General features: G+C 39.7%; 1 protein-coding gene across 2 annotated transcripts; it reads right to left on the reverse strand.

Annotated features, from left to right (window-relative positions):
• Positions 1–6,171: 6,171 nt before the first annotated feature.
• Positions 6,172–56,097, reverse strand: CEMIP2 (cell migration inducing hyaluronidase 2). 2 transcript variants are annotated; one of them, XM_054003568.1, is made up of 24 exons: positions 55,926–56,097; positions 43,430–43,766; positions 38,872–39,012; positions 37,773–38,334; positions 34,447–34,616; positions 33,006–33,194; positions 30,127–30,296; positions 27,451–27,660; positions 26,840–27,045; positions 26,204–26,273; positions 23,419–23,547; positions 21,703–21,791; positions 19,783–19,914; positions 19,230–19,265; positions 18,367–18,522; positions 15,573–15,750; positions 14,870–15,085; positions 13,987–14,198; positions 13,292–13,477; positions 11,979–12,198; positions 11,320–11,418; positions 10,067–10,215; positions 9,258–9,364; positions 6,172–8,521 (listed from the first exon to the last, which is right to left on the reverse strand). In XM_054003568.1, the coding sequence occupies exons 2-24, from the start codon at positions 43,752–43,754 to the stop codon at positions 8,325–8,327; spliced, it is 4,149 nt and encodes a 1,382-aa protein (XP_053859543.1). In that variant the 5' UTR covers positions 43,755–43,766; positions 55,926–56,097; the 3' UTR covers positions 6,172–8,324. The 2 variants fall into 2 exon arrangements, with proteins under 2 accessions (XP_053859543.1, XP_053859544.1); XM_054003569.1 differs by lacking the exon at positions 43,430–43,766 and having other exon boundaries at positions 55,926–55,995.
• Positions 56,098–72,089: the final 15,992 nt, after the last annotated feature.

Consider the following 72,089-nt stretch of genomic DNA (forward strand, 5'->3'; position numbering starts at 1 on the left):
TATACATAGAAGCTGGCGATGGGAAAAGGGTAAGGATGGAAAAGGGTAAGGATTAAAACAAACAAGGGAGACTCCCCTATTGAATCACAAGATTCAGAGTGAATGCCTTTGCCAAACTGAACCTTGGACTTGATCAAAAGTTTAGGCCTAAAGGTTTTAACATCACTTAAACTTAACAGCACTCAACAGCACTCAATCAATGGCCTGACTTAAATACCTTGTCAGAAGAGTCTATAGAATTTACTGCAAGCACAACAGTAACTAACTTATATGTTAGCTTACAAATCTGAAGTACCTAAGCAACTAAGAAGGCAACATTCACAGCACATTTGCTATTACACCTGTATGCACACAGACCCAGAGGAGGATGTACAGGGTATATACCTGTGAAAAACTGCCCTCAAGTTCAGTGAAGTACTCACATGGGATGCCTTTGTGCCTCCTCAATGGGTGAAGGGTTGAGCCCCAAGGATGGGGTCAGTGTTTGCTGCGATCCCCGAGTATCCTTCACTGGCTCTGAAAGGTGCCCACTCCCAGGGAGATTTCTGGTCATGCCCTACAGTGGCCCAGAGGTGTTCAAAGGGTCTCACTTGGCACCACTATTTTCAGGGTTGCAAGAAAATTTGATTTAGCCACAGTAATTTCCCACATCAAGGACAAGGCCTAATAAGCATTTCTGAAGTCAGTGCAGCTCAAGGAGGCAGCAGGAGAGATGCGCCACCACAAAGTGACGGGTTACATTCTGAAACTCAAAAAGGGTGGGAAAACGGGAGAGGTCCAACCTACTCTCTAAGAAACTTTGTAAATAGATTTAAGGGAAAAGAAGGATTGGCAGTTACTCATACAAATCTGCAGGCAGTAAAACATTGGAAATATCAGAAATGGAAACTTATATGGGAATAAGGTACTTAACCAGAGTAGCATCCCAGCTCTTAAGGACTGTGAGGAAAGTGGTGAGGGTCCTACAAAGCAAAAATAGAAAGGTGTGAACAGCTTATAGGGAATAGAGACTGCAAACAATTTTTTCTTATATCTTCATTTTCTTCCATGTTCAGCTATTAAAGCCTGACAATTAGTTCTTACTGTATGTTTTCTGCTGGCTAGCAGAATCAACCCAGTGGTAATTGTGCATGCTGCTATGATTCACGGGATTATAGATACCCATATCTTATAACACTTTGTATTTCACTGTTGTGAAGGACAGAAAAAACTGATATCGATAGAAGAACATTAAAAAGAAGAATGTACCCAAAACATGCTGCATACGGAAATTTATATTACACTATTAAAAAAATAAAAAAGCAGAAATGTGCAATATATATTATAGAGCGATGCCCATCATAGAATAATTTTTCAGAAGTAGAAATGAGACCACAGATAGTGGTCTCAAGTTGTTTGCTGTTACTCCGAACATACACCAGTCATTTGCACTGGAGCTGAAGGAAAACTGTTAGATCACGGTTCACACCCTACAGATGGAATAAACCATCTTCTGCTCATGAACTTCACAGATATTAAAAAGATTATATCATCTGAGATCCATCCTGAAAAGCTACCAATTACACAAAACACACCCTGAACTGACTTTAGGGTATCTGTTGAAAAAATGGAGGGGAAAAAAAAGGCATTGCACTGGAAATCTGCATGGAAAGAGACAGTTGTGTTTCCATCTGCTTATAGCAGTTCTAGCAAAGAACTTTTCTACATAGAAAAATTGCACACATTAAAATAATCCTGAAATATCACTTTGTTTTTATTCTCCATTTAGAATAAACTATATATAAAGTCAGGCCTTTGTATGTTCTGTAAACAATTTCTCAAAAAAATATTATAAATTAGAATATTCACATGTCAACCTATTTAACTTGGAAAAAGATGAAACAAAGAATTCACTCTCCAGGCAAAGCAGTTAAGTCTGCTTTGTAATTGTAAATACAACAGAAATAGAAAAAGTTTAAAATTTCACCTTTAAGGATAAAGTTTATACAGACTGGTTACTTTGAAATCTCTCTGTGATCTGACCAAGCCAATTTCTCACTAATATATCAAATGTGACAGCTACAAACCTTTCAAGAAAAGCTAAAGTTTCTGATTTTTTTTCATTATGGGTTGAAAGAACAAGATGATACATTAAAAAGGCTAGGCTGATTTCAGAAGATCCCTAGATGTGGAATCCTCTGACTCCTTCCCCTCAGGGAAATCCCCAGGGCCTTGCCTTGGAAGAATATATCACAGAGTTTTCCTCAACTAAGCTGATAGAGAGGACTAAGCCCATGGTGTTGTGCAACACCACTGCCAATCTACTTTAGATTGCTGCCCGCATTGGCCAGTTGACACTGCCCACCTCAATTATTCATCCCTCATCCCCCCTACAGGTTGCTGCCCTTTGCCTTCAGGTCATTGGTCACTGACCGCATACTCAAGTCACGCAGACCACACAGTTTCGTCTTTTGTCTCTGGTCCCTTTGGCGTGCTAGATGCAATAAACCCTCGCTGGAATATCATACAAAGACCCTTCCTGCCTTTCCTCTGCTGAGCTATCTGTGGCATGTGTGTGCACATGGATTTGAAATGGCTGTTCTTGTGACCTTACTCTGAGTGGCTTTTGAAGGAGATGTTTCAAAGACAGCTGCAGCATTTCTATCACTGTGCCACGCTGCAACACCGAGATTGCCATCTCCCAGAATTCACAGATTCATAGATGTCATGGTTTGACACTGGCGCAATGCCAGCACCCCCATGAAAATACACCTTCCCAAATAAATGCTGTGAGATGTTATCAGGAACAGAGCAGAGCAGGCCCAAGCTTAATAACAAAGGGAAAAAAAAACTTTATTAGACTACTACTACAGAAGACACATGGACTAAATCCAGGATGAAGACCTTTTAAAACACCCCTCCTCCTCCCAACTTCCAAAACACCCACCATGAAACATCACCCGGGATTCCTGATCAAATTACCACCCTTCAGATAATCAATACTCAAACTATCAAGGGAGAGAGAAGTCTCTCTTGCACCACAGACCCCCCAGGAAACACAGTTGCCACCTCCTGTGTTTCCCTGTCACACATGGCAACTGCCCGGAGAAAATCTGCCAGTGTGACACTCTCCTTTCCATGTCACAGTGCTCTCACCACCGTGCATGGACAGACTGCCCATAGGGCTCCTTTAAGGATGCTTTGCCACGGTCCCAAAGATACAACAGTTCAGCTTCTCATCCTGGGACTACAGTCCCCCCCATTTTCCCCTGGGGCCAAGGGTCCAAGAACAGAGATCATCTTCTTCCTGAAGACAGAGGGCATCACCATTCCCTCCTCAGCTTTCCTCTGTTCTTGCCATTCCTGTGCTGGTGGTTGCTGAAGCAGGTCTCCTTGGGTCACCACTGCATCCCCCTAAAATGCAGTCTCTATTGCAGGAGATTTTGGTTCAGTCTATGGCTAACAAGAAAAGTCCAGCCAAAAGCTACTTCATCATCTCCTCCCACCTAAATATTTCTTCTTCTAACATCTCAGGTCCTGGACTGTCTCTCTTCCACTACAAATCGAGGAGGAGTAATATTTTACAAAGCCCTCATTTCCCAGAAAGGGTTAAGAATTCAGACTCCCTGGATGGCTGAAAAATCTGCTCAGCATTCTTGACTCCCACGCTGGGTATCATCCCCCCCTTTCTGCATCTCCTCTGCCGGAAAATCTCCAGGTGCCAGGCTCTCTGTCACTTTCCCTCTGGGGGAGGGCAGGGACAAAGGCATCTCCGCTTCTCTCCACCCTTCTGTCCGCAGGAGCTGGCTCGGTTCCAGACCTTCAGCCCCCTCGGCCTACCTGGACAAGGCCTCATGGCTTCCCCTCCCCCACCCAGCCATGGCTGGGCAGGGGAGAGTCTCACTGCACTCTCTGAAGACCGAAACCAAAGAGACAGTTCTCCTGGGAGTCCTTGCTTTTAACCCCCTGTGTTCTCAGAGGCATGTCCATACTTTCAGTGGTCACTCCAGGTGCCAATATCCAAACCTGACCACTGATTAGTTTGACCCAACTTCCTGGAAAAAAATTCACTTCCATGTCAAACCACGACAATAGAATGGCTTGGGTTGGAAGGGACCTAATGATCATCCAGTTCCAACCCCCCTGCCATAAGCAGGGACACCTTCCTCTAGACCAGGTTGCATATGGCCCCACCTAGCCTGGCCTTGAACACTGCCAGGGATGGGGCATCCACAGCTTCTCTGGGTAACCTGTTCCTGTGCCTCACCATCTCCACAGTAAAGAGTTTCTTTCTCATATCTGACCTAAAACTGCACTCTTTCCGTTTTAAGCCATTCCCCCTTGTCCTATCACCACATGCACTTACAAAAAGCCCCTCTCCAGCAATCCTGTACCTTCAGGTTCTGGGACGTAGTGTAGCATCCTCTCTGTCTAAAATTGTTCCTATTATATCCATAAACTACTTCAGGGTTTGTTTTGTTTTTTTTTTTTTCCCCACATGGATTTCATCATGGAAAAAAAAAAATAGAAAGGGAACTCTATGACTTGCCAGTCCCATCACTCCCAGTCATGCAAGTCAGTGGCCAGACAAGCCCTTTCTTTTATTTAGCAAGTTACAGTTGGTAGTACAAATTTGATCTGCAAAATTGCAGTAGTAATATAGCCATATAATTAAAAAGCTCATAAATTTTCTCAGGCCAGAGGTGGCCTTATGTACTTCAATACTGATTATTATTTTAGAACTTTAACTAGCTCAAGACACAGGGCAAAGAGAAGGCATTAGGAAAGAAAAATATGTTTGTAAACTCTAGGAAGGGTCAAAGCTTTCCCAAAAGTGCTAGAACTTAGCAGAAGACATAGAAAAACAATGACTGGGTAAAGCTCACATTTTGACGTGAAAGTTATTGCTTTTCACAGATATTCTGGCACTAAGGTGACATCAGAATTACCTTAAACAAATACAATCATGACAAACACTAAGACCTTCACTGACCAGTGCAGCTACAGATCCAGATAGCACTGAACCCAGCTGACTGAGCTTCTCAGTCAGAGCTGGATGACTATCCTTAGATCTACATCCTTCCTACATAAGGTGAAAAGGAATTGAGGGAAAGCAGAGGAAATCATGGGACTTGCCCTGAACAGGAAACTCATGGCCTGCATCAGAAGTTATCTGAGCCTGAGCTGTTACTGCTGTCCCACAATACACAAAGTCTGTGTTTTCCTAAGCATGTCCTTGCCATCATCCTGGCTCTTTGGAGATGGGTCTCTTGCCCCTCGTATACTGGATTTCCAGCAGTGCCTTTGGCCAGAGAGAGGGCCTTATTGATATCACACTTAATCTGATACTGGCTCCAAGGAATTTGTTCCTTAGTTTGTTGTTTTTTTTTTTTTAATTTCTTTACTGCAGGAAGACATAATTTGAGCCAGGAATGGAAATCAATCTATTTGTATATAAAGCCTGAGCATGAAGAAGCAATTAGAATGCCTTTTGGAATGGTTGTGGGGATTCACCATGTTTCAGACATGAGAAGTGTCTTGCTCAGCCCTTGCAGGCTGCAACAGCTGGTGCACTTGAAGAGAGACGCTTAGGTACATTAGTGGCCTTAACTTCCCACAATTACCGCATCACCTGGTTGGCAGTCACCACTGGAGAGGGCCCAGGACACTTGCTGTCCCAAAGCAGGGTCAGTTAAAGCTGCTCCTCTATAGAAAAACACTCCACAGGTGCACTGCCAATCAATTCCACTGCTTGACCACCTACTCAATAAAAACTTTCCTTCTGTTTTTGTGGAACTGCCTGCATTTCAATGTGTCCCCACAGACTCTTTTTCTCTGCCACTGGGCCCCACTGAGAACAGCTGGCTTCACTTTCTTCACTCCCCCATTAGGTAGTTAAAGACATCGATAGGATGACCCGGAGTCAGTAATAATGCTGCTCCTTGCTCCTCTGAGCTGAAATGGCTGTAGACTCAGCAGCTCAGACAGGCTTTGAGGTATCTGGCTTCCAAGACGGGCCCATAACTTCAGTCACCATCAGTTTCTTCAGTGTTGTTAGCTTGTCTCTCTGAATGAAGACTAGGATATATTCCACAAACTTCACAAGTAAATGTATTGAAGTAAGACAGTTTGTATTATTGACACAGCACACTTTTTAAAATTACTTGATACAAGAACAGAAGACACCCATAATTTTATTGCCTTGTCAGATGTAAAAATTTATTTATGCTATTCGTCAAATGTTTAAATTTACACAAAAGACAAACACTTTAATTTCAGGTCCAATTGTTCATCAGTAAGCCCTACATCAGAATACCCTTGACACTTCCAAGGACAATTTTTACAAGACGCTTAGAACAGCAGAATATCATAAATAATGGCCAACTTCACAAGCCTGAGGATCACTACCTCATCACTATTTCTCTGCTGAGCAGAGAATAGAGGAAGCCTTAAAGCCATTTTAATCCCCAAACACTATCACTACTGCACTCAGAGCATTTACATCACTGCCCTGCATTAGTAACACCAAACATTAGTTAGTTGTAAAGATTTATCACAGCTTCCCCTAACAAAATTACTTTTCTTTTAAACATAACAAGAGAACTGTGCATCAGAACAACTGTGAAATATAAAATCATCCATTTGGCTTGCTTTTACAATAAAAATAGTATTGGTCATCTATTTGTTAACTTCAACTCTTGTGTCATACTCCTTACCTCCTCCTTTCTCACTTAGGAAACTACACTAGACCAGGCAGTTTAATTGTAGCACTGAGGTAGCATATTTCAATTTAACAGAGTAATATATTTGATATTGTGCATCTTCTCCTTTAAAGCATAAAAAAAATCCCCACAGTTTTTCAACATCTTTGGAGAAGATAGGCATATAGTTAATTTCCAACAGCCACTCTATTTTGAATTCAAAGCACAAATCATCTATGAATGGTAGATACATTATACCAGCTCGAATGAATGAGAATATGTACAAGAAGAAGGAAATATGTCAGTTTTATTAGAACTAGGGTCACATTTTAGTCCTATGGCACCTATTGTTCCCTACTGTGAAATGCATCTTTACCGTCCCTGAAATTTAATTTCAAAGATGACGATCCTGAAAAAAGGCAGTTGTGCCGCTGTTCTAAATGATTTGCACACTACTGGCAGAGCCAAATAATTGCAACAAAACCAGATTAAATCAATGGACCTAATATAAAGTCAACAGGAATTAACAACATGAGTATACTAAAAGAATCAAAGTTAAGGCAGAAGGTATGACTTAATGAACTGAGAGCACTTTCTATTCACTTAGAAGTTAAAGCTGAGATAGCCTTAAAAATAATTAAAGAAAAACCAACACCAAAAACCAATCAAACAAAACCAACCCAACACCAACCAAACAAACAACAAAACCCACAAAACAACAACAAAAATACACAAAATCAAAACAAAACAAAAAAATCCACCACTGCAAGAGTAGAAGCCTCATTTCCTACCAAATTGAGAATAACAGTATCTCAGCTTTGCCCTTCTGCCTAAAAGCTTTAAAAGACTAAGCTGAAGTCAAGCTGTACTCAAGACTGTAGCCTTAACTTCTAGACTGTTTATTAAAGTAATTCTTACAGACACACCTGTGTATTTAGAGAGAATAATAAACAGTGACCTCAAAGAACAGGAGTAATTTCCTGCTCTGCGTGCCACCCTTGTACACAAAGCCTTGTAAAACTCTGCTGAATGGTACACAGTCCTCACCCAGCCCCAGGTTGGATCTTTGAATTCCTCCCTCCATCTTTTACACAAGAAAGCAAAAATTTTGACTGCAGTTAAAAATCCCTTGAGTCAGCCTTATGATAGGGGAAACTGGGTTTTAACACATCAGGTTGGAAAGCAGACTGAGAATGTAACTGAGCTGACAGATAAACTCCCATGGAAACACCTAAAGAGCTGAGGGAAAAATGCTTAAGTTATAATGACCAATTCAAGTTGTTTATGAAGGCATTGATGTTAATCTTTCAAGTAACCCAAAATGCACTCCAACACCTGTTACTAAAAACTTAAGGCTTTTATGAATACCCTCTTACATATAAAAGGAGTATTAAACAGAAGGAACTTGTTTACAGTAAATACAAACATCTGAAAAATCTCTGAAACCTGTTTATACAAATACTAATAAATTCTTTAATATTTTGTACAACTAGAAGGTGCACAGATTGGCATTCAAAGCAGTCAATGCAAACATCTGTCAGACAACAACATGATTTACTTGGATAACAATATAGTTTAAAATGCCATAAATTAAAAAATAAGTTAGTTCACATTTCCCCCCAGGATTTATGTACATCTTAGTCTTTAATGAGATCGTGCAGCCTTCTTCAGAAGCTCGAGGTCTTTCTGACGGCTTTTAATTGCTCTGGCACAGCCATACTCTTCCAGTTGCAGAGGGACATACTTTTCTATCTGAACGAGCCCATGCCCAGCAGGACTGGTAAACAGCTTAATCCAGGATGGCCTTATTTTTCCTCTGAAGCCCAGAAAGGCCAAGCTTCCTGTGACAGAAAAAGCTCAGCATTACCAAACCAGCCAAGCTCACTGCAGCATGATACAAGGACTGGTTAGGTAGGAAAAGGCATGCTCCCCCAAAATTCCTTCACCCACATTATTTAGGACATTTATCCACTCTCACCTTTACATGCACCTTACAAGGTAATAATGATTTGCAATTTCCTGTCTCAATACTTAGTATTAAATATCCTGAAATCTTAATTTGAAAACACAGCTAATTGGACAGTTATAAAACCTGTTTTCTCAACCACAACTTGTGGCATCACTCTGAACAGATGAGAGCTACCTCATGTGGCCCATAAATTCATCATCCCTCAAAATAACAACAGCGTCTCATTTCTAGCTTCAAGTTATTTTAGAACAGGAAATACTAGGCAGGAGATTGCTTAAAGATACATTTGTTGGGCGAGGCACAAAATGCAGGCTCTAGGAAAGAAGCCTGGGACTCTTGTGTGATCCACAGGCACAAAGAACTGCCAGTTATGTCTCTGTTTGCAACAAGCTTCACACAGTGGGACAAAGAGGTTTTCTGCCTCATCTGCTAAAGGGCTGCCCACCTCCTCTCTCAACAAGAGCTGACACACAGCAGCCACACCAGTGCAAACTGGTAACTACCCTCCACCACCTGCATCCTTCTCACACACCCCATAAGAAACCCACCACGCCAACAAACACAAAGACCAAGGTGGTGTCAAAGAAATGTGCAACATTTCCACCAACCATTGCTCTGAAGATAAGGTGGTTTTGCTGTCCCCAGGGACATTAAGGCTTCAGCTAAATTATTAGGAATTGCAACATCACCTCTTGTGCTCAGCAGAATTATAGACCTGCAACAGGAACAGCATGACACAGCAGCTATAATAAACACATTTTTTAAATATTCTGCTACACACCTTTCCAGCTAGCTGCCCTCAGTGTCCAATTCCTTATGAGTACTTATGACATGGAAATAGTCAACCCTTTCTGCAAGCAGTACTTAGAATTTCTTGGTTTTAAACTGACTTTTAATTTAACTTAAAATCATTGGAAAGTGGTATTTAAACACAATTTAGTATTTTGTATCAAAAAATCAAGTTTGGATATCAATCCAAAATTAGAAAATTAAAATACTGATTATTTTCTGACACTAACTCTTTATCTTTATTTAGTCATAAAGGACTTGCTCCCTATAGGGAGAGAACAGTATGACATCCTTCATATAGTCCTTGTCACTGTCCTTATTAAACAAAAAGTTATTCTTGTTTTAAGCAAAGCAGTGTTATTACATGATGTTTCATTAAAAAAAATATTTTTGAGGAAAAAGGCAACACCAGAAAAATTTGAAGTGCTCAAAATCTGCTCAGTTTTCTTAAATAAGGCTACATTGTCCAGTAAATTGGTTCTCTGTTTCTCCTTTTGCCTGAAATTAGACATATGTTTTGTTCACTTTCAGTGCTCATGTATCATTATCTATCATTATTTAAATCCTTGTCAGAAAGCAGAGCTACAGTTTGCAGGACATACTGGAAATGACTGGTCATTGCACATACCTTTGTGGAATTCCAGATTTTAAATATCCATCTACACGCCTAATGTCTACTCCAGAAAATAATTTGTTTCCCAAAACTGTGCCAGTGCAGGCATCTACTACAACAATAAGCATTCCATTATCCTTGAAGGAAAACATGGTGTCATTGACCTGAATGGAAAGAAAAAGTGAAAGAAAAGGAAATTAATATGACTCAAACAGCAATTCTACTGCACTCAGGGTTAATCAACTTTACTCTAGTTTAGACACAATCATTTCCTTACAAATACTTCCTTCTCCCTTGCAACTCTTCATTTTTTCCTTTGAAAGGATGCTGCTTAATATGACTTCTGAAATTGCATGGGAGTCTTAAGCCTTTAGCTTCTATAGCAATATTGCACATTCCAGGTGATTTACTACCTGCCTCAGTCATTGCTCCTGCTTGGGGAAGCTAAAATTCAGATACTGAATCCCCTGGACTTCTTTACAATAATAGAGTTAATTGATCCCTGCAGCAGGTTAGCTCCAGCCCAGTTTCTTCCTACTGAGTGCTCTTACTGATTTGGATATGGCATACACATTCCTGGAGAAGTTTGCAGCTGCAAAGGTTAAGCTAATCATACGCCATTTGTCTACCTAAACAACTGACAGTTCAGCCAGGCCAACAATGACACTGCAGAATGTAAGGCATGTGCAGACTAAGTGGCATTTCACCTTCATGTGCAAGTCTACTTCAGCATCTGAATGGAAAAGTCAAACTAAACTACTTTTTATACAGTATCACATCACTGGGCTTATTTGGGCCACCCCAGAACAAATACAGAAATCTACTGATTCATTAGCAATTGCCGTTTAGAAGACTTCAGCAAAGCTTATATGGCTCATGTGACCCATCCCACTAAGTAGCTAATCTGCTTGCACAAGGACAATTTCAAAAAAATGGATTCAACTAACAAATTGTTAGTTACGTGTTCTGTTTATTTCCAAAACAGCCATAAATGTATACCCACAGAGATTTAAACATAAGCTGAAGATTTAAAATTCTAATGGCAGCATTTTTCTCTTCAGCAAATAGGATTCAAATATGAAATTGAGCTTTGAAGCCTCACTTTCTAATATTAAAACATAAGCTTTTTGACTTTATTTTTTAAACAATGAACCAATCTTTTCATTTCAGTGAAGAAAACTGAGGTCTGCATTATGTAGAGCTGGATAACTGCTATAATACAAACTGCTATAGTGATATCTAAGAAGAAAACCATAAAGAATACTTACATATATAAATGCTTGCTGACCTCTGCTTGACTCTTTTTCATCAGATGAATTAACCTGCACAAGGAGGTAGTTTCTGTGAGGGTCACTGGTGAATATCATCTGGATATCAAACAAAACACATATTAATGTTTCTTCAGCACTTTATCATGCCTGTTTACAACAGACAGCCCATGCTCCAACGTAAATGTATCCACTTGTCAGCAGCATTATTTATGGTACTAGTAATCCTAATAAATATAATGATACATAGTGTAACCTACTTAAGCTCTTGATTTCAATATTTCTTTCAGCTTGTATAGCTGAGAATTTCAAGTTCATGCTAATAAGCAAACATACAAACAGAGAGAAGGTTTGCCATGTAGATCTCTGCAGCAAAGCTCTCCATGTAGCACAGACAATACTGCAGTGCAAGACATCAATCTACCGAAGTCCCTTTTCTGTAGCACTTGGAAAAAGAGTTGCACAAAAGATGAAAAAAAAAAAACCTGAAACCTTTGTGCTACAGAAAGGACTCCAAACCTTCAAGGAGTCCAAGATTAACATGCTGTAATTTGATAAGTGCAGTATTCTGTGCTGAAATACTGAAATTTGGACATAAATTGAGTAGACAACATCACCAATTCTACAGTTCATGAAAGTTTTTGCTTATTTTATTTTACCTGAGTTGTACCACATTTTGTACACGGTACAGTAGTTTTTTCTGGCATCTGCTTTATGACGGTTGGTACTTGGTAGTACTTTGGGTAAGCCTTTGTCATGCAATTACTTATCCCTTTTGATGAATCTTTGGTCACAATCTTGATTCTTTCACATCCCTGAGATGAGCAATAACTGTGACCATCCCTATTATATTTGGCTTGAAGAAATAAAAACAGTAATCTACACAAAAAGGGAAAAATAATCTAAATTAACTGGTGAAATATAGGTATTTATATTCAATTTTAACAGCTATATTTCATGATTTTCAGAAGCAGACGAACTATAGTATTCCCTTCTGCACCACTATCCAAAGGTTTCAAGGTATTTACTAGAGTTAGGAAATCCCTAGCAAGTTGTCTAAAATTCCCCGCAGTTAAAGGAGACATCAATAATAATGTAGATGCTTCACAAAGAAGAAACAGCCCTCAGATCAGTGGCTTACAGGAAATAAAAATCGAATTGCAGAGCATGAATTTTTTACTTGCTCATAGATCTCTGCAAATATGCAGCAGAAATATTCAGTTTCACCCATCAACACTGAACAATATAGTTGTGCTACTTCAAATGCCTGGAAACACAATTTAGGGTGTAAAGCTCTTACACAAAGGAACATAAATGTCTTTCAAAAACTACATTCATTTGTGTATTTATTACAGACAGGCAGAGTAGCAGGTAACAGAACAAAATAAATAAGAGAAAAATTATAAATTTAGAATCAATGTTTGCAAAACTCACAATAGATGTACATAGGACTTAATTTATTGGAAGTTGACCATATCTAAAACCTCTCAGAAGGATCTTAGAGGCCACTGTGAGAAGTATTTTTGAAATAGAGACTAAGACTTTTAAGTTCTTTTGAGACAGTTGAAAAGAGATTAGGATTTTCAAAAATAGAATTTTTAAATGTTGGAAGAGAAAGTTTCTTGGAAATTTATAGAATTTTCCATTTAACAAGCAAACAGATAATTTCTCTGAAGACTAAGAAATTAAATCCTAAAAGGCACTGCTCTGCAGCACACCAGACACTGTATTTTCCACAGACATGGGGTAGGAAATATCTTTGGTGACTGTGGTGTTCATGACAAGTATTTCAATGACAACCATGGTAGTTTGGAGATTTAAAGACATATGAACATTCTTCCAAAGCGTTTTGGGGTCTTTCTAAACTGCTTTCCTCTTATGCAGGTGCCTCAACCATTATTTTTAACACTTTCAAGCTGGACATTTCAAGGTTAAACAACATCTTCTAGTAGAGTCAAATGACAAGAGTTACCCAGTACTGTTGTCAAAGTAAAACTTCTTGTCTGATCGATTCTTTTCAAGCTCCATCATTGAAGATACAGGCATGTAGCGTTCTACCTTGCTTGACAGAGCAGATGACCGCCTTTGAAAGGTTTCCAATACTATAAGAAAATCTGTTTTTGGTTGGTAACAAAGACCAACACGAATCCAGTCATTCCTAAAACCAAAATAAAACGTATGAGTCCTCATCAGAACAGTTTAGGTGCCAATACAGAGCAAAAAGATCACTCCAAAAAAAAGAAACAGGAACATAAAAAGCTAAACCCTCAACGAGATGATCAAATCTGCACAGCCTTTCATTAAACATTTTAGTAACTCTGTTTCTCTTAGGATATATTTGATTATATACTTCAGAGATATTTAATAAGTTCATCTGCCAACAAAATCAAGTATGATAAGCTATTCAACTGCAATTCTGCTGAATTTCACTATTGGTACATCATCTTCTCCAAAGGTTTTTCCTTAAAGACACTGTAGTGGACAAGTGTTTAACTTCAGGTGCAGATCTGTTGTTTAATCCCATACTTTTGCATTTGTAACTATGAAAGAAAAACCAAATCCAAGCTCTGGTCTTCCAGATGGTTGCAAACTCATGCACAATAATTTTGCAGGACATAACTTCAGTATTGCCTTATGGATAAAAGCCACAAAAGAAAATAAACATACTTGTTGAAGTTAATGAGATACAGATAGGTGACATTTGGAGCTTTTCCATTCCAATGGATTGTATAGCCCTTTTGGAGCATCACCACTGGCTGGTACTGCTGAAAGGCAGCTGCTCTCTGATTAATACCTCGAAGAACCATGGGTTTGGCTGGATACTCATCTCGGACAATAGTCATGGAAAGATTCTGTCCATTCCAGGTTTGGACATAAACCTATATGATATTTAAGAGGGTAAAAATTTGGTCTCTTTGCAAAAGAAAATGAAATAGTGGAGCATGATTAGGACATTATTAACCAAAATGCTGCAATCTGATGCTCTGAGTTATGTAATACACAAATCTCCCCTGAACAAAAGTCCTATTTAAAAAACTATTATAGATTTTTCCCATCTTACAGACAAAAAAGCATATGGAGAAGAAAGAATCAGCTATAACACCTGGCCACACAGAGCAGGAATCAGAATGGGAATCAAACCTGTAAGACTTATATTCAGAAGGTGGTATTTAACACCTCCAGAAAACAAACTAACAAAACAACTCCTTAAATTCCACTCTGTGGAAAAAAAAAAAAAAGCAGACAGAACTTGCTTGGAAGAAGACACCTTCAACACAAAATTGTTTTAGCGGACACAGCTGCAATGTAGAATTCTGGGCAAAAACATTTCGTTTTATCTTTCAGCATCTGATACTGTACCCTCAGTCTGCTGAGAGGAAGTATGATATATACACAACTGGCTGGTAAGGGTGATATGAATAGAAGTATTTTTAAAAGTCAAAAAATTTTGGAATCTAAAGACAGGTAATTTTTTATTTCTTACACAACCTGACTCCACAAGCAGTTCATATTATAGATTTGCCCCCAACAGAAAGCCAGAAATACTAGCCTGTGCATAGCCCCCACTGCAAACTACTCCACTCCATTCTGTGATATTAATGCATTTCGGGTGCTGAATCAAGTAATTATCCATTCGGCCCACATAGGTATCCCTGTAGTCAGTCACTGAGCCATCTAGATCATGAAATATCGAGTTCTTATCACCATCCAGATCTCCTTCTTCAAACCAGGGACCAGGCTTCCCAAAGAAGGCTTTCAAAGAAACCTGACAACAGCAATAAAAGTTTTTGTTCTTCCGAGGTGAAACACAGACTCACATTTGCACATGTGCAGAAACACAGGAATTTGACAAAGCTGGTTAAAAACTTTACAGTAAGGACAGCAGAATCTTGCGAAGCAGACATGCTGGGTTTTACTAATAGGCTCAGGCCAGCTCTTGCTTCTGAATAGTGTTAATATTTGCTGCAGAAAATTCGTTACTAAGGATATACCAAACCTTACAAATACTTACAAAAATTTCTTTTCAGCTTTACCACAAGCCATGAATCATTTAGTCTAACATATCCTACATCTCTGTTGGTATTGGATTTTTTGGTCAGGAGACAAAGGAGGTCTGTGTGACCTCCAGCCAGGAGAAAAACTCTGAAGTAGGTATGCAAAGAAAGGATGACCTACAGCTCTTGTCTGTGTATGTTAAATACAAGAAAAGAAAACCATTTGCAAGACTTCAGGAAAACTTGTAGTCAACTTACATTTGGACCAAACTTCACAAGAGAAATGTTGTTTTTTGGAGTCATCTGCCATGGATTTTTCATCAAGAATCCAACTGCACTGGTAAATCTGTCTGGAGTTGGCACAAAGTTTTTAAATGTGCACTTGGTAAGGTGAATAGGTCCATCATAAATCTGAAAGCCTCTGATTGGAAATGTCCTGTTGATGCAAGCAAATATTTATACCATCCTGTAACAAAATTCATGGTACGCTTGAATCTGTGTCAAATGCATCTCCTCAGAAACCAGTAAAGCAACAATTACAGAATGACTTGCAAGATAGAATTTAGCAAAGGAAATAGGGTTTCTCCACTTCTCTAACAAGTCAAAAAAATCCCCTAGTCCTAAATTTTCCTATTAGCGGAGCTATCACTCTCCATGTGCAAATGTGCCCCCCTTTCAATACGAGAAATACAGCAGAAAAATAATACCGCCTGCTCTTTGATTGATCATGGCAACTGGAAGTGACTGCAGACTGGAGGAAAGCAAATGTCACTTCTAACTTGAGGAAGGAACACCCAAAGAATGGCAGGCTGGTAAGGCTCAGCTTGACCCCCAGGAAGATGATGGAGCAGCTAATCCTAGAAACCATTTCCACGTGCCTGAAGGACTGGAGAGTTGTCAGGAATAATCAGCATGAATTTAGCAAGGAGAAGCTGATAAACTTCTGTGATGAAATGACTGGCCTGGTAGAGCAGTGGGAGAGCAGTGGACACGGTCTACCAAAATTGCAGTAAGACTTTTGACACTGTGTCCCATAAGACCCTCATGAAGTATGGGCAGGATGAGAGGACAAATGGCTGGGCCCAGAAAGTGATGACACAAAGTCTGTTTGGTGGCCAATAATGGATGATGTATCCCATGTGTCAATACGAAGTCCAGTCTTGTTCATTGTTTTCATTAGTGATCTGGATGATTAGGCCAAATATAGTCTGGGCCAAGTCTGCAGAGGGCACAACACAGAGGGAAGCAGCTGATACAGCAAAGTTGTGCTACCAACCAGACAGACCCTGACAGACTAGACAAATGGGTGGATGGGAACCTCATTAAGTTTTACATGGGGAAATGCAAGGTCCTGCACACTGGGAGAAACAACCCTTTGTGCCAGTGTAAAGGACCTATGGGTCCTAGAGGAAGCCAAATTAACCTTAAACCAAACAATGTGCCCTTGCCACAAAGAGGCAAAAAGTATCCAGGGCTGCACTGTGAGAAGTGTTATAGTGTTATCAGCAAATTGAGGGAAGTGATACTTCCCATTTTTTCAGGACCGGTGAAGCGACAATTTGGAGTGCTTGTTCCCAGTACAAGGCAGATATGGAGATTCTGGAAAGTGCAACAAAGGGCCACAATGATGATTAAGTCGCTGGAGCATCTCTCATGGGAAGAAACACTGGGAGACATGGTCAGCCTGGAGCAGAAAAGCCTCAGGCAGGAATCTCAATCCTCTGAAGGAAGGGTGCAAATAAAATGGAGCCAGGCTATTCCCAGTGACAAGACCAGCAGGAATGCACACAAGATGAAACATAAGACATCCCTGCTAAACCACAGGAGAAACTTTTCACTGAGAGAGTGATTGACCACTGGCACATGTTGCCCAGGAAAATTATGAAGAATCCATCCTTGGAGATATAGTAAAGACATCCGAATGTTGTCCTGGAACATGAGCCCTAGATGACTGTTCTTGAGCAGGGGAGTTGGACAAGATGACCTCCACGGGCCCCTTCCAGCCTCAATTGTTAGGTGATTCCACTTAACAAGAGTGAATACCTCATATCACCACCACATTAACATCTCCTCTTTAAATGGCTGAACAGCAAAAAACTATGGTGGCCAGGGCCCCCTTCACCCTCTGTCCTACTTGGCCAAGGATGTGTGGGGACAGAACCTAGAGCCATGTGGGCATGACCAACATACTGTGCTACTTGATACCATCTTACATCATGGCTAGGAAGCAGGGGAAATGGACTCTCATTTTCTGAAGAAAGAGCATTCCTTTTTCTGAGGACACTGTTCCTGACCAGAGGATTTGTCCACCAGGAGAACACTTTGGGGTGCTGATGGTCTCTTGGCCATCTTGTTCTTTGTCTCAAGGGCTACCCAGTCCCAGGTTGAGTGGTGAGCATTTTTTTGCATATAAATCACCTTTGTTTTGTATCCTTTTGTTATTAATATTGTCACTATTACTATTATTATTAATATTCTTAATCTCATTGTTTCCAGTACAGTGTTCTTGTCTCAGCTTGAGATCTCTGCCTTTTGTCTTTCTCACCTGAGGAGGTAGGGAAAGGGCAGTGGCTATATGGGGCTCAAATTCCAGCTGGGCTTAAACCAAAATAGTTGTCTTTCTTATTCTGTGGCAAGGGTAGGACTTGGTATTATGTTAAACAAGCACCAGTGCAAGTCAAAGAGAAAAGAGAAGGATCATGTCACAGATTGTGATTTGTCACAGACAGACTGCAGTCTCCAGTCCCAAACTGACCTTTGAAATTCTCTTACCTGAAAGCTCTCTTTTAGACCCAAATACTTTTAAAGTCTAAGGTTTAATTGAAGTAGGATAACTTAAATTTCTACAGAATAGTAACCTGTGGAAGCATCAGATGAACCTGCTTCAGCAAAAAGGTGAGAGTGACATAGCTGCACACATAGCATTAAAAAGAAAAAGAGAGCATCACTTTCAATGGAGTCAATCTCTGACAGCTCAGCCAAGAAGGGTCTTTATGTCTGATATAGCGAATTGCTCTTGTACTTCTGCTTCCTTCATTCATGACATACTTACCGATTTCTAGGCAGAGTGCGTGTCTTGTTGTCTACTCCTCCAGTTCCCACATATTTATTTTGTCCACCTTGAAACCCATAATTCCTGCTCTCACCTATGAACAGCGACTCTGATACCTCCTGGCTGGCACCTTCATCATTTGGGAAGCTCCCATCACTATCAAAGCACATCAAAGACATGTCTTTAGCCAAGACTCTCCAGCAGATGATTGTACCATGGCATAGCACTACTTTTACTTCTCTAACAGCCCTCTTCAAGTAAAACACTATACACTTCATGTACAATAGAAACAATAGATTTAATCACTAACATTAATAGAGGCTAACTCACTGAAATGTTCAGCAGAGCCAAACATTAAAATTTCTAACTCCCTTTGTAGTGAAGCACCTTTTTATTTACACTTTTCCAATCCTAGAACCAGTTTGTCATAATCTAAATAGCAGTAATTTCAGCTCACTACCTAAGTTACTTGGCATTTTTCATCAGAAAGAGACTCTACCCCTGCTAAATGCTCACCTCTTTCTTTCACTTTCAGCTGTTCAGGAGGAAAATAAAATACTGCCTAAGAAGTCATACACTACCAAAAATACCTGGATAAATATAACCTTTCTGATAAAGAGGCAACAAACTGTGGTATAAATCAAGCACAGGCTGAACTAAAGTGGAAACTTTAGCAGCTGTTTAGGCAGTTACTTTAGCCAGTTTACAGCCTCTCTAACGTAATCTGCACAATTGGAAATACAACCAGGCCCCAAACCAAAACTGCAGCCTTATGAAAGCATACCTATTAATTTTAATAGATGCATGTAGATTTTCTAAGCTTCTATGCAAGGAAACACAGAAATTATTAAAAAAGTACTCACCTAGCAAATGTCAAACCTATTCCATTGTCTGCAAACCTACAAGAAAGTCCAAAACATCAGTTGTTTTTTCTGAATTATCCTACAATTTTAGGATAATGGAAGAGCACATCCTGCTATGCACTGAAAAAATCTTGAATTTTTTTATTAATGGAACATATAACCACCACACAGTTAACTTTTCTAAAAGCACTGTTGTTAAAAAGTAGTAAAATAGTTTTCTACACATTTTAAACAGGACTTGAGAGCTTCAGGGACACAACAGAAATCCCATTCTGAATTTACTCTCTCTACCAACTCTTAGGCTGCTTTTTACTACAGCTGTTTTTGTTTGTTTTTTTGTTTTTTTTTTTTTTTTTTTGCTGTTTAAGGCAGGTTCTCATCTCATCACATATAAACTTGCATATTTCAAGTTGTAGGATGGTATGAAAGCTGGTCATATTGAGAAGTTCCTACAGTTAACCATCAATCCTCTCCTATAACCCTGCTATAAAGCACTTCCATAAACAAAGCTTCAGAAAAAACAGCATGCAGCTGTTTGCTTCCAAAAACCTACCCAGAGTTCTGAATGAGGATATCCCCTCCCCTGACCCAGGCTCCATGATCATTGTTTTTGAAAGAGATTAATCTGTCAATCAGGGCAGCAACTCGGGGCTTTTCAGGGTCTGCATCTTGATGAGGTCGAAACCTGGGAGAGATAAACACTCAGTCCAAGAAAACCTTTTATTTTACATGTGCCATACGTGTTGAGCTGAGTAAGCCTGAAAGACAAATAATCATCTGATGGGCAAATTTCACTTTGCTTAATGTTCGGAATGAAAGAAGCTAAAAGCAGGTACATCTCTGGTACTCGCTAGTACTAGAAAAGCATCTGTGGGTTATCATGAAGCAGGAATGTGAAACAACTCTTTTCCAGTAACTCTCACAGGCTCTTGCTCAGTCTCCCTAAATTTCTTTAGCTGCCTTTAGCCTCCCTTTATCCCCTTTTTCTTTCTGCCCTCCCCAGTTGTAGCGAAGCATTAATGTGAAAGTTTGATGAAGGGAATTATAAGCTCCTAGGAAGGACACACAGGGCTGACATTAGTTATGCAAGAACAGTCTGGACATTTGTCTAACTGGTCCTTCAAAAGCTTCAAGCTTTTCTGACATATAGCAGTGCTACTTTTTTGGGCATGCCTGAGATTTTTTTATTGCACTGCTACCAAGATGGTCTTGTACAGTAAATTATAACTGGAATCTAGTTTAAATAGTACGAAGAAACAGTCTGATTAAGAATTGGTGACATTTTCACTTGATTACCCCCAGGACCCCAGATAAAAAGTAATACATTTGAAACTGCAAACAGGCATTTGAGCAAGTAAAGACACCTACGCTGTTATCCCAATCACCTGATACTCTTTTGTTCAGATTTGGATCTGCCCCCTCCCCATCCAAGGGAGAAAGGGGAAGATAAGTAAATGTTAGGTTTTGATAGTCTCAGTATTCTCAATTAACATTTAAATCCTTCCAGTCTGGTTCCATGTACAATGATTAGGGACCTCACATAGTTACGCAGTGCCTTATTCCTTTTTTTCTGCTGTGAAACACAAGCCCATTTCATGCACTGAGTTTCTTGCATCCTCAACACACTATAGGCTCTCAGAGGGCATCCTGCCCCTCTCAAGTTCCTCTCAACTACCTGTGATGACTGAGGTAAACTTCAAGGGTTATATGGATTTTCTGTCAAAACATGGAACTAGCAGATTCATTTCCAAATTAAAAAGTATTGAATATCATCAAAATCACCATATTTTCAGTGCTAATACTTAGTTAACACAATAACATGTGCACAAATACAGTTATCCAATGTTCATTTAACCAGTATCCCAGACTATTTTATTTGAAGTTCAGGATAAGACTAATCAGGCACAGTGTAACCTGGAATTTTCCTAATCTCTCCACTACCTTCTCTCACTTTGTAAACTGAAGAAAATGTGGTGGATTGTACCACCTCTACAAAGACCCTTCAGTAGAACTGTACTACCAAGCTATGACTTCCAAATCTAGAAGGAGCAGCAGAAACACTCAGCAGTAGGAAAGGTGAGTGGATGCACTACTGAAGCCTTTTTCTAACAGTTAATTAAAACTCAGTTATAAATCAGAAGATTAGCCTTTAAAGGAATATTTTCCTATTAGCAGCAATTCCAGAAAACATTTTAACAGTAGACAGTAGAGCATGTTTAAAACAATGTCCTCTAAGAAGATGGACACTATCCTGAGCAAAAGCTCAGAAGAAACTCATATCCTTTAAGAGACACCATCTCTGTTGTTCCCAAAACAGATTAATAAATGAAGGAAAAGGACACATATGAACTTACTGCTTGGTTATAATTTATAAATTATTTTACTGTTCTAAAAGGGTTTTCACCTATGTGAATGTAAGAGCAGTCTCAAAACTTTGCCATTTTTCACCCACTTGAAAGAAAATATCCTTTACCTTGCATTGTTGTCCAAACAAAGATATTCTCTGGGATCATCTGCACTAGCATTAGTTGTTTTAACACCCTTATCAATGAACAAACCAGCCTGAAATAAGCAAGAAAATTCATAATATCCAAAATTAAAGACAGACTAACAATGAAATATTAAAAATTTAGGCATTGCATTCTATACACATATTAGAAACTCTTAGATCTTTCAGTTTGGCTTCAATTGGCATATTGTCTAAGGGAAAACAAGTGAATTAAATATAATAAACCAGTCTGTGCTAAAATGATATGAATTATCTGTGAGTAAAAAAAAAAAAAAAATGCAATGGAAAATGATGACAGTTCACTTCAGATTTCTTTTACAACATCTATTTAAGGTTTTGCATTTATTACCAGATTCTGTTCTGGAAAATCTGGAAGCCAATCTTGTAGTGAGTTCAAATTATTCTCATAAATGGAAAAGGAAAGAAACCCCAAAACCCACTGTGAAAAATCCTTTGTGTTTCACTCTAAAACTAAACTACCTTTACCATAAAAGATTATTTTGATAATAATAATAATGTTTCAAGCAGTAATAAGCTTGAAACTCAGTAATCCAGTATGAAATAAATTACTTGAGAAAACAAAAGCATGAGGAAGCATTTGTGCTCTTTTACCTGAATTACATACAAATACCTGTGACTACTTTCACCTCTGATCCAAATTAGGATTACAACTGAGTCTTATACACAAGCAGATTCTCAGACCTGCTAGTGGAGCTCTCCTTCAACATGGAACTTTACCATACAAATTGCTAACCTTATTTAAAGATGATAATAGCTATACAGGTGAAAATCTTTTCTTCACAATGCACTTTTTTATTCAGTATGTTCTAATTCCATTCTGAATAAAATGCCTTACAGTCCTAACTAACACAACTTCCATCAAACACTGCATCATTTCTTGGTATCCCAGACAACTGTAAGGCAAAATCAGTTTCACTTGGAAAAAAAAAAATCCAACAGTGATTTCATGAGGTTTCAATGGTTAAACTATGAGACTCTCTTGCAGCAAACAAACACAAGTATTTATTTAGAGTTAGGTGGCTTTGTAAATGTCATTGTATTCATACATACACACAGCAACTAGATTCCAAATGAAATACTTTAAGGATTCTTCAGCTGAAGTGAAGTGAAACTTCAGCTGAGATGTGGAAAAGGTTTAAAAGTCTTAGTAACAGAACACTCCTCAATAACTGTAGGCTGAGAACTTCATAAGAAAACTAAGTACACTCCTGAAGGCAATATTAAAGCATAATCTCTAGCCAGAGACTGTATCACAATGTGCAAACACCTGAGACTAAGAAAAATTGTAGCTACTGCAGCAAGCTATTGGATGAATCACTGCTACAATAAACTTTGATTCTTCAAGGGTCAGCTTTCTTCAGAGTAGGAAACAAGGCTGTAAAGAGTAGCATCTGAAATGCTACTTCTGAAAAAAGTATTTTACTAGAAGTTTTAATTGATTTTAGTTGTTTGTGTCTTACAAGGCTCTGAAGCACTGAATATTCAAAATGGAACTACAAAATACACCCATGTTGATTATACATTGTTCTACGGTAGAGTTCAAACACAGCATAAAATCTAATCTCCTACCCAGCTTAAAATGTGGACAAGCTGTAATATAGAATACTGAGAAATAAAGAGAGAAAAATGTTATTTTTTTTAAATAACATATTACATTACCTTAAAATTAGAATGAACCCTGTTGTTATAGAAGATTCCTAGGGGTGTAAGCTCTGATTTGGTTTCCATGGTTAGACTATGAGAATCTCCTGTAGCAACCCTGTGGAACAAATACCATATTCCAGCATCCTGCAAGTAATGAGAGAATAATATAAGTGATTCTCATACTATTATTGGTGCTGACACGTATTCTAAAATAAAGACTCCAAACAAAAATTTAACCAGTGAAAATGTGGAATTTTGCAAATAAGGCTACATTCCAGTGGATAATATCAACTAAGAAGTGTTTTGCTTCTCAGTGAAGCCATTCAACATCACACATTTAAGATGTTCTAATATTTCAAAGTAAAAAAGTGTCCAAATTGATGTAACTTCTGCATTTCAGTTATGTCATCCCACACACTAGATTTTTCCTTTACTAGTAGATAATACTATTCACAGTAAGATACTCAAAATCATTCCTCCTATCCTTACTCTTTCAGTCTGTTAAGGTTGGTTCATCTCTGCTCCCATAAAAATTTAAAAGGCACAGTCAAAAAAGCCCTCAAGAGCTTTCAGTAGACAGAAAAAAAAAGCACATAAAGAAGTCTGGCCAGTTCGGGGCACTGTGCCAATGGCATGCAGTAATAATTTTATATCTGTTCATTTTCTATACTTCCTTAATATCTCTGCTCTTATAGAAGCTGGATTTATTTGCTAAATGAAACCCACAAAATTTCCCTTTCAACTACATTGGCATTTGCAAGAGGTGGCATCATGACAACATCTGCATTAGAGACTCTTACAGACATCAAAACTTTTGCTTGACCATAGGCTGTGTGCCCTTAAAAAAAAAAGAATCACCCCACAAGGCACATTAAAGAATTAAATGGTAGCTAAAAAACACTGGGTGCCCCATTTCAGGAAAAACAGTGATCAACCTTTTTAAGAATCATGGATAAAGCCAAACCCTGGCTTAAAAGATTTTATGCTTCACTCCAAGAATATACTAATTTTCCAATGAGTGCTGGAAATTCTACTTTACAGTAATGTTCCCATTCCAGTGTGTAATGATGACGCACTGACATTTCTGGTGATTAATCATTACAAAGCAAATATGGATGTTCCATTAATAAAAATACCAAAATCTTACCTCACATATAATTAAGTACAGCTCTGTGTTTGGCAGACTCAAATAAATTTTACCCAAAACACCCCCGATGCTTGAAAAATAGACTTAGATAAACTTAACAGCTTGTTAAGCATCTGCAAGCATTCAGTAATATGAAAAAGGTTGCGTTTTTTCCCTTTTCTCTTCTCTCATACACATCAAAACAAAAGAAACATCTACTGCCTATAGAGCCTTACAATACACTTCACTGCATAATTAAGGGCCTTGGGGAGGAATGGAATTATTTGGCTGTGAATTGCTCTAGTTTATACCAGCAGCAGCTCCATAGTGCAGAGTCTGTATGAACACAGTTGAATTGTTCTATTTCCGAAAGAATAAGCTGTGTCCCTTTATACTAATGTGTTTACATCCATGCATCTATGGGATGTATATCAGAGTGGCTAAACTTTTTAAGACACAAATGCTTGCTCCAGTTAGGCACATCCTGCTAACAAATACAAATAACATCTACTGGGATGAGCTACACAGGCAGAAAAAGACTTTGCAGGACGTAAGCACCAGATAAAGCAGCAAAAAAAGCTGTTTAACTTAGCCTGCAAAGTCTAAACTAGGTATATTACATAAAGCAGGCAAAATAGAAAAACATGTGTTGGACAAAAAAGAACTGGTTTAATTTTTGAGGTGAATCCAGAGCCCTCCTAGTGTTAGAGAGTCAAAAAACCAAACAGAAACAAACCCACTACAATAAAAGCAACAAGAATGAGACCACACAAAAAACAGAACAAATGTTTCTGATTTTTTTTTAATACTCCAGATATTTCAATTCAGCTAAGTATTTTGAATCCTATTCTATTTATTAATAACAGTTACCTGCTAATAAATAAATTATTTACTTAAATTAATGTTATCATTTATAGATAAATGTTATCCGTGGCTAAAAATACACAGGCTCATATTCTTCCAACACCAGAGCGTTTGCAACAACAATCAACAACCTTTCTTGTTTTCCATTCCCATTGATGTCTTCAGAAAAATCCAATTAAAAACCTTACATGTCTCAGCCTTTCATCCAATATAGAACCGAATCCAGCCCCCTCCTCCACAGTATGTACAGATCTTTATATCACAGGCAGCTATGACAAGATATTTGCTCTAATATAAGGTTCAGAACATGCAAAACCATATCAGCAGTCACTAGTTGGAAACAATTGACTAATCACTGACAGAAAAGAAACATTTTAGCTGTTTCTTACACAATGAACACCTTTTTGTAGTAATTCTTCATTCCAATGACTACAGCTCTTGCAGAGCTGTCACTAAACTCATGACAACCTACAGAAAATACAAAAGACTTAATATTAAATGCACCAATTCTGTGAAAATAAAAGGATTTCTACACAGATAACTACATTTCTACATTGACACTACTATCAGATCTATTAAATACCAGGAAGAAGAGATCTCCTCTGGTGCAGCCACAACAACGATTTTTGGCATCACTTAAATGCACACCTAGACATACCCTGCACTTTCAATGCCAATATGCTACCAAACATAAAAAGATACATATACAAAAAAAGGAAATATATGTATATCTGGCAGTGTAAATGTTACAGATTTTACAAATGCCAGTGGCATAAGTAGTTTGTCACGAATTACACCCATATGCCTTACCTGTGAGCCTGCTGCTGCATTATTTATAAGATGATTGTTGGGATGAGAAATCCAGAATGTTGAAACGGCCCTGAAATATTATTCAGAAACTAGTTACTAAAGAAAACCTCTATCTCCAACAGAAATATCTTCCCTTTTTAACATGCACATCAGAAAAAGGTAAACTGATGAAGTAACTACTTCACATTCAAAATACGAATCACAAAACCTTCCACATATGGAAGTCAAAAATGCCTTTTATTTAGTTCAGTGTACAGTATTACAGTGTATTTAATGCTATGCAGTTATCCTATGTAATGATAAACTGATTTAAGAAGCTTTCACAAGAAACAAGTAGTATTCAGAAAAAACAGTGGTGACAACTTCAGAATATGCATACATTTACGCAGCAGTGAAGATGTTCAACAGATTTTTAAGGTCCCAAGTATCACAAGAAACAATAGTCCTAGAAAACATTTTTTTTCTTTAATAGAAGACTAAGTGTTATTTTTATTGCTATTTTTTAAATACCAGTACTATATGAACTACATTCATTAAATTATAGATAAAAATGTTTCCATCTGCATTTTGTCAGATCATCAGCAGTTTAACCACTACAGCTGGCTGGGTTTTACTTTTTCATCATGACACACTCACATGCAATCTGTGGCTGGCACTGGGACATAATTTCCATATACTTTATCCCTAATCCCAATACACATGCTGCTGTTTCTGTCTGTAGGTAGCAGAGTGCCTGGTTTTGTGACTAGCCCAAGGTTGTGGAACAAAGTATTCCTCTGCTCAATGCCATCTTCTATGAAGAAACAGTGACCTAGGGTGTCATACCCAATGGTATCCTTTATCTGTAGAAATACAAGTTCATTATGTCAGTAGTAACAGCATTTACTGATATTTATTTGACAAATACCATCTAGGTTTACTATCTTGGCACAGCTGCAGAGTAAAGTGTCAGTATCAGCAGCTCAGATGATTCAAGCACATAGTTTTATTCGTCCCTTACAAACACACTGCTATGTCTGGAGAGCTTAGCTGCCTCACAGCTGTCTTACAGCTAGCTGCTGTAAGAATCTGAAAAAACAGAATTGTTTAACTGTTAAGTTACTGTTTCCAGTAATTTATTTATCCACTGAAATAAGAAAACCATTGCTGAGCACTGGATTTTCAGAAGGGATGGGATTATTTTGGCGTCTAAATGCTCTTTATAATATTTATCCCAACATATTATGTTTTACTCCCTGTGCACCTACCAGCAAACCATTAGTTGCATGAACAGTCACACATCTGGAAAAACAGTGATGAATAGCAAGACCTTCCAGATAAGTTTTAAAAGTATATCCTCCTTTTTCATCCACATCCCCACAAAGGTGAAAATGAACAGGGTAGCTTCCAATCTGCTGCTGGCCCATTTGCTTCAATTCCACATAGGAAAGGTGAACAGATGTAAAATTCTTCAGAATCTAAAAAAAATTAAGTTCAGAGTGAAAAACCAATTATTTGCATTTTAACCAACAGAAATTTAAGTTAATACATCATCTATCTCAGATGTACAGAAGCTAGATGTATGCTGTTGCCACAGACCAACACAATAAAAGTTAGAACAAATGTTACTGTCTTGCTCTACAAGAAACCTTACAAAACTGTATCCTTCACATATGATTTCAAAATTTAAATCTCCATGTGGCTACAACAGAGGAATTTTCACCAGACATACTGCCACACTTTACTGTTTGGTCTTTACCAGGTGGCACATTAAATATTCTTACATGTACTGTCCAATCAAACAGAAGTCACCCACATCTGGGTGTGTCTGTAGAGAAGCTGCACCAACACGGTCCATCTGGGACAGGCTTAGCTGAATAAAAACCACAGAATAATGCAGATTCAAAGGAACCTGTTGAGATACCTAGCCCAGTTCAGAGCTCAGTGCAGGGTCAGCTTCATAAGACAGCTGCTCAGAGAATACCTCCAGTCAAAAAGACGCTCATGATGTTAATTGTTCTTTCCCAGTATGTGCACATTATTTGCCTTCTTTAAGCCTGGTCCCATGGCCTCTTGTCCTCTTGCTCTGCACCTCCAAGAACTGCTGTAGCCACTCTGAACCCTCACCAGTACCTGAAGACAGCAACAAGATCTCTCCTCTCAGCTCCCCATCACTCATCATCACACACTGCCACCCCACCTTTCCAGGACACAGACCAGTGCATCTACATTTTCATTGCAATGAAAAACCAAAACTGGACACTGCATTCCAGAGAAATGTCTTTACTGAGGAATATATGAAATAACCCTCACAACCATACAACTTCACAGAAATGTTACTGTGTACGAAGTAAAGTCATAATGGGGTTGTACCAGTAATGCAGGAACGTATTTTCTTCCAGCTAACCTGCTAGAAAAGCATAATCCAAATGCAACAGCTAAACTGCAAGGAGCTAACCTGAGTTAAAAAACAAAAAACAAAAAACAAACAAACAAAAAACCAAAACAAACAAACAAAAAAACACCACCAGAAACCAAACCAAAACAAACCCTACATTTTTTTTAACTTCATTTCATTAATTTACCTGTACTGAGGTATCAAAAATATCAATTTTCATAGGGAAATCAGTAATTTTTTTTTTCTTCTCCTCTAACTGAACTCTTAGGATTTGCATACCTAAAATATAGAGGGATAGTCAAAACCTGACCTTTTAGGCATCTCTAATCTCTAGCTCTTACTACTGAAAAGCACCAAAACTGCAAACCATTGCCTCTTCTCATGCTACTAAGCCCCCTTTAGGCTACTGAACTAGTGACCAGTATGAAATTCAGGATGCTCAAAAGCTATTACATTTCTTAACATCTAGGATCCCTCTGCTTGAGCATGTAAGATTAGCATAAGCCAAAAATACTTTCAGCACTGAAGTCTAGGTTTGACAGCAGACACTCACTACTCAGTCTCCTGGGAGCAATTTAACTTTGATGAGTCAAAATGTTTGTTTTCTTTTCTACCTTCCAGACAACTGAAAGTCTGCTTATTTACACTTCTGTGGCAATCAAGGTCACACTTTGCAAGATTCACAGATTGTCATTATCTTCTTTCATTACATTATCTAGAACCCTTGACATCTTGAGTCCACCTACCTTCTTGCCACATAGTAGGAAAGGGCTTATTTTCTTCCCCACTATTATGGCCACCACTATGAAATTAAAATCTGTATCCAAATACATTAGAAAGAGATTTGAACTGTGATGACCACATAATGAGCACAAATATATTTGCAATTAAAATTTGAGGCCTCAAACTTCTCTTGCATCACTGAAGCACTGCTGCTCAAATATTTCATCTAGAAATGTAAGTGAACACAAGTTTAAATACTAGTTTCTAGAGCACTCCTTTCTCTCAGCTTTGCTTATGTTTATAATGCAAGAAATTTGAAGCAGTTTCCTTTATAGAACCTTAGTACTTTCAGATTTTTAAGAAACTAAATCTAAAACCCCATAGTAAAAGTCAGTTTTTTCCCCCTCCACGCCTCTCTAGTGCTCAGGTTCAGATGGCAAATCTGAATTAGGATTCAATACTCATCACCTGGGAAGGTACAAAGGCAGCAAAAGGAAGGAAGATAAATACTAGGGAGGTCAAGTTTCATTCTGTAATGTTATAGGATGCACATTCATGGATGCCACTTGTTCAATCCCTACTATACAATATTACACTACCTGCTGGACGTTTCTAGAATGGTTTGAGCATTATATCCCTTCCTTCAATTCTGCAGACTAAGTCTTGAGGAGTTAAATCTAATCTGGGTAAAGCTGAGAACGAAGTCATTTCCACACAAAGCAACTGAATGAACTGATGTTCTTTAAGTTTTCAAATCCCTTGAAGTTAAACGTTAATCTTTTTGTCCTTAATATATGACAGAAAGTTAAAGTGTTTTTCAAACCTTGATATGTCCACCAAATGTATCATAACTGAAGAACTGACACTCCTTTTCAAGATAGCAGGTATTTTCTGTCTCGCCCTTTATTACGATGTTTCTTGTAAGAACTCCAACTTCTGCTCTCATATCTACTCCATCAATTACTTCTCCTACATGAGGAAACTGAGGGTTTTCTGTCCAACAACAAGTTTTGAAGCAGGAGGGGAAAAAAAAGAAAAAAGGCACCACTGATTAAAACCAGAATCAACTTACACAAATAAGAAAGATAACCACAGCAACAAAACCCATGCATTCCTCTTCCTGAACATGCTGGTCTCTTAGCTTTTCTTATGGTAGATGTATTTTTCATTTTAGTAAGAAATCAATCCTCACAAAATATCAACATTTCATTTGCAAGTGCATCTTACAGTTTCAATCCAATAGTTTGTGAACAGAATGGGAAAAAAATAAAGAAGAGTTTATTAATCCAATGTATCAAACTTCTAGTGAAACACAGATGTTGACTTGCTTTAAAAGAAAAAAATATGCTGCTGCTTAATCTGTTTCAAAGATAAATTAAGAACTGAAAGTGAAGCCAAAACACTGTTTGAAAATGCTGTATTGATCTCCTCCAAAAAAAAAAAGGGACTTGCTTTCCTAACTAAATTTCCTCTTTATGCATCTTGAGAATAGCCACCTAAGAAAGAGGAAATTAGGGAAGATAGTCTGGTTTTACAACCTTCTTCAAAAAACAAATCAATTTCTCATTGAAAGGAAGAAAATGATCTGGTTTTATAAACCTTAAAAAATGCATTTATGCATTTATTGATACCTTGAATACAGATTAGCATTATCCCTCTAAGCCTTAAAAAAAAGGATGTAAGCATAAACTACCACAACATGAAACATAACTAAGAGTGGCACCAACACAGTATCTGCTTCTGAGGATTTAAAAAGACAAGCAATGTCTGTAAATGGGACTGCACTCCTCTCCCTAAAAGCTTGCCTATTTTTTTTCGCTATATTTGACTAGAAACTCAAGAAATCAAGTGCAGAAAGAGCAACCATGGCCCCTACAACATAATACTTTTTAGTTTTCCTACTCCAGAAGGGTGAAACCAGCAAAAATCCTAGTAAAACAATGCAAGAAATAATTTCAAAATATTATACATTCATTACGTATATGTCAAGTTTATATATATGTATATATGTCAAGTTTACCACTATAGAGAAAATTCATTCATTGTGGAACAAATATGTAGAGTGGTATGGGGATTTTTTAAAACTGTATACATTACTATGGCAAAGAAAACTACACTGAGGGTGGCAAAGAACCCCAATTGGGAAAGTTGACTATAAGTTCACCTCCTTTAATATCTTTTTTAGTTAGGATTTACTTGAAAAAAAAAAAAAAAAAAGCCAAGATTTTGTGTTTTATGCCATATTGTAAATCTTGTAAAATGGGATTTTTTTAACTTTAAAAGCAGCTGCTTTTTCACAGCACATGATTTCCAAGATGAAACAGAATCAACACACACACTACTCAGTGGTGGCAAGGAACTTATTAACCATCATACTGCAAGCTTTCAGTTAAGTTTGCTCTTTAAAACACTGTGCCCATAAAACACATAACATGACACTTAAAAACAAAGCTCAGGAAATATCATGTTCAGTAGCACTAAGTTAGCTCTGCAGCTTCACTCAAACTGGTATTCTCTGATGGTGTAATAATGTAAACATGGATATGCTTTCTTCATACTTGAGATTTCTCAATGCAGTAAAACATACATGACCCATGCTACCAAATGTGAGAGAAGCAAATTTCACCGCTAGAGGAACAGACAGACTGGCAGCCCCTTTAGGCAGAGGTGGACAGGGAAATCTGAGGGTGTTGACAGAAAACTTCTGAGAATGAAGAAGAACACTTTGAAGAAGAGGAAGTTGCACTGTGCAGAAACTAATGGGACAAAACCAGACTGAGAAAAGCACCCATGAGCTGCTGCAAATTAACATTGCAGAACAACACTTGTTAGTTTGTGCTATGGACTGATGCTGCAGCCCATCGGGAGCGAGAGGGGAAGCTCCAGACCAGAAGCTGGAGGACACCAAGGGGGAGGGCAGCACCATGGAGCAGGTGTGGAGCAGCAGAAGGAAAACAGAGACACCAGCATAGCTGGCAAGCCAGTCCCGTGGGAGGTTCTTGTGATGTCAAGCAGAATGACTCAGATAATTAAAAGGAAATAGTCAACAGCATGCATAACCATTTACTTGTGCATCACACCTAAAGGAAAAACAGATTGCAACTACTCAGGGATATCCTGTGAGACCAGAATCTTGGATGGGCCACTTATTTTATAACCATTTTTGTTGGGGAGGTGGTAAAAAGAAGACTGAGTGAGAGGAGAAAAAAAAAGAAAAAAGGTACAGGTTCAAAGACTACAAATTTTCTTTTTTCCTTCCTGTTTTTATTTCCACTTTTTTATTAATGAAAGAAACAGAAAAAAAATAATGATAACAGTTCAAAAGATGAGAATGACACTAAAGGCAAGAGAAACAAGAAGTGACCACAACAGCTATTCAAGCATGTATAAAGAGAACTTTATACATGAAAAGACAGAAAGGAGCCAAGGAAGGAAAACAAGCCTAAACCTACTGGGAAAAAAAAAAAAAGGCATTTAATGAGCCTGGGAAGAAATGAGAAAGAAAAGTTAGCATGGTGAGCTGTGAGGCAGACCTGACATACAGTCATTTTATAGCAAGGAGAATTACACATCCGTGTATGTGGCAACAAACCCATACAGCAATTCAAGAAAAGGCTGTTTTTTACTGCTTACACTACAAGGGCATGTCCAGCAGCAAATACATATTTTGCACACATCTTCAGGTGGTGACTGCTCTCATACCTTTGACTTTAACCTGATGCTTGGTACACTCCATGCAGGGAAGGAGGGTGAATTCCTCGGTCTGATACATTGAATAGTCCGTGCTTGCAACCACAATCCTGTCTCCTGGCTCCCAGCTACTAACATCATCCAGAAGATTCAGTATTACTCCACCCACCGCTTCCACCTGGAAGCCTGATATTGGGACACCTAATTAGAAAAAAAAAAAAAGGAAACAAAGATTATAGTCACTTTTATTTAAAATTTCCCAAGAAGATACTATTAAAATATGTATGAGATATACAAAGCCCCCTAAAGTACAACTCTGCCCTCAAACATGCCAGTGTGAGATGCCTTTACAGCCTGTTACCTATTGCATCTCAAACAAAACAAAGGGAAAACACAGAACTAATGGTGACTGGAATAATCTATGATTTTTTTTTTTCTTCAAAAAACCCTAGTATCATATGGCAGTAATTTGTAGGTCCAGCTACCTCTGCTTGTTTCAAGTGACTTTTTTTTTTTGCCATTTTAAACTGTACAGATGTAATCAGGACACGGAAAACAAAGTAGAGGACTTTCTTTTTTAAGCAGAACTAATACAAGAGTTGGCAAACTAAATTGCACACACATAGAATTTCACTGGCTTATGATGAATTTGCGTAAGTTCAGCTGCTTTTGCTAACTCTTGAACCTAACTCTACAGCACCAGTAAGTAAAAGATGTATTTTAGTAGATTTCTTTTAAATGTAAGTCTTTACATTTTCATGGGGCTATCAAGAACAGTAAAGGGGTAGTACCAAATAGTTCAACTGCCTAACAAATAACTACCATAAAAAATTTTAACTTTATAACTACCATAAAAAAATCTTGAGGAAAACACAATAGCATTTAGTAATTATAAAAACAAATTATTACCCAGAAAAACTCAGATCAAAGATATCTTAAAAAAAAAAATAATAAAGGATAAAAGCAAGCAAGTGGCAGGTCTTCTAGCTTTATATACCATAGATTCAACTTTGTATCAGAATGGCTGCCTAAAATTCAGCACTCTAGGAGCAACCAAAAATTGTAGCAAGAATAAAACATTTCTTTTGACTTCTGTAGTTTTTTTTTTTTTTGTACCATAATCAATATCTCAGAAGCTTAGATTTAAAATATACATGAACTGCCAAATTAATAATAAATTTTAAGTGTCAAAACTTATATGATTCCTATCTTCTTCTAAATATACTAGAATTTAAGATTCAACATTATGCTGCTCACATACTGTATACAAACAGAGTGAGAAAATAGGTAGCACTGAAGAACTGTGCCTCCTATTTCAACCATAGCAAGAAAAAATAACTTACAGCAGCACTCAAAAATTTAAATTGCAACTAGAAGTTTTAGTGAAAAAAATGCATATCAAGTATTTTTTCTTTTTCCCTTAAATGTAGAATTTCACAAAACACTTTCTTACCATCATTCCATTCGCTGTAAGCTCTCACAACAAACTTCTGACCATCCACTGTGAAAAACTCTTTTTGAGCAAGAGCTTTCCCACCAGTGCTGTGGTTTTCATAGTTTCTCACTGATTCATTACAGGAAGAATTTCCACCACCTATGACACCAACTAAAGCCCAGGCTTGCCTGTGAAAATCAAAAGTAAATGTTTAAATATAATGGCCCTTTAAAAATACTTTACAAAACCAGGAAAGGCAAGGAGTATAGAAGTCATAAAAAACCCTTTTGCTTGTTCTTCCAAATTAATTTTAAAATGCAACTTCAAAATGTAGAAGGAAATGAGCAGACATAACAGCAGAGAAAAAAAAAGTATAAAATAATTGGGTGTCCTATACACAAATTGGCAAACAAGAGCTCTTACTGGGGAGGGCTTAATTATACATTTTTAGTTGAACATTCAACAAGATACACATTTTTCCAAAAGCAAATTACTAGAAATATGCAACAAAAGCCACACAGGATCCTATTCCAAAACAGCTTTGGCAGGGCCCAGGAGGAGCACGAGTCAGTGCCAATGTTCCTGCCATAGCCCCCTGCCAGTTGCCAGCAACACCCCAAAGGAGCAGTCAGGACTCCAGAGGACCATGTGCTCCTCAGGCCAGGAGGGATGGACACAGCCAGCATCACCACAACCACTGGTGCTCATCCCTGTGTCAGACAGGCAATAGCTTTTGAAAATTTCAGGATGCTCAGACAGAGAAAAGGAAATGCATGCTGTACATGCATTTGTACATGTACAACGTTTGTACAATATACCACTCATGTGTAAGTGTTTGGAAATTGAAAGCAAACCATGTGCCACAGATAGCTGCCACCATGTTCAAAAAAACAAGTTTATTTTGCTGTCCTTTACTGCTCTGTACAGCCACTACCATGTGTGCAAAGGAAGCAGTCGAGATCATCTATAAAAAAGCCAGACAATTTTGCATCACTAAAGTTGAATCATTTACCCAAGTGAAAACAGTGTCAGCTAGCTGGACTGCAGTCTGTTGCTAATGATTGATTCAAAGGCAGATATTAAACCCACCTTCAATCCAGTTGCCTTTATTTTAACCCTTCTTGATGTTTTTGTTGATTGGAATCAAAAAGCCAAACAATACTTTAGCATTAACATGTTCAGAGAAATAGTACATACTGGGTCAGCTTTTTAGTAGCAGCAGCAAACAAGCTGAGCATTCCACATACTGACATCTAAAATTAAGTTATTCTGATGCATGCTTTGCATTCCATGTGTTGCAGGAAGAAGTAGGAGGGGAGAGGGCTGTAATGGAGTATTCACTTCCATGCTGACATCTTTTTCACTACCATTAGAGGTTTAAGAAAATTATGCTGCTTTTCCTGAGCAAACCATCAGGGACAGCTTCTTGCCTATCTTCCACCACAGAAGAAAACAATTTTATGAGCTTACAGAGCTTCTACCGACTAAGGAAAGCAGACAAGGATCAGAGTTCAGCAGAGATGGGGAAAAAAAGGCTGCTTCTTCCCAGTAACAAGCTGAAGGTCCTAATTTCAGACACACTGGTGTGGAGGTCATGGGCAGAGACAAACCCCAGAAACATACACCTCTCAGGACACACTGGGCTGGCTGCACCACAGCAGCCACACAATGTGAAGCCACACAGGCTTTGCTGCTTTCAGGAAGTGGTATTCTACTACAGGACATCCAGGTCTTGACACTTTTGGCCAAACTGCTTCAGAGGCAAGAGCATTCCATTCCACACCCCTGTGCTTACACAGCCAGTGACACAAATGTAATCCTGACGGGAACTGAGGTCAGAACATGCCATCCTGACTGACACGCCAGCCTGCCTCTGCCAAAGCATAGGGAGGAAATTAACTGGAATCCAGATGTCAGGGGATAGTGAGGGATAAGAATAGAATGGAAAAACCAAATGACCAATTTCCTGGAAAACACTGGACAATACAAAGAGGTTATACAACACCATCCCAATACAAGAACAACAGACTGGGTATACTTTTCACTTGTATTGCCAACACACAATCACAGAATCATTTAGGCTGGAAAATACTTCTAAGATCATCAAGTCAAGCCTTTGGCCACCTTGTCAACTAGACCATGGTACCAAGTACCACATCCAGTCATTTCTTGAACACCTCCAGAGATGATGACTCCACCATCTCCCTGGACAGTCTGTTCCAATGGTAAATATCCCTTTCCTTTAAGAAATCCCTCCTATGTTCATCTGTAAACCTCCCCTGATGTAGCTTGAGGTTACATCCACTGGTTGCCTGGGAGAAGACACTGACCCCCACCTGGCTTGTAGAGAGCAATAAGGTGCTAAACCTTCCTCTAAACCTCCCTTAGTTCAGGCTAAACATTCTCAGTTCCCTCAGCAGCTCCTCATATGACCTACTACACTCTAGACTCTTCCTCAGCTCCGTTGCCCTTCTCTGGACACACTTCACACATCGGTCTTTCTTGCAGTAAGGGGCCCAGAACGGGACACAGGACTCAAGGTGTGGCTTCACCAGTGCCCAGTACAGCACTGCCATGGTCCTGCTGACCACATTATTGCTGATACTAGCCAGGACCTTCCTGGTCACCTGGGCACATTGCTTTGTGTTGCCCAGAGCCATGTGGACAATCCTCTGTGCCACAAAGCCAAATCCAGAACATGTGCTGCAAAAAGCCATTTGCAACAGCTAAATGAAGAGCAATGAGAAGTAATGTAAGAAGCTGTAAGTTTCCTGCTTTAATAACTACTGTTATACCTCTTCTACTGTCTTGCCATCCAAATCCTGACCAACTGAAAAGAACGGTCAAAAGATGAAGAAGCATCTTGTAACTGCTTTTCAATCATAAAATAAATTGACGGGTCAGTTCCTTTGAGAACTCAATGGAGAGGTAATGTAATTTTATTTCAACAGTGCAGGAGTATGAAAAAGATGTTTGATACCTGGGATTAGTGTCCCTTAGAAATTAGTATCCCTTTGGATTGGAAGGAACCTTAGAGATCCTTTAGTTGCACTCGTTGCTCTTCCAAATTCATACAAATTAAAAGCTTCACCTAGCAACTGTTACCTGTCTTAGTTTAATTTCTATAAAGAACAATGAAAGCAAGCAATTTTGAATAAGTAAAAAAGTCTGTCATACAGACACCAGTCTCTGCACTGTACAGCTAACTGAATACTATTACTGCAGCACTATGTACACCAAGAACTCTCTGAAAACTTTATGAACTGTCAAAGTATAACAAATGCCCCACAGAAGAATTTGCATGTCATCTTTAATCAGCTCAAAAGGGAAAATAAATTACTTACCTGTAACTTAATCCTCTGACAAACCTACTTCCCAGAAGATTTTGAATAGTCACTCTGGTTTCCTCTAAAAGATTTTTAGCAGCTGAATCTCCTACAGCAATAGCAATAATGCGACCAGGATGCCCATTTTTCAGTAAGTTCTGGAGCTTTAAGCTTTCCTCTGCAAATTCATGAGTATCAAACTTCAGCACTTCCAAAACCTCTGCTGTATCCTGATCGATCACTCTAACATTTAGTCCTCGGGAAAAATTCTTTTTAAATGTATAATGACCATAGGCCAGCCCTGAGAAATATATAGTCTTTGACAGAAGAGTCCATGATACCTTCTGGTGCCCGTGCAACTCCAGCACTCCTTCAGGACCCACGCCAATAAATTTTTTGCCAAATTCTGGCACATCAGCACCTTCGTTTGACTTCCCATACAAAATAATAGTTGCTTTGGATTTATAGCGGCATTTCTCTGCTCCAACATGAAGCATTCCACCATCCTTTATCAGGATAAATCGAGTTCTCAAGGTAATATTTTTAGAACCTTCTTTATCATCACCAAAAACAAGTAAACCTAAAGGAAAAAAAAAACTTTCTGTACATCAAAGCAAAATTCAGAGAGACTCAAATAAACACGTTTTGCAGAAAGAACAGCAAAATTACAGATTTATTTCTCACACCCATGAATTAAGCTTACATATATTTAAGAATATTTGATAAAGTAACTGCTACCAATTGTGATTCATCTTTCTAAGCATTTGCTGGGTTATTGCTATTCTTTTTCTGCCTGTTTGGTAGAACTACTAATATACAACAGTTATCATTGGAGGACAAACAGATTGAGTACCACACAGGCTACTAAACAACCTTGTTTTCTTATATTGCACAGAAAACTACATCAGTGCTGCGCTGAAAAGATACTAGAGTATCATGATAGAGAATTCATCTTTTGAATGACATATCTGACCTGGCAGCAGGCTGAAAAGCAAAAAAAGCATAGGAACTGGTCAATAAGCTGCAAGAATAAAAGTTTCAACACATTTTTGTGCAATCACAGAAGTAAAAAATATGCAGGACACTGAAGCAAGGTGTTCATCTTGCTATTTCATACCTCCATCCTGTATAACTATAGAGTGTACTGTAGCGTCTGAGTTCAGACGAAACAAATCCCCTTTTTTGATAATAACTCGTTTTTCAGGATCTTTTCCAGGGCTCCAGTTTTTAAGGCGAGGATTCTGATCAGGACAATTCTCTGCAATACAATGTGAAATCCAACTTTTAAAAAACAAACATCACATAAATCAAGGCAGCATTAGGATGAACACAAGCAAGAAAGGGTCAGTCACCCACAAAGTCACCCACATCCTTCTGCGCTTTCAACACTGCAGTCATTGCATTTGAATAGCCAAAAAGACACTGGTAAAACAGATGAAGTCTGAGGGGTAGGAAGGCAATCTTTTACTGAATTAAACTACTATTGACCACATATTATTGACCAGAGATACTTTTGAACCCCATCTGATTTTTCTCTTATTTGCTATGTCACCTGTAGTAGATGAGAAGAGATAAGCAGAATGCAGTCAGAGAGCAATCACTGAGCACTGGAAGCCTTAGGCCAGCTAACTAGGCTAACACGGTTGTAAAGCATCTAAATATCCCACCTCCTCAAGGTGTCAACCCTGTCAGAAAGGCTGATCCCTTCTTACTTTTAAGCATTCAAACCATTCTCTCAGTCGAAGTTTGCAGGAGGGACAAGACATCCTGAACATATTTAGTATAATACCTAACTAGCTAGAGTAGTTTCCCAGGACATGAGACATTTGGATCTAACTTAAACATTTGTATCCCTTAGGAAGTCAGCTTAAATATCAGGCTACAAACTACTCAAGAGCAAAGACACACACAGTCCTTGCTGAAAGCCATGGCATACGCAGGCTCTAAACTAAGCTACAACGCTAGAGAAGGAGAGGCAACAGCAAGAAGCGACAGGCTTGTATGATTTCTGACAAAGTTACAGCAATGTAGTATTTATACCACACACCTCTTTAACAAATTAAGCATCTGAGTAATGTGAAAGCATAGACACACTATAAAAACTGGAAAGTAGATTCCTTGGATTATCTTATCAAAACTAAAAATAAATATTAAAAAAATTAAATATTAAAGATATTTTTCCCGTGTAAAAGACAATCAAAAAGTTGCCAAAATAAACATGTTAGCAGGCCAACTGAGGTTAACAGCCAAAACAGATTTTTCACATCCTGTCTTCTCAAGAAATACACCCACACTTCTGAAGTGCTACTTTGGAGGCAAAAAGCTATCAGAAATAGTCCATTGTTGCAATAACTAAAGAAGTCAAAACCTATCCATAAGTTTAATACAAGCCAGCCTTAGTTTTGCTAAGAGAAATGTTTTTCCTTTGGTATTAACTCTCCACATTTCAAATCCTTCCCAACCCAGGAAAGCCACAAAAACCAAGATTTGACTACCAGTGGGGAAAAATTAGCAAACTACAGAAAGGGCAGAAGGCAGACAAATAGTATTATGAAAATAAAAACAATATAAAATCTTTTGGGAGGATCCTATGAAGACAGCTTTTAGAAAATGTAATTCAACACGAGAGAAAGCCAAAATGCAAGGAGCGCTGCAATCAGCAAGACTGCTGAGCACTCACCAGACAAAGGCAAGTCTACTGCCTGACTCATGCAGAGTCCCTAATCCCTTTTCCCCAGCCACCACACACAAGCACTGTGAAGGAACACTTATTTCCTGGCCGGTAGCAAAGGGCAGCGTGAGGAAACCATGAGTCAGCAACCTGATGACTTCTGCTTAGTGTGATTCACAGAAGAGAAGATCTAGTGAGCTTATATTTTCCTGCTGAATCAGAAAGAAGACTTATAAAACAGTAACTAAAAAAAAATTTATGATTTTAAAATCTATTGTACATTACAATCCAGCAAGAAAGCTATCAGAATCAGAACCAGGCAATCCTGTAATGCAAACATGCTTTTGGGGCACAGGGGGTCAACTTTTTTGGCAAGCAGATCAGACATTTAGCAAAAGTATTTTGAAATTCTCCCTTAGCAATTGTGGTGGGCTGCATGAAAACATCAAATATTTAGAAGTTCACCATATGTTACCTCCAAAATTTTCAAGTAGACTTTTACAGATAACAGTTACTGCCTTTAAAGTTAAATAAAAACAGAAGTGCAGACCAGAAACTGTTAGGTAGTGATGACCTTGACAAATTTAGGCACTCATGTTGAAAATTTTTCAAGTCAAGCCTCTGCTTCAAAACATTTCTGTAAAAATGGGTCAGCATTCCTTCAGGTTTAGTGGCTTCTATTAGAGCTGGGTAGAGAAGTATAATTTCTACAAGTAGTGGAGGAAAAGTACACCATCCCTCTCACAAGAAAGCATCCTGACCAAAAAAAAAAACCCAATGCTAGAATCTTTCATGGAGGAAGCATATGGAATGTGACAGGAGAAAAAGACAGGCAGGGAACAGTTCCCAACTATTTAGTAACAACTAAATAGTTACTTTCTACTTGTTTAGACACCATGTCTAGAACTTTTAAAGCCTCTGGGAAAAACTTATCAGTGTTATATTATGCTCAGCAGAAGTTTATAAGACTTTGGCAGCTAAATTTTCTGAGGATCCTGTTTACCCTGGGTAAGGTCCAGCTGAGAGCTGGAAGAATGAAGAACTTTTCCCAGTTTGTTTTCCCAGCTTGATCTCGCATCAGAAGCCTGGGGAAATGGGGAAGGAAATTGCATTTCTATTGCTCTCCCTGATCTCCAGTGTTCAGGACTCCTTAGATGAGCCAGGAGTAGATGTCAGGAATACAGAAGCAAAGAGGAAAAAGAAAGCAGCTGATAAGCAGGAACAGAAATGCTGACAAGCAGCATCTTCCCTTTGGGGAAAGCACAGCGGAGGTTTAGAATTTACGCGCATTAACTACCAAGTGTCACATTCCTTCCACTGCCTTCTAAACAGCCACTAAAAGTTCTGACAACATGGATTTCCAACTAGTCCTGAAGAAAAGCACAACTAACTGGAACTGGTGTTGATCACTGCAGTAACTACATGTGCTTGGGTCAGAGCTATTGTGCACATGTTTATGCACATTAACATTTCAACCTGCTGGGGAACTTTTGGGGAGTTTCTGCAACAACCATACTGCAAGATTAAAACATCAGCCAGGCTTTCCTTAGTGCCTGTCAGAGTTTCTCTTGTGTCAGGGTTTCGCAATATCACAGAAAAAGTACGGCAGGAAGGAATGACAGTGGGTCATCTGGTCCAGCCTCCCTGCTTAAGCAGGGTCATCCCAGAGGACATTGCATGGAATTCTGTTCAGACACTTGTGGAGTATCTCCAGTGATACTCCACAGCCTCTCTGGGAAATCTGTCCTAGCGCATGGTCACTCACAGAGGCGAGGTTCTTCCTCATATTAAGGTGGAGCTTCTTATTAACTCTTGTCTTATTGTACAACAGCACCAAGAAGAGCCTGGCTGCACTCCAAAGTATTTCAGTGTGTTAACTGGCAAGTTACCCTCCAGTCTCCTCTGGAATTTGTCTGTAATGAAAGAACTTACTGCACATGTGCCAGCAATATGGATCATGACAGAGGAATGATCCTCCATTTACTAGTCCCTAAGGTTTTGTTATTTTCCTTCACAATTATCAGAAAAGCTCAGCAACTTCACCCAAAGGGGTATCTCAGTAAGCCATCACCAAGAGCACTTCAGTTGGATATGTGCATTTATTTTGTACTGTCATCTGAAATCTTCTGTAGATTATCTGATTTGTTCAGCCTTTGGACTGTTGCATTGACTTTGGAAACAGCATCTTTTTGATTACTATGTCAAAAGCCACTAAGAAGTCTGTTATTACAGTAGCCAACAGTTTCAATTCAAAATCCTGTTTAGCTTCTAGAAACCTGACTACTGCCTTAAAAACAGCCAAAAAACTCCAAACAAAGTCATCAAAACAACTGACACTCCAAACTGTACTACCAGTATTTAGCAACTACACTTCATAGCATCTTCTAGGAGTAACTGGCTAGAGGGATGTACACTTTGTGATCACATGACCTGTTGCTGCTTTACAACCACTGACACATTTCAGAGATTCTCCAAATACCAAAGAAGTTGCCCAGTTTTCTAAAATGAGCTGAAAACAAAAAATCAGGGCTAATAGATCAAAAAAGCTCCCTGCCCAATTTGCATATAAACAAAACAAACACATACTATTAGCATAGGTTCTCAAAGATTTTTAAATTATTTTACTTCACCATTTTATCTTCCTTAGTTACTGCTGAAACGGACAGGATTTAGTTTTGTCTACAATTTGTGAACATATGAGAGCTTCTGCAGCTAAAAATAATTATGCTTATAAAACATTCATGCTTCTTTCTCCCCTCACCACTAATCTTTATTTATTGTTATGCTTTTCTGTTTCATGTAATTACTTACAATCAAACCATACGTAATAAAAACAACACTGATAACAAAAAAGGAGCTGATCTTTCACCCCAGTCTCTGCCTTCTTTGATCTTAAAATCACAGTGAGTGTCCTATTATCTTTCAACAATAATCCTGATGCTGAATTATTGAGTTATGTTCACAGGCAGTATAACTTCTAGGATGATTTTCTTAATGAACTTACCATCTGGAGCATATTTTGAAGCTATTCCCAAAAAAATCCCCAGTGCAACAAAAAGTGAAAGGCTAGAAATGGCAGAACAAATAAGAGTATTTTTATGTCTGTTGGCTTCTGCCTGTCGACGGTGCTGCTCCACTGATAAGGATGGGAGTCTTGTCTGGGCTTCCTGTCTCGCCGAGGTAAATTCTGCTGCAGCATGGCTCTGCGAAGGCGGCGGGGGACGGAGAGGGGCAATTCTCCCTGGGACATACCCTGAAGACCTGTGACTGTTCCCATTCTGAGGACGGAGGAATGCAGGGGAGCTCCCCCTGGTATCAGTGCCTTGCATGTTATAAAGTCACTGGAACATACACACACAGAGAAAAAATAAGGGACAGGCTTTCAGAATACAGATCAAAATGCATAAACCAAAAAAAGAAACAGCAACAAAAGGCAATTTTAAGTCACGTGTCAAAAACAGCCACTGAAGCTGCGACTATTTACAAAGTATCTGTTACTCAGTGGCTACTGATCACTTCCCATGGTATAAGTGCATGGAACAACAGTGTATGCATCTTCAACACAAACTCAAAAGCATGTGGTGTGGGAACCCAGTACAACACAGACCATTTCTTCATAGTTCCAGGGAGCATTTTTCACTGAGTATTTTCACAGTTAACTTGTATTATGAGATTAAGAAATCAGATGAACAATGAGAAAGCTAGCAATCCCTGCTTCCCCATAGTTATGCAAAGAATGTCTAAATTTATTTTTTTCTGTACACAGAAGCTAAACAAACTCCTCACTTTCCCTTATGGAAAAGAAGCTGAAAAAAATATGCCTGCCTTCTACACTGGAAGCCCTAAAAGCTGTTTAAATTAAAATACCAAATACTTTTTTATTTCTAGTCATGCTGATGCAACTTAATCAACACTTTTAATACACTGAGGTGCACAGAGCCAGAAAACTCTTGATTTACTCACAGCAAAATTCAATTGCTAGTAAAGGAATGGTTATATAAGAAAGTCACCTACATCTTATTCAGCAAACCTTGTAATTTTTTTCTGCTGAGATGCCTGGGTTTGGACACAAAGCCTGGAAGCAACATGCCTGCTCCAGATCTCTGTACCTATTGTCCAGAAGTGAGTGCTGCTTTTATTTCAGTTACTAGTATTGTTTCCATCTTTCTTCTGAAGCACACCAAGAGGAAAGCATACTAGTGCCATCACTGCCTGGCCCATCCTCAGCAGCAGCTCTAACTCACCACACTTGAATAATTTAAGAGACAAACCTGCATTTGGACTGTTTTCTCTGGTTTTCCAGTCAAGAATATTGCACAGAGTATTCACAAAGCTGGCATATTTTTTTTTATCCTCCTTATGATTAACACTTCTTACAGATGAAATTTTTAGAGAAGGATGCTCAAGTTTCAGTTAACTGAAACCTAACTTTTGAAATTAAATCCTGAAGGGGATTTAGGCATAAGTCATGTGCATTAAACAGCAAAGTGTAGGAAAAATAAAAACTACTGATAATGCAAGAGTATAAAGATCCTCTTTCTGTTCCATTAACAAAGGCAAGTCTGAGCCATACCCTGAAGTGTCAGGCACACTGATGAAGGAGAAATGTAACAACTGTAATCTTATTCTGAGAAGTAGCAAAGGAGCCTTTTGTCCCACATGCTGCAAAATCTGATAGTTCACTGTTTCCAGGAAAAAGAGCTGTTACTATTGAACAGGCTGGATTACCCTTTCATAGGAGACAATCCATCTCCTGATGTATGCACAATGACAATGAAGGCACTGAAACATTAACTGGAGTAGCTATCCCAGAGTGCAAAAATTATTCCAAGTCCTCCAGAAGTGCTTCTTGCACCTGTTCATTATAATAAATTAATTTTCAGCATTCTCCCTTCTGTTCTTTGTCAAACCTAATCCTCTGCTCTCAAACCTAACTGCCCAACCACTTATGTGCACTGTGGAACAGTTTGCTTTAACCTCATGTGCTTTTACTCAACTTATCACCTCTCAGAAGTGAAAGTTAGTTCTGTGTTTTAGATGTGGTATTAAATGCGGGGTAGAGATGGAGTTTTTCAGCTAGTTCAAATACAGTATTTATATCTAGCTAAACAAATGCTGGACTAGCTTCTTAATTAAACATTTTAAGAAATCTGATCAAGCACTGAGATTTTCTTTTTTTGTGGTTTGAAACCCCAACTCCTAAAACTTGGTTAATTTTTCAGTTAGGACATTTTTCTGTGACACTGACAAAATTACTACAGTGTTCATTATAGTGTAATATCAACAGTTAAAAAGTTTTTAAACTACTCAGCTATAGCAACTGAATTCAGATTGGCTATGCAAGACTTGAAAATGTTTCACAAAATAATTTTTCCACAATTCTTCCCACCAAGGCCTCCTAAAGTACTGCCAGACCTCTAAAGAAATAACAAAAAAATAAAAACAACATTAATTACAGCAGCCATTGGAAACACTTGTGTCATATTTCGAACATATTTTGTGTTGTACAAACCATTCTGCTTTGTTTGCAACCCTCATTTTGGCAATTGTAAAAGGTTTTCAACTGTTTCACTCAACTGAAAACACAGGGCACCTCAAGGATGGATGAGAAAGAGATGGCAGAATTGATGTCTTAACCATTAGAAAATAAAAATAATTACAGTAAGACAATAAGGAGATAGTACATTCTAAAGACTCACCATACAATTTTCCATTACAACAGCAGTAACCATTGCAATACTTCCTTCCCTCTTCATGTGTTATTTGAAATTCTCTAGCTGAAAAAGGATGTCTTCTATCCTGTAGAGCAGTTACTACTTTTTTGAAAGATAGACTGATAATCTGATTCAAGTTATTGGCTTGTTTACTTCCACTCTGTGGAAGCCTTCAAAGAGCACCACACAAAAGCATGTATAGTAACTGTCTGTATGGCCAGTTATGCACCAGAGAATGCAATAATTTGGCTGCACAAATACAGTTTGTGTGTCACAAATACAGCACAAATTTTACTCTGCAAATGCAATTACAGAGTGAAATGCAGGACAAAATACCCGAATTGTTGAACTATTTAAATACCATATTGAAAATTCTATGCACCTGAATTTTCCCACATTTCCCTTTGAGCTGTGCCTATGCTGTGGTCTCCTAAAAAGGAATTCATGATCTGGGCATCTCTTCCTGATGGTCAGTCCCAGACAAGAACATCTCCCACTTTTTCAACTGTACTGTGGTACAAAGAATAATGCAGTATTTTACTTTGCAGTTTACTTCAGAGTGCTTTCAATAACAGTCAAGTTCTCACACCATATACAACCAATTACCTAATACTTATACAGAGCTCTATCTGTACAAATATGTTATTTGTCATACCATTTATGAATGTTGCTTTCGCACTACTCTCAAATTTCTTGCACATCAGCTCTCAGCACAGTATTATGCAAGATTTTAAATCCATTATTCAACACAGCTTTTAGTCAGAGACACACTTAAGCATGTGCTTCCAGTTCATCAGTAAGAGGGAAGCTTCCAATCCACAGACTCAGCTGGAGGATCTCAGATGCTTCAGCCCACAATGTATCTGGAGTATCTCAAATATTTCATTGCCACACATCTGCTGGATGACAGCACTATTTGCATATCACTCTTTTGCAAGAGTAATGCAACTCCACACAATCCAGGTTTCTGCTCATGCACCCCTTCCTACAGCATGAGCAAGCCAACAAGTACTTCTCATACTGGTCACATCAGCCAAGACAGCTTAAACCACCTTAAATTAAAAAAAAAAAAAATTTAAAAGGTTTATTTTGCATAGTTTCCAAGTGAAAACAGTGAATACCTGCAAGCATGGACACATCTACAGAGCAACTGAACAAACAGATGTGGACAGTAAAGCTCAGCAGTGAGCCACTGAGCAGGCTGTAACATCTCCCATCTCCTCAAGTATTCCTTCACGGCTTTTATCTTGTGCTGCTACCACACTCTCATACAAGCCCACATTGTTCCACATGGTCAGAAACTGGAAACATATGCACTGTAGAACCTGGGTATAACATATGAACCTCCTGAGACATGACTGTGCACTTGGAAGCAAGCAGCATGCTTATCCGTTACTCATATTTGGGCTGGTTTCCTGGAAAGAAATTGGCATATTTTACCAGATAATTCAGAATGTCACATGACACCACAAAAGTAAGAAAAAAAACAAGAAATTTTATACTTCTGTGTTGTCAAATGCTAAGTGTAATAAAACATGTAAAACATGCTAATAAACTCCCACACCTGCACCATCTGAAAATGTTGTACAGAATGTTTGCTTACTTCATAATTCATGCACCTCTTTAAGCACATTTTAAGGATCACAGGTCTTAAAAATAAAATAAAAGAAACCAGAAAAAATGACACATTTATGTTGATCTGGGCCATCAAATTATACCAGCTCTAGTGCTGACCTATTACCACACTGTCTAGTCTTAAGAGTATATAATTACCACTAAGCAAAAGACTGAGCAAAGGGTGGAGGAAAACAACACATACACAAAAAAATATTTCCCCATGCAACACAGCAGTAAATTTGCAGACCACATTAAGCTGAGAGCATGCATTGGTTTGTTGGAATGTAGGAGGGCTCTGCAGAGAGACCTGGAACAGCTGGATGGATAGGCAGAGTCCAATAAGATGAAGTTTAATAAGTCCAAGTGCCGTGTCCTACATTTTGGCCACAACAATCCCCTGCAATGCCACACAGTGGGGACGATACAGCTGGACAGTGCCCAGGCGGAAAAGGACCTGGGGGTACTGGCTAACAGCCGGCTGAACATGAGCCAGCAGTGTGCCCTCATGGCTAAGAAGACCAATGGCATCCTGGCCTGTATCAGGAATAGTGTGACCAGCAGGAGCAGGGAGGTCGTTCTTCTCCTGTGCTTGGCACTGGTGAGGCCACACCTTTAGTGCTGTGTCCAGTTCTGGCCCCTCAGTTTGGGAAGGACATTGAGACACTTGAGCATGTCCAGAGTAGGGCAATGAGGCTGGTGAGGGGCTTGGAACACAAGCCCTGTGAGGAAGGACTGAGGGAATTGGGGGTGTTTAGCCTGGAGAAAAGGAGACTCACTCTCTATCTAAAGGATATCTCTATCTACTGTAAAAGATACTCACTCTTATCACACTCTGCAACTTCCTGAAAGGTGGTTGTTGTCAGGTGGGGGTCGGTCTCTTTCAGTAGGCATCAACTGACAGAATGAGAGGACACAGTCTTAAGCTGCACCAAGGGAAATATAGGTTGGATATTAGGAAAAAGTTTTTTACAGCATGATAAAATACTAGAATGGTCTGCCCAGGGAGGTGGTAGAGTCACCATCCCTGTATGTGTTTAAGAAAAGACTGGATGTGGCACTCAGTACCATGGTTTAGTTGCGGTGTTAGGGCATGGGTTGGACCCAATAATCTTGAAGGTCTCTTCCAACCTAGTGATTCTGTATAACCTCTTTCCTGGTAGAGGCACTTGTCTGGTATAAAACCAAAGGACAGTGAGAAACCCATGAAAAGGGAAAGGGACAAGAACTCAGTATTAAAAAGTTCCTAAGAAGAAACAATTACTGAATAGAATGTGATGTCAGGCAAGCTCCTAAAGCATGACATGCACACCTTTGTAGACCTTCAAGCTGATCAGCTGCAACAGAAATACAGATTTCAACGCTTCAAGTGTCCTGGAAGTCCCCAGTTCAATAGATCTCAACCTCACCAGTAAGAACAATTCCAGACAGGGTACCCACATGCCTTCTTTCTTGGTTTCACATTTTCTCCTCCTGCCTCATTCTGAAATTACACCTATTCACTAAGACAGATGGCATACTGGAAGGAACCTATTTTCCACCCATGTACAAAAGCTGGAATAAATATGTGTACAGTAAGATGCACTGCTACAGTTAAGTAACTGTTGGAAATCACGATATTTAGAACAGCCTGAAAAAATCTCAACTGAGTTACAAAAAAACTTTAGAAACTCTACTGACATCTAGACATATATGCTGTTTTCTGCATGCCTCCACCAAGTTTTCTCCCATGCTCAGCATTTTCAGAAGAAAATTAGAGCAAAAATCAGCAAGAAACAGAGATATATGAACAGTAAAAGTTACGAAACTTAGAAAATAAGCTCTATTGCATTAGATTTTCTGAATTTCCTGTGTAGCAATTAATAATCTTTAGCCAATTTCTTGGCATGTAGAAAACACATAGACTTGCAAGGTCCATATTTCTAAAATCAAATCTTTCAAAGTACACAGAACCACAGAATCACAGAACCACTTCAGTACCACACAAGAAACAGAAGTGAAAACATGCATTATATTTACAGTATAAGAGAAGGTTTACAGATAGAAATAATCTTCATCAGCTGGTCTAATGAAATCTTGGAGAACACAAGCCTCTCTCCAGACAAAATTTCAAACGTACATACAAGTAGGGAAAATTGGACTACATATGTTTAAATGATATGCAAAACAATTAAGCTATTATCTATGGATTAGAAAGGATGATGAGGTGAGGGGGAGAGGATGGTGAAAAGACTGTGTTCCAAGGGAAAAAGGTAAATAGACACTCTGTAATAGCATTTGTCTGTGGGAATAAGTACAAAATTATGGTCAAATAAAACCACTCTCATGTCCACGGCTGACAGCATACAGGAGAGCCATGAATTTCATTTCTATCCTCTTGTGCAGGTGTTTGGCAGATCACCATTAAGGATGAGACAAAGACCAGAGGGTATTTGTACAATAAAAATGGTTTCCTGCTGCAATGACAACTGGGCTTTTGTCCTTCAGATACAGTTTGTGTGAACAAGCTCTGCAGCACTCACCTGGTTTCACTTACAGAGCATTTGATGCAGCAGATGAAGTATCTGATCTTGCAGAAAGTTTACGTATAAAACTTAGGGATTTTTGTAGCACTGCAGATACACAACTTACTGCAGAAACTGCAGAGACATGTTTTTTTTCCAGTTCCTAGACACCAAGCTTTCAAGAATTCTAAATTGACCAGTAGACACTGCAATTTTCAGTCTGCTCAAGTAGAACTGTAGTAGCTTCAGATTTTGCCCACTGAAAAAAAGAAACATAAGCCAGCAGCTACAGCAAACTGTAGTCAGTGCATCTGAAATGGTATCTGACATTTCCAGTGAATTCTACTTTCCTACCCTTTGTTTCTTTTTGACAGTTTATCTTTGCAAATTATAAACTGGTGGAGGTCTAGTCTGTTTTTCATTCATTGTTTAAAAAATAGCATATTCTGCTTGAGGAAACCGTGCAGAAACACATGAATTATTGACAACTTAAATACAGCACATCTAAGGGCACACTAGGAAATATGGCATGTGCTGAAATAGGCAAAATGAATGTAATCATTTTTACTGCTCCACTTTCAGAAATGAAATGTTTAATCATTTATGTAAGAGATCAAGAGTGGAAACTTGCATTTTAGTCACCCATCTGTCATTAGCTTACTGCATGAGTCACAGATTATTGGGCCCCAAGCCTGTAACATGAGAAAAAAAAAGTGGTCACTAGCCTCACAGGGACATTGTGAGGGTTAGTTTAGAGAACGCTTTGGGCTCAGCTCAGTGATGCATCTGAGTACAAGCCTACTTTTAAGTAAATAAACAGCTACATTTAAGTCAACAACTTTCACACAAAAGTGACAGATTTGCCACATTCACCTTAGGGAACCAGCATAAGATGGTAGGGAAAAATCCAAATAAAAATCAGGGAAAAGCATTTAAACTACTTCTCATACAAACAAAAAGAAGTGGTATACAGATATCTGCAGTCTCTAGAAAAACACAAATCCCAACCTAACAGCTACAGCCTAGGACTTCAAAGCAGAATCTTTTCTATGTAATGGTAATACACTTCAGAGAGGTGAAGTTGAGTTCTGGCACTACCTTGAATCACTGGGCCTACAATCCTACTCCAAAGAGAAGGACAGTAAGACTGGATATCTATTATTAAATTAGAAAAGCTCTTATAAATAGATTATAAGCATATATGAAAGTATAGACTATAACATGCAGTGGGGAAAAGAATCAGATCCGATATTCAGCTTCAGTAAACTGGCATATGCAAAACACTCCTGAGTATACTCATATAGTCACTTAATCATCAAAGGGTTGTCATGTTTAAGTTATATTTATAAAATGAATCAGCATAATAACACGCTCTCTTCTGTATCAGCATGTGGATTTCTTTCTTTGGCAAAGCTGTTAAGTTCTTAGAATTTTTTCTTCAGTCCAACTCAAGCTTCAGTAAATGATATGCCACCTCTCATTCTGCATACTTGAAGGACTGTCTCAGCAGATTTTAACTGTGCATCAACCACAAAAAAAAATGCTGCTTGAAAAACTGAATTGTTGCAGCTGCACACCCACATTCTTTTGTCTTGCCTTTGTATGACCCAAGTTAAATGAGTCTGCATTAAAAAATAATTAAGATCTGCAAATCACATCCAATCATATCCAGTCCAAAGGACACATGACATAGAAGTCTCTGAATCTGTCTCAATACTGTATGCTTTGGACATCAAGAATTTACACAGGTTCAGAGAGCAACAAGGTTGCAGAAGAGAATTCAGTTGAGGACTATTGGATAAATAACACTATTGGATAAAAAACACTTGAGTTTAGGAAGTCTTTGAAACACAAGCTGGAAGCAGTAGCATCACAATGCAGTAGCTTCACCAGATGACTATTACTCACCACTGTCAGACCCCAAGTAATTGCCTAGATGGACACTTGGCCTGACGTGATGTGGTTACTCTACTACTACGCTTTAAGACCTCGTTTACCTGCCTTTCACCTTCACTTTTCCAAAAACACCTCTCCTCTTCTAACAACCAAATCCCCCTCAACTCAGCCACTGCAACTGCCTGCTGCAATCAGCAACACAAAATACACCTTTACCTGATCGCATGCCACAGTGATACACAGTAGCTGAAATACAGTACAGTTTTCATTTTGCTGTAGGAATTGTGGCATTGTAGCATAGCAGAAGGGCACAGCAAATACCAGCTATTGCATGAGAGCACAAAGTCTTGTGAAAAGTTTCTACTGATGAACTAAAGAAGAGTAACTTGACTGTATATCTGAATGCCAACATAATCCATAGCTCTAAAGTATCCCAGAAATCACAGAACTACTTGAGTTGAGAACCCAGTGAAAAAGGAACAGCGACGTAACTTATGCAACATGATACATTTGTAGAATTTTGTAAAAGAAAAAATATGCTATAATTTTCCTTTTGTAAAAAACACAAACAGTGTATTTGAGATATCTCAAAACAGCAAAATCTCAATCTTCAAACAGAAACAAAGCCCTGTAATCCACCATTTGGTATGCATTCTACTGAACTTGCGGCTACATTCGTATTTTGGTTTACCTACAGTGAATTCCATTCTAGGAAACTTCAAGAACTCTGCACCCTACTGCCAAGTACTGCAACATCCCGACAGGTATAGCTAGTCATCTTGTATGACTACACTACTCTTTTTTACATGTTCTTCTTAATCCAATGTGCCAAAAAGACAGAAGAGCTACTAGCACATCCCTTCCATTAACTTACTTCACAACAAAGCAATAAAATCAGTTATAAGTTTAAAGTATGCATTCTTTAATGCTTTCAGTATTTTCTTTACATATTGCCAAATATGTGACTTTTCTCCCTCGTATCTTTGCTCAACTTTTCTACTCCTTTTCCACTTTCTTTCTCAGTATTACTATTCCACAAAAATATTTCTGTGGATTTCTAAACCCACATCTACAAATAATTCATTCCCTTTGTCTTGCCAAAAATACCTCCATTAAATCAATAGTGAAATCCCGTTTGGTAAAAATAAGATGAGAAAGTATCAAGGTTAATCACAATTTGACTCCAAACAAGAAACTGCAAATTTACAACACAGACTTTAATCATGTTTTGATGCATGCCATAGGTGACTCTACAGAACAGCCTTACTAATGCAAAGCATAAACCTTACTGATATACTCCAGATTATATTCCTATGATTTAATTTTTTAATATACAGAAAGCAATATTTATTAGGTGACAATTTTTCCCACTAATTTCTGTCTGAAGTTTTTAAATCACTGGTGCATGCACACAGAAGGTAAAGAACAGTTAATCGCAAGCACTATGGGACAAGTTTCCTTGAAGTCACGCATATGTGGCCCATCAGCCAAGGAGCTCCTTCAGCTGCAGGGCAGAGGTAGCAGAGGTGTGCCCTTACAGCTGTGGAGGCTGCAGCATCAGCCTCCAGCAGACAATGGGAGCCAGGTTCCCTCTCCTCCCCAGCTCCAGTACAAGGCAGAATCAAGAGAAGACAGAGCTCCAATCCTAGCACAGAGAGTAGTCAGAGCCTTCTCACAGGTAAAGAAGCCAACAGCTCCGTCCTAGTCAACAGGTAAGATAAACAAAACTGAGTCACTGCTTATTTTCTACAAACAAGACTTCCACAGCAAGAAGCTAGACTTACCTGAAAACATACAAAAACAGTATACTAAAACGGTTTAATGAAACTTCTGAAACACACTGGACATATAATAAAGGAAGTTAATGACTGTGCTTTGTATTTAAAGCAATTTAAAGTTATCCATAATTAAATAACATTTCTAGTTCCAACTGTCCAAGGCATGCAGACATTTCTTCACAGATTTGGTGGTAAGAATGTTGAAGTACTTAAATAAGACTGAAAAGCACCTATCCCACTACCCCCTGTCATTACTTAAGGAAATAAACCTCCTAATTCCTTTGAAGTACAAGCTACTCAAATATGTATCAACTCAAATTAAAAAAAAAAAAAAAAAAAAAAAAAAAAAAAAAAAAAAAAGCTGCAAAATAACCAAAGTAGTCCCACAGCTTGTGTTCTACCTATTTTTATATTCATGCCTTAAAAGAAAAACAACCTTTTTTTGGTCCTTTGGTTTGTAAACTTGGAAGAAAAGTGAACTGTACCACCAAAAGGTAACCTCCAGTCACAGGACCTGTAACAGCTAGGAAACCTTCAGAAGATTTCATAGGCTCTTCTGAAAACAATGGTTTTTACACACAGAGGCCAACATCTTCTACTAGTTAGTGTCTAACAACTAGCAACAAGATGAACCAGCTAAAAGCTTCCAGCCAATCCTTAACACCACTTTCCTCACAAAATATTGTGAGGGTAATGCGTTAATATTTGTAATTAAAAAAACACGCAGTGTGTCACTGGAAAACATATATCCCCATCTCAAAACAGCACATAGCACAGCTCCTGTTGAGACTACACACTGAACTCCAGAAGACACTCTCATTTTAGCATGGATCCCTTGTCTTTGTCCTTTTCCCATCCAAACTCCCTTTCTTCTCCCTGAATCCTTTGTATCTGGGGGCATTTCTCATGTTTTACATATAACTTTTTTCTCTGGCCTCTTTGCCTAGCTCAAGTCCCCTGCATAGAGTCTGATGGATGCTGTATTAGTAGAGAGAGTGCAGGAGGAGCAGGCCCAACACACTTGATCTGGCAGACTTCACATTTGTGCAGGCAGCGTACAAGATCCATGTAGACAAAGTGCCCCGAAGAGCCACAGACTACTAAGAACAAAGATGAACCTTACTTCTCCGTACTGCTACCCATGGGCCATTTCACATCAGTAGCTAAGCCGCTGCAAATCCTTTTCTCTGATTCATGAAAACAGACTAATGCCACAAAAAATACAAAGTCATGAAAACAGACTAATGCCACAAAAAATACAAAGTACTACTTTATCCTCCTCATTACATTGTCTTTGTCGAGCTAAAGCTGCTATTCTGCTTTTAGAACTACTCAGAAATATAAAACCTCTTCCCTTTCAAGGAAATCGTGTCACTAAATACACATTTAAATACAAACAAGGGTATTATCTTCAGCACACAGCTCTCATCTAAGCTGTGATGTAGCAAAAATGCAAATCGCTGCACACCCTTCTTTCTTAGAGGGGCTGCGATGATGTACAACTCTCACTCTTTCTTCCGTGCCTCTGGGCAAGTGAAGCAGCTGTTGGTTATCAGTCACAAGGACGGCACTCCACGACAGCCCAAGCACTCGGCGATGCCTATGACAAGTCCCAGCGCAGCCATGCCGTGATGCGGACCTGAGCCCGGTCGCTCTCCACCGCGATCCCGACAGCATCCGACCAGGCGCGCCAACAAAGCCGCGGCCCCGGGAGCGCGGCCCTGCCGCCGCACCTGCCGCGGCCCCGCGGAGCGGCGCGAGGCCCACACCTGCCGGGCACACGCGGCCCCCGGGCGGCTCCTCAGGGCGGCCGCGCCCGCCGCCGGCTGCCGCCCGGCCCTCCCCGCCCCGATGCCGACTGCGGCTGCCGCCCCCGCTCCCCCCTTCCCTCCCCTCCCACCGGCCCTGGGAACAAAAGAGGCCAGTGCGGCGGAGCCCGGCCGGCCAGGCGCGGCGGCTCGGCCCGGCCCCGGCCGGCCCGGGCGCGCTCTCACCTGGGCCCGGCGCGGCGGCGCGCTCAGGGCGGCGGCATAGCGCTCCCCGCCCCGGACACGGCGGGAGGCCGCCGGCTGCTCACCAACTCCGCCGCTCCCCGCCTTGGCTGCCGCCCTTACGCAATTGGCAGCGGCCGCAAGCCCCGCGGGGCGACCCAGATCGCGGCCCCGAGCGGAGGCGGCTGAGCCCCGCCGCCGCTGCCCCGCCTCCCGCGCTCGCGCCGGGGGAGGAGCGGGGCCGCCCCGCGCCGCCCGCCCGCCCGCCCCTCGCCCGGCCCGGCCCGGCCCGACCGCACCTCCGCTCTGAGCTCTCCGGGTGCCGCGCTGCCCGGCCCGGGCCTGGCGATTCCTTCTCCGCGGGACTGAATCCCTCTGGCCCTCCCGCTGCTGCCGGGGGACCCAGGCACCGCCTCCTGCAGCACCCGGGCCTGGGGGGCAAGAGGAGGCAGGGGGCTACTTTGCATCCGTGCCCTGACCTACGGCTCTCCTGCAGGCAGAGTGGAAAAGAACTGATTTGCAGCTCAAATACTGGACACACCGTTAGATGCCGATGTCTGTGTTAAAGTAATAGTAACGACAGTAGTAGTAGTACTACTACTAATAATGATAATAATACTTATAATAGTAATAATAATAATTCCTCAGTCATAAACGCGCAGGTGCTGCCTGGGCAGTGTGGAATGTGCGCGAGGTACGAGAGCCGGGCGGCAGCGAGGGATGAGACAGCATGCTGTCTCCGGAGGGGCAGCGGGGAGGGATGGAGGGACACCCGGAGCGCATGAGAGGCGACAAAGACACGCGGCGGCTGTCGGTACGTGCAGGCTGAACAAAGTTACTTACGGCGGTTGTAGTCCGGGCAGTCTGACCAGGGGAAAGAGTCCACTGGAGAACCTGATTCCACTTTCTGATTTGATTGTTTTTTTGTTTTGTTTTAATTTTCTTTCGTGTTCTAATGTTTTTTTAAGTAAAATCAAACTAAAGCCAAAAATGTTCTGAATTTCAGGGAACCCCTGCCTGAAGCTGTTACACAGCAAAAAGCATCAATTGGTATAGGGTATAAGAGGGACTGTGAAGCCTCAGAGCACCTCAGGCTGTCAGCTTTGATGCAAATCTGACGACGGGCTTCTCTTAAGTTTGGGACCTCCCACCATTTCCGCGCAGCAAGGTTGGGCCACACTCATTACTAATGAGCCAGTAGAAGAAAAAAAAAAAAAAAAAAAAAAAAAAGCATGCCCTGATCCCTGATCGGATTCAAGATGCTTCAATGAAATGCTTCGGGAAATATAAGTGTTTCTCAACATAGTTATTTCCTTGGGAATATTCCAAACAGATGAAATCAAAGTGATAACTCACTTCTATGTCTGTGCATGCAGCCCTACTAACTTTGCCTCTGGCGATTTCCTCTTTGTTTAAAGCATAGTAAGCATAGCCTGTGTGGTATGCTTATAGCACACGGAGACATCTAGCGCCTAAATAATAGACTGCAAATCAGCTTCATTAATCTGAAATCTTGGAGATCACAGTCAGATCCATTGCTCGCAATGTTCCGCCCCAGGACTGCAGGGTACAGAGCAGTTTTAATGCAAACCATCGCACCAGCGAATAGCAGCTACCCGTGGAAGGGAGTGCAGGCAGGGAGCGCGGTGAAATGAGCAGCTGCAGTAGCTGAGGAGGCGACTGTGACTGCAGCTCTGCTGCACAGCTTGAGCTTCAGGCCTGAGAGTTACAGCAGTAATTGACTCAAGAGAGAGATTTGCCTGTATAGACAAAGAAAGGGTTGAGACAGTTCCTAACTTGCCTTTGTCACTAAACCACAGAGAGGAAAGCCTGTAGGTGTATGAATAAGACAATTTCATCTTGGCTTTGACAGTGTGTGTCTACCTCTATTCTTTTTTTTGTTAGGCCAGGAGCACAATCATTCTAACACATGTAATTGTAAAACTTTTCCTCTTTTCAACAAACATATGCAAACTGAATACTTACATTTACCAATTACTTTGGCTGAAATTAAACTGAAGGTAAGCACTGCTTATCTACTAGAAAGATATTAGTCCAAGAACAGAAAGTATTTACTTTTTTTATATACTTGTCTAAAGAAAGAAGAAATACAGATTGCTGATCAACATTCTCGGCCAGAAGCCTGAAAAGAAAGGTTGTTTCAGTGATACCCCAGTGCAGATGTTTTTGCCAGTACTACTGTATAGGGGCATAAAGTAAAACATTTCTACCTACTTAAATAGTCTGAAACTAAATATATTGCATTAGGTATGTGTGTAGGAGTGCACACATAATACGTTCTTTTCAGTCTCAGACAGGTCACAAACACCTCTGAGCTATAAAAGCACTAGCTCATAGGACCATAGAAAAATTAAGGCTTGAAAAGACCTTTAAGATCATTAAGTTCAGCTGTCAACCCAGCACCACAAGCATGTTCACCATTAAAACATGTCCTCAAGCGCCATATCCACAGTTTTTTTGAACACTTCCAGTGATAGTGACTGCACCACGCTTTACAACCCTTTCTGTCAAAAAAGAAAATTCAAAAATTGAATCTAAATCTCTTCTGGTGCAAATGAGACTATTTCCTCTCATCCTCCCACTTGTTACCCAGGAGAAAAGACTGATACCTACCTCCTTTCAGGTTGCTGTAGGTCTCTTACAGTATGGAATCATCACCAAACAACAATAATTGCGGCGTGGGTTTTCGCTCTCCCCAGCTGCACGCGGCTCTTGGGAGCCCGGCTGTGGCGTAGCTTCCACGTGCTGCCGGGGTTTGCTGCCACGGGTTCCCGGACACGGCTCCGTGTCTCGGGCGCGTGGGCTGGCCAGCCGCTGTTACCGTGCGCTAGGGACCCGGCAAAGAGGAAGGAATTTGTCCATTTGCTCCGTGCTTGGCAGGAACGGTTTATTGGTCACACATGGCACGGTTCGATGGAAAGACGCGACCGCTCCCGGCACTCGCATGGGAGAAAATGGCGTCTGACTGCCGGCGGGATAGGGCTTTATGGAGGGGCGGGGCGAGAGGATCCACGGCCTGCCGGCCAATAGGGGCGGCTGCCGTGGCGGTGACGCCGGCAACAGCGACCAACCAGAGAACCCCGCAGGGGCGGGCACCGAGCCAGAGTGGGCTGAGCGGGATCGTGTGGCTTGGGGTGGCCAGCACGGGGTTTCCCGGGGCCGGACGGCAGGGTGGTTACAGGAGCGGCAGAGGGGTAAGATCCGGCAGCAGGGGGTCAGAAACCGCGGAGGGGGGGGGGACAACGTGGGGGAAACGCGGGATTACAGAACTTATTTTAACATAAATTAAAAACCCTAATCTAAACCCAAACTCCGGGATGCAACATCTCCCCGCTTAATAAAATATAAAAAGAAAGCAGTGGTGTTGATTCAGTCTCTCAAGCGGTGGCCTCTTCTCCCAGCTTCTGCTGCTGCAACTGCGGTGACTGCTACACAGGTGGAGAGGGCCTGGAGATGGTACTGGGGCTGGTTCTTCTCAGGGTGTTTAGGGATAGGGAAACTGGGACAACTTTATTACAAACATGGGGATTTGGGACACACACAGACTGGGGCTTTGGGGAAAAACATTTTTTTAAGGAGATTGTAGGGTCCTTTTTCTTTTGCGTCGCCTGCGGTTTGATGCAACCCCCCAATTGGTGGGGTCATCTGCCACGCTCAAAGGCACCCTGATGTTCTGAACTACCACCTGCACAGTTACTTGATAACTCACAGCTCTCCTTAAGGTGCTGTGGCCTGCCTTACTTTTATCTTCACGCGAGGCAGGTGCGCGTTGTTTCTTCAGTTTTTTGGGGGAATGGGATCTCCCTCCCCCCCCCTCCCCCCTCCCACTGTCCCTGGGGGTGCCCTGCCCAGAAACGGACATTGAACCACAAAATGTTCTCTTTGATTGCAGTGGAAGCACTGGCGTCTTGCTGGAGGCTGCTTCGGACCAGCGTTCTTTGGAGGCACGGCATCCAAGGCAGCAGTGTTCATGGATGCCGCTTCCAGGACAAACTTGTCCTGAACCTCCGATCCCTCTACATGCCTCTCATCTGTCGGCTTGACCTGTTCCACGGAATCTGGAAAATGCTCAGAGACCCACATCCCCCTGCCTCCCTCCCTCCCGGGTCTCCGGGAACCCTGGGAATGTGGAGGCAGGGGCTCCGATTCCCCCCCCTCTCCTTTTCCCTCCTACCCAGACGTCTGGGGCCCATGGGAACTTGGAGGTAGGGGTTCCCGTCCCCCCCCTTCTCCTCTTCCCTCCCGCCCGGCTCTCCAGGGCCCATGGGAAGATGGGGGTAGGGTGTGGGCAACAGGACGGGGGCTGCCTCCCTCAGGCAGCGGGGTGGAGATGGCAGAGCTCTCCCCGGTGGAGGAGGGCGGAGTCGATGACTCAGCAGGGACGACATGCATAGGACTGGAGGGAACACCCACTCGAGGGGGAACAATGGGTGAGGGGGTAACCTGACCTCCCAAGGGGGCGGCGCCCACGCCCACAGGGAGGCAGGCTGGGGTTGGGTCAAAGGCGGGGACACCAGGAACAAAGAACAGAAAGGGGTTGTGGGAAGAAGTGACCCTGCCATGTGGCTGCCCTCCATCTTGGGAAGACAAAGGGATCAACCATGTGGCCTCAGCCTCCTCAGAGGAACAAAGAAAGGGGTTTAAAGAAACAGAACTGCGCGGGGTAGCGCCGAAACTGGGATTTTCAACTGGGAAAAAGGGATTGGAAAAGGGGTTTAGGGTCGTGGCCTCAGCGAATCGACCGATCTCGCTAAGGCGGGGACGCCGGGGTGGCTTGGGGGAGCCAGGCGCACGGTCCACGTTTGTGGAGCTGCCCTGCGTCTCAGATCGACGGGGTGCTCCCCCTCGCCCACCCGGGTTAGGGGAAGAAGGGGTAGGAGAAGGGGATGGGGAAACAGATTCAGAGGGAGTAACAGATTTTCCGGATGGTTCTTTCCTTTCCCCAACCGAGTTTCGCGCGGGGTCTGATTTTACTACATCTGTGATCAACAAATGGAATTTAGGGAAGCAGTCATCTATGGAGGGATCCCTACCGATCCCCTCTGCTAGCCTTTTTCCCACTTGCTCCCAAAATTCTGTTTTGCGCGCGTCCTCGGTAGACAGTCGGGGGAAAGCAAAGAACAACCACCGGACAAATTTCTTAACTAAATTTTTTGGGTATCGGCCCTTCACCAAAAGGATTTCCTTAACTTGGGAATAAAATTCCTTTTGTTGGGCAGATAGCACGGTCCCCATGCTTCTTCCACCCAAACCACCTCACCCCTGGGGCAGTAAAAAGGAGAAAAAAAAGCAAAAAAACGCAGGCGACTCCAGCGGCTGCCGTTCGTGCTGCGCGCCGCACGTCCCAACCTCGGGAACACAGCCAGCCCTCCCCGTATTAGCTGGACACGTTTCCACGACTAATACTTACCAGACTGAAGTCTCTGCAAAGAAAAGCTGCCACCAGGGTCCGGGAGTCCCGGGAAGTGTTCTTTCTTCTGCCCTCCTGGCTGCGAAAGTTTGCACTTCCTGTCCCACGCAGGACACACTGTCTGGTCCCCCGTGGGCGACGGAGACTTCACTGACGTACTTTGGAGAGCCCCTGCTCTCGGTTTCCGTCCGGCACAGAGCTGTGGTCTGGCGCGGATCGCTGCCCGCTCTGGCTTGGCGGCGGCGCTCCCCCCTTGGCGGCGGCGCGGCCCCTGGCCAGCAGTGGCGGCTCCCGGCGCTGTTCCTGGAGCTCCGCGGTGAACCTCCGTCCACGCGATCAGCTCAGCGCTGGCCTCGGCCCCACGTTGGGGCACCAATTGCGGCGTGGGTTTTCGCTCTCCCCGGCTGCACGCGGCTCTTGGGAGCCCAGGTGTGGCGTAGCTTCCACGTGCTGCCGGGGTTTGCTGCCGCGGGTTCCCGGACACGGCTCCGTGTCTCGGGCGCGTGGGCTGGCCAGCCTCTGTTGCCGTGCGCTAGGGACCCGGCAAAGAGGAAGGAATTTGTCCATTTGCTCCGTGCTTGGCAGGAACGGTTTATTGGTCACACATGGCACGGTTCGATGGAAAGACGCGACCCCTCCCGGCACTCGTATGGGAGAAAATAGCGTCTGACTGCCGGCGGGATAGGGCTTTATGGAGGGGCGGGGCGAGAGGATCCACGGCCTGCCGGCCAATAGGGGCGGCTGCCGTGGCGGTGACGCCGGCAACAGCGACCAACCAGAGAACCCCGCAGGGGCGGGCACCGAGCCGCGGGCTGAGCGGGATCGTGTGGCTTGGGGTGGCCAGCACGGAGTTTCCCGGGGCCGGACGGCAGGGTGGTTACAGGAGCAGCACAGGGGTAAGATCCGGCAGCATGGGGTCAGAAACCGCGGGGGGGGAAACGACACGGGGGAAACGCAGGATTACAGAACTTATTTTAACATAAATTAAAAACCCTAATCTAAACCCAAACTCCGGGATGCAACAAATAATGTTTTAAAATGATGGATACATTTGAATAAAACAATCCCTAAACCCTGTAAGTATGCAAAACGTTGGACTTTGACATTTCCTGAGTATTTGAAATCTATCAAACTCAAATGGTGCACTAAAGCATTAGTGCATCTCTATTCAGTATCATCATGCTGCTTTGGGTTTCAGCAGACAAAAGGTTGGCAAAGCATATAAACCAAAGTTTAAAAATTACAAAAGATGGACTTGAAAGACATGATTGAAGCCATCAGTATGGTCTAATGATTTTAAAATAAGCACGTAGGAAGCAGCTTTTGTCCTTCTGAAAAAAAGAGGTACAAGGAGAGAGAAGGGAGCAAGTTAGGAAGCAACAGATTGGAGTAAGTAAGTATAGGCAGTTACCAGTTACAATTATGTCCTATTCTCTCAGTTCCCATGCAGACCCTTAGAAAATATTGCTGTTGGTCTATTTAGATAAGAGAGCAAATGTACCTATTTCTTTCCTTACTTAAGTTTTTCTGGCATATGTCCCAGATACTCTGTGGTAATACCTTTTCCATATAGTAGCCATGTTTTAAATTATCATAAAAGCCACACAGATTTTTAATTAACTCTCTGAGAGTTTAGCACTTGTGTCAAAATAAAAGTTAAATTATTAAAATAATGCAAACACTGCCTAGGCTGGGGGAAGGTTTGCTCTTGGTAAAAACTTGATCTTACTTTGACATACTGTGCTTCAACTAAAGGTAACAGCAGTTAATAAAATGTAACAACAGTTTAAGGGAAAAGACAAGAGTGCAAAATGCATATTGGGGGAATGTAGAGGTAATTTTTGACCAAATTTAGTAGGGAGCAGATTTAGTGCATCATCTTCCCCAGCTCACTGAAAAGCCAATAAGGTTTTTGGTTTGGTGTTATTTTTTTTTTTTTCTGTATGTCAAGACCACCCATATGCAACTCATTTACTTTTTGCAGGTTTACAAAACAGTGTGACCTATTTCTGAGTTCTGGTAAATCCTACCTGTCATTCTCCTCTGTCACTTTGTATGTTTCCAAAATTTTTACAGTGAAGAAACTTGTCAGAATTTTAAGATTCTGGGTCCTATAAAAATGAAAAACTGTTGAAAACCAACAACAAAACCTGATATATTTTTAGCAGCTTTTGGATTTCCTCCTCAGTAATCAAATGCTGATAGTGAATCAGCAAAATGCTTAAAAAAACTTGTGTTAATGGAGTATTATAGGCTGCAAGGAAGGGTGATAGGAGAATTAATATATTGGGGGTTTAAAAGAATAGTTGAAAATAAGTATAAAGAACAAATAAGAATAGGGGAGGGGGAAGGAGATATACATAGATGGAACATATGAAGAGGAGCACATAACTGAGACAAAATGAAAAAAGAAGAAAACAACAAAATCACAAAGCTGATATGAGTACTAGAAAGCTGTATTTTGCCTTTTACACTTCTAAAGTGCAATTTGATGAAAGACAAAATGCAACTAAGTCATATTGCATTAATTTTAAATATCATCAAATAGAAGTCACAATTCCCTACTAAATCAATTCATCCATTTACACTAAGAAACACAGATACTACTTTCTTGTTGTGTTTAGATTTTAGTTCAACATTATTAAAAACATTTGATTGTGATTGTCTTCCGTATTTAAAAAAATTTTCCTTGGGAAAGCTTCTCACATCAGGTGTCCACCTTCCAAGTCACTTTAATATTTATTTTGATATGAATTGGGTTGACATTTACGTCAATTTTACAAGCTAATTACAACAGTAAATTTGCCTTGTGTTTTAGGTAACTATTGATGGAAACTGACTGGCAAATGAGTGACCAGAAACAGAGCCATAAGGATTGCTGGTTCTAGTTGCTTATTTGGTCAATAAGCATAAACAAATGTAAAAATAAACAATATATAACAGTGTTTACAATATGTAAACACTGTTAGGCTAGTCAGATCCATGACAGTTGAATTTGGAGTGCTGTGCTCATGAGACAAGCCACCTTTTAAGATCTGTCAGAAAGTTTTGATTATGAGACATTCCGTAATCAATAAGGCAGACTAAAAATTGTTAAGTGCATAATTTCCTACAAATTGCCTGCTAGACTTTGGTGGAGACTATTTGAAATATCTATGACGATTTGCTTTTTATCTCATATGCTTTTAAATTGTGCACACAATGTTTCTATGCGATAAATTTAAGTCCTCAATTTTTTGTTTTTGGCCAAAACTCTGAATTTTACAAGAAGAGCCAAGCTTAAAGCACATATATCTGATTTACATTCACATACTAGTAAGCCAGAAACATGACAAAATTGAGTTCTTTTAATTTTCAGAGAGACAGAGAGTCCTCTGTAGAGAAATGCATTTTAAGTGGTCTGCTCTTATGGTTACTTATTATGTATCTGATTGAAGAGAAATATAAATATTTTCACAAGGTGAAATGCTCAGGAATATTACTTATTTTGAAAGCATTTAAACATTTGAAAAACAATAAAGTTGTAATGCATCTAAACTAGTGCCAAAACCAGATATGGAAAGTTCTAAAAACCTTTATTCGCTAGTACCTCATTTTGTCCCAGAAGAAACATATGTAGGTAGGAACAATGTGTATTTGAAAATATTAAACCCAAACTGCAACATTAGGACACAAAGATAACATTGTTTTCCGTGTCATTAAAACCACATTCAAAACAGAGCTCTCCATGAAACACAACAAGATACATTTCTTGCACATGAGGATTTGCTAATGTAAATCTTCTTACAAAGCTTTGGGCTTGTCTATTCACATTTACACCATAGTACTCAAAATGTCATTCTTTTATAAAAACTTCTGTGAAATTCAGCAGAAACACATTTGACACATGTTTAATTAATATTGTAGAATAAGGCACTTATGCTTACCTTGTTTTGTAACAAAGTAATAACATGCATATGCAAAATCAGAGGGGATTGTTTCCAGTAAATTTTCAGTTTTCTGCCAACAGAATGTGTCACCAAATTACAGACTGAACCTTTTTCCTTTTTGGAAGAACAAATACAAATGTGAATCACAATTACAGGAAAAGTTATCTGTTGGATTCCGTGCATAGGATGTCATCCTGACCTTTTGGGTTTTTTTACAAAAAAGCCCCAGGAACTGAAGTGTCTAATGTGAATGACAGCTAAATGTATAAACAAGAAGTATTTGTTTGCCCAAGCGAAATGAATACTTTGATTCTCTGAGAAGCATTTGCAATCCTGCAGAACATATCCTTAAACATTTGGTTTAGGTTGAGATATTTAATAATCCTAAAAATCATCCTACTTTTAAAAATTAATTCTTTAAACAAGAGACTGAGGTGAAAGCACCATGATCATTACTGGTTTTGCAGATCTGTACAAAAAACATACATTAGCATTAAAACAGGACTCACTACACTAAAGGGAGAGATTCATCTAGCAAAGTAGCTTCTTTCCAACAGCTGTTGACAAGATATTACAAGAATATGTTTTAAAAAGTTAAGTAAACATACATCAAAACTTGATAGGCTACTTCCCCTTCTTCAAGTGATTTGCAGCTCAGTGTCACCATTGATGTGCTTCTTTTTACCAGCTTCTATTAAAGAATCTGTTGCTTTCTACTATGTAAATTCCTAACATCCATGATGTCCTGTGACAAGGAGCTCTGTAGTAACTACACGGGGCATATGAGTTACAAGAAGTATATCTTGTAACAAGAAATATCTCTTTCAGAGGTTCCACTTATCTCATATGATTCCCCATAGTTCTTACATTGAAAGAAAGTTACTCCCTATTCACCTTTTCAATCCTTTTCACACTCCATCAAATTCTCTCATGCCCATCTCTTTTGAGATAATAATAAATGCATTAACAGAACATATTTCTCTGTCCCTTTCATGGAAACTGTTTCGTGTTTCAGCATCTTTATTTTTCTTTTGCCAATTTTACTGCCCATTTTTTAAAAGAAGACAGAAAGAGAATTGCAGTATCTTCCAGAATGTGGTTATCTTCAATTTAAAAAAAAGTGCTTTCTTTTCATTGTATTTTCTCCCTAAATCATATCTAAAATCTTTTTGCTTTGTTGGTCACCATTGAATATTGCATTGATGTTTCCTTAGTAGTATTTCTGAACATTAACTCTTTAGAGCCTGTAATTGTGTACATAAACTTCACTTTGGATTTCCCAACACAATCACATCAGCAAACTTTTAAGAAGGAGCTGCATTTCAGATTGTTCATGTTCCATTCTGAACAGCAAGTTCCTGTTCTGTGTCAATTGAAAAATAGGAGCCACATAAAAATTATAAACTTTGCCAAAAACCAGCCCTTTGAAAAAAAAAGGCCATCAGTTCTCTATTTTCTCCTCAAGTACTGTCATTTGAATTTAGGTAAGCAGTGAGAGGGGGAAAAAAATGACAGGAAAATATACCTATCAAAGTCTATAATGTGCTGAAGGCAACACAATGTTCTCAGTGCAAGCTTGCCATTCTTTTTACATATAATAAGACTACTCAGTCAAGGAAGTTCTTTTCTGCTGACTTTTACATTTTCCTTCAAGTTCTCTTGCTACCAATCTTATGTTTCTCTCTTGGGTTTTTTTTGTGGGTTTTTTTTTTTTTTTTTTTTTTTTTTTTGTTTTGTTTTTTTTTGGGGGGGTTTTTTTTGGGGGGTTTTTTTTGGGGTGGTTTTTTTTTTTTTTTTTTGGTTCCACTCCCTTAGCCTATTTCCTATTTTTTTTTTTTTTTTTTTTTTTTTTTTTTTTTTTTTTTTTTTTTTTTGCTATAGGAGCATATTTGCATATTTTCTAAGCCAGGCAGTTGTACATGTTGGATTGACATCAACATTTTATAGTTAAGTCTTACCTCTGCAAAATTCCAAGGAGCAAGCTGCATGGAAAATCAAGGAAAGAAAAGAAAGAAAAAGACTACAGATAGAAACATTATTCATGCTTGTACAACAAACTCTGACAGGAAATATATAACTTAGACAATGATTTTTCAACAGAAACTTCAAGCTATAATATCTGTCCGAGCAATTTTTTCCATTCTGAATTAGACAGAGCACAGACTTTATAGAGATTAAAAATTTAACTTAAGTCAACTCCTGGGAAAAAACAATGCCAGAGCTGGGGGAGGGCATCTACAAGAAAAATACCACAACCAAGCCTCTAGAAACTCAGAGGTAATGACTGCACAGAAAAGTCTAGCTGGGTTTTTTTTGGGTTTTTTTTTGGGTTTTTTTTGGTTTTTTTTTTGTTTTTTTGTTTTTTTTTTTTATGATAGAGGCTGTTCCAAAGACAATATGGACAATATTCTCCATAAAGCCTGGTGTTTCCCACCCTATATTTACATTTTTTACAAGCATAAGGAATTACCAATGCTGCTGAGTGGATCAACCTTTTCATAGGTTCAGAATAAAATCCATGAGGCTGAAACAATGCAGCAGCTTTCATCAGCCCCTGCTGCAAGAGTGGATTCATGCAGGCTTTGGACTAAACCTCCACCTGTACATGGACCAGATTCATACTGGACAGGCTGGTCAGAACAAAAAGCTGTATGAGACTGGGAAAATTTGTGTCCTCTCCTTGAAGCACTCAGCAACTGGACATAAACTCTTAGACATTTACATTCTCTAACCAAAAAGACAAAGAGCAGGATACAGTAATTTCCCAAATTTATGGATACCTTAAGTCATATTTCTTGCTATGTAGAAAGGACTGTTATATGGTTATAGATTGTTATTTTACTTCATTTGTTATGTAATTAACACTTTTTACATTACTGTTTTAAATCATACACCCTTCAGGAGATAAAAATCAAATCATAAATGTAAATTATTGCACTGGGGAGGAGTGAGGATATCTGAGAGGAAAAGACCTGCAGAGACAGGGGCAGGAGGTGCTCCAAGTGGTGCACCAGCAGGTGCTCTGCTGGAGCAGAGATTCCTCTGCAACCCCTGGTGCAGCCTATGGTGAGTGCCCCTGCAGCCCATGGAGATCTACAGGAGAGCAGAGATACACCTGTAGCTCCACCTGTAGCTCCTGAAGCCCCAGCTTGGAGCAGGGTGATGCCTGAAGGATGCTGTGATCCTGTGAGAAGCCTGCACTGGAACAGACTTTTGTCAGTCGAGGAGTGATAGAGTAGCTGGGTGGACACTGGACATCCAGCCAAGGTCAAGCCACCAGAATTAGATATTAACTTAATCTTTGTGGTCTGTCATTTTAACAGAAAGACTTTAAAAGTTTTAAAAGTCTGTTTCTTTTGCTTTTTTTGATAACAGCCTACCTTTGGTCAGCTTCATAAGTCTCTCACATGAAACCAGGGAAAGAAGACACTTTTTTTAGGATCAGAGAAATGTGACAATAAATTATACATTTTCTGAAAGCCAGAGTGTGCAGAAATCACTTTAATTTTTAAAACTTACTCCACCATGCAAGGTATTGACTTCATGTACAGATAATGAATTAAAATCAGAAACAAATGGACACAAATATCTTTGCATGCTGTTATTTAGGACCTCTTCTCATAGAATATTTTTGAATTTGAAGCAGTACTACCTGACCCATCTATGTTGCGTAGCAAATACTCATGAAACTGTTGCTATATACATATCTAAAAGACAATTCAGTAGTAATGACTCTACTTTTTTAAAGTACATAGCTTTATTTGGTCTTCAGAGTTTAAACTTTGATTTATTGATTTATTATTAATCTCTCAACCCCCCAAAAAGGAATTCTATTTTATCTGATGTATTTATGATCCAGTGTCTAAGTTTCTTGCAAGATATATATATCTATATATCTATATATCTATATATATCTATATATATATATATATATATCTTTTTATATATATATATATATATATATATATATATATATATATCTTGCAAGAAACAAATATATTCAAAGAATTTTAATATCTGTCTTGGAATGCCTGCAGCTCTACAATTAAGTTTCAAAATATGCATATCAACTTAATAACAGAGATTGCTGATTGGTGTAACAAAAGACATGAGATGTGAATGGCTCCTGTATGTCTCATGGGTGCTAAACCTGAAACTGAATAACCACATTTTAAAGGGAAATATTAGTAAACACTTTATTACTAATTGGAAAAAGGAATGTTAATGTGGCTAATAACTCCTCACAACTATTGGCTTGTGCTATATTTTAATTCAAATCTGGAGTGGAACACATACTTCCTTGCTAACTGAAATTGCTTACCAGTTGAATGGAATTTCTTCTTCCCTTTTAAGGAATTTAATTTTTATCCTGACATCCATGCTGTCCTTTTCACTAGCCATATTTTCAAATGTTTCCTCAATAAGGACCACAGAAATTACAACCTTTCTCTTTCTTTTTTTTTGTGAATAAAATGCTGACTTTTTCATATGCAGCTGACAACACCCAAAATTTGGCAGGAGGCTTGTTGTTTTCTTTGGACAAGTCTTGAGCTAGAATTCAAGTTAGAGAAGTATTTAAGATCTGAATAGAACTGCCAGGTGAATGCAGCTTTCTTGGATGTGAACTTGGCTATGGAATAAGAGAGCACTGAAAAAGATGATTCCTAAACTTTACAAAGGAACTAGAAAAACAGAACTTTTAGCACAAAGTTTTCTGTGGCTTAAGGATCTTCTGAACATTTAGATTACACTAGCAATGAAAAAGCTGCATCTTACTATGGCCTGGGTAAATCTAAAGCAACAGACTGCTACATTTGATGTCTGGCTGACACAAACACATTTAATCTTTCTTTTTTAATTTCTTCTGAAATACAGATGGGTTAAACTCAGAAGGCAAAGCTGTAATCTCCCATGTTATATATACACCAAGGTACCGACTGGTTACAACCTCATGCAACCTGTCCTTGACAGCCTCAAGACCCATCTTGCAGAATTTCAAATTGGTCCTGCAAGGAGCAGCACCATAAATCAACGCGGAAATTCAAGGTTTTGTGGTGTTGTCAGCTCTCATGACCCTTTCATTACCTTGAAGCTTAATAACATCTGCCTTACAGTCTCTATATCCTCTTATTCTCTTTAGAATGCTATGGTTACATCAGAATCTAAGCTTTCTTTTAAAAATGAAGTACTTTATCTTCTGTTTTGAAGTTGGAGTTTGGAAATAAAACTTTTGTGTCCGTTGACAGTTCAAAACACAGGAGGTCAATTAAAAGGACCAGGCTTGGGTTAGCTTGTGTTATGGGAGACGGATAAACTCAAGACTTTTTGTGGTCCAACATATGTTTTCAATATATCGGATTGGTATATTAAAGAGTTTGCTGTCCCTTCCTTTTTGAAAACACTCATAAATTTCCTCTGTAAAACAGATCTTGTACAAAACTTTATAGAATGCATTCTATTTACAACTAAATCTAAAAACCAGCTCTGTAGGCCCCTTTTTCTTTCTAAAGTTTATCTGATTGATAATGATCTAGGTCACAATGCAGTAGGGTCTTCCTACGGCTCTGCCAGTATTGTCTCACAAACAGTACAGTCATTAAATACTACTTAAAGGATAGCAGAGGCCCAACAGGATACAGACCCTTTTATGTTTGAGTGAACTTCAATCAGCACTCCAGCAGATTAAAAGAATGATGGATTTGTGTTTATAAAGTGAGTTGAAAACAAAGCACAGAGGAATTGCCTGATGCCACCATGGGGAAGCATACTGAAGACAAGCAATCTTCTCAGTCCAAGTCAATGCAAACCAGTGTCTGTTTTGTAACCATTACTGTCTTTTGTAATATTCCCAGCAGAAAGGTCAGGCACAGGGAGATTAAACACACCTTTTTAGGATCTCTCCATTCTGGTCCTTAAGCCACTGACATGACTGGTTGATAGCACTGATGGACTCTTACAAGGAAACATAAAAAGTCAGAACCCTCCCCCCCCCCCCCGACACTAGAATCCAATTACATATTTGATATATAATTATAAATTTGACTAAAGCGGTTAATATAATTTGCCAGTTTTTGTGCTGGCATAAGTCCCTACATTTCTAGAGAATTTAAACCCAGCCTTTTGACTGAACTGCAGACCGCATTAGATAATCTGCTGGTAACAAAGATTTATTAGGCTAGGATGTTAAATGTGATAATGTTTGGTAATTCAAGTATACGTTAGCATACTTGGGCACATACAGAGGGCACAAAGAAGGTCAGAAAGCATTCAGATGTAAACTAGCCTGGAAATACCTATAAATAACCCATAGTTTTATCATAGTTTTGTTTCACTATCAGCATTTGCCTTTTGATACTGCTTCAAATTGCTGCTTCTAGACATAAGAAAATGAATTATACAAATATCAAGTATAAATGTTGTTAAACAAATACAAAGAGATATTCTTTCAAAACAAGCCTATGCTTATATTCTTACAGCTCTTACCTTCCCAAAAACTTTGTTATATGAATTTCCACAGGAAAGCACATGGGAAAACAGCAAAACAAAGGCTTTTTTATGGGCTTACCCTTTGCAAGAAAGCCCAGTATAATTTATTACTGAAGTTTTGAATGTCACACTACTGTCAAATGTGTTATGTCAAACACATTTGAAAACCAAGAGTCAACATATATAAATAAAGTTATGCCTGAAGAAGTGGGTCTAATCTTATCTGTGCAACTGACAGCATGATTTTAGGTCTAATTCAAAGGACGTGCACAATTCAATTTGCTGCTCCTACTTTGAGAAGAAACTTGGGAAAATATAAAA

Source organism: Vidua macroura, chromosome Z (genome assembly GCF_024509145.1).
Source record: "Vidua macroura isolate BioBank_ID:100142 chromosome Z, ASM2450914v1, whole genome shotgun sequence".
Classification (NCBI taxonomy): Eukaryota; Metazoa; Chordata; class Aves; order Passeriformes; family Viduidae; genus Vidua; species Vidua macroura.

Excerpts from the sequence above, each read along its gene's own strand:
- CEMIP2 (XM_054003568.1), bottom strand. The coding sequence starts at position 43,754 with ATGCAAGGCACTGATACCAGGGGGAGCTCCCCTGCATTCCTCCGTCCT. Across the intron at positions 30,297-33,005 it reads GCATCAGGTTAAAGTCAAAG|AAAACCCTCAGTTTCCTCAT; the intron begins GTATGAGAGCAG and ends GTTGTTGGACAG. Across the intron at positions 8,522-9,257 it reads ACCTTATCTTCAGAGCAATG|GAAGCTTGGCCTTTCTGGGC; the intron begins GTTGGTGGAAAT and ends TTTCTGTCACAG.